Below are 70354 nucleotides of genomic sequence, written 5' to 3' on the forward strand. Positions count from 1 at the left end.
TATGAAATTTCACTGCTAGGCCGGACGGTGGCAGATCGAAGTCAATGGTGTCCATGGTATCCACCACCGCCGCCGCCATAGGTGGGCGTGGGAGGGACGGGGTGGTAGTCGGGGTGGGGCTGCGGCTTGGGCTCCGGCTTGGGCACGGGGCCGTAGTCAGGGTGGGGCTCCGGCTTGGGCTCCGGCTTGGGTGGCACGGGCTTCTTGTGGTGGAAGTGCTCGATGATGTGCTTCTTGATCGGCCCGCACAGGGTCGCCGACGCGCACTCTGGCAATGCCGCCGCGTCCGTCTTGGCGCCGGCGACCACACCAAAGGTGGTGGTGCCCTCAGACACCGGCACGATCTTAGATGGCTCCTGGCTGGAACACGGTGCGTTGGAGGCGGTGCTGTGGAGCTGCGCGACGCAGTCGGCGCCGTGGAGGTCGGCGGCCAGGGGAACGCTGAAGGCTCCGGTGCCGTCGAGGCCGCCCACCGCCTTGCTCTCATAGTCGCCGTGGAGATTCTTACACTTGATCGCCACCTGGAGACCTGAGGTACGTTGATGGCAATAGGAGTAGGACAACCATGAGCTGGTCTCCATCGTCTATGCATTGACATTTATATAGTACTACTACCACTGAGCTTCAAGCTAGCTTACCTTTGAAAGCTTCCTCAGCCTTGATGTTCTTCCTGGTGCAGTCGGCGCACTTGGCCAGACCGACGACGACGGACGCCGCCTCAGCGTTGGCGACGGCGATCGCCAGCAGGAGGCCGAGGACGAGCGCTCTCGGAGCTGCCATGTCTGAACCTCTACCACTCGCTTGCCTGTGAAGTAGCTGATCGATGGGTGGATGGATGAATGGAACAGGCGACGCATGGCTTATATAGGCCTCGGCATTGATCGATACAGCTTGATGGATGATCTGGCTGCATGCATGCTCGAAGCTCCACGGGTGGTGGTGGGCGGCGAAGTGATGCGTGACAAGGAGAGGCCGGCTAACTCGCCGAAATTTCAGATGGCGAAGTTAATACGGTGATGGACTTGGTAGGCACCACACGCAGACGCAGGCACCGTGTCTCGCGGCATGCACTTGCGCGCGCGTACATCCACGGCATGCAGCGTGAGTTAGAAGCAGTAGTATCCTATTGGTGCTCTGTGGTACATCTGGTGTTGGATCGACATCAGAATGGCTGTAAAGTGCATGTCCGTTTCGGGGAGTAGTGTGAGTGGTACTTTGTTGTTCATAATTGGAAAGACGGTAGGAGTACTCCAAACGGACTGCTGTTGGATGGATCCACCGATCCACGGTTTCTTCTCAACCCACACTAGCATACCCCATGCGTCCGCATTCACGCAACGTCTACTGTAAACTACTCCCTCCGTTCCTTTCTAGAGATTTCAACAACTGACTACATACGGAGCAAAATAAATGAATCTACACTCTAAAACATACGAATGTAGACATGTTTTAGAGTAGACATGTATGTAGACATGTATGTAGCCATCTCAAATGGACTACAATATACAAATGTATGTAGACATGTTTTAGAGTGTAGATTCACTCATTTTGCTCCGTATGTAGTCATTTGTTGAAATCTCTAGAAAGATAATTATTTGGGAACGGAGGGAGTAACTGGAGCCGTGGAGCATCGGTGTTGATGGAATCACCCATGAGTTTCGGTACAACCGTCCAACCAACGGTTGATTCTTCTGTAAACGTAAATTTGGATTTGGGCTTTGCGCGAAAATGTCTCTTCTAAATTCCTCAAAAATAGCTATTTCGACATGTTGAAAATTTTATTCAAGTGCGTGAGTATTGGGTTTGGGTGTGGCTAGATCTCAGTTGACTGAGACTTAACCCATAGCATATAATAAAGAAAAGAGAAATAACTGCAAAGAAAAGGTGCACGGATCTCAATGTAAGATGTCACGGGTACAGCATCGACTGAGACACACTACTAGAAAAAGGCTATAGATGAAATTAACACTAATGGCGCACCAAAGAAGTGGTGCAATCACTACTATATACTAATGGCGCACCATATGGTGATGTGCCATCAGTGTGGAAGACATTAATGGCGCACCAGACACAAGGTGCGCCACTAGGAACATTTTTTTTCATTTTTCCAAACATACTAATGGCGCATCCAGGCAAAGTGCGCCATTAGTATTTCTAACTAGTAATGGCGCACCAGCCACAGAGTGCGCCATTAGTTGTTTTGAAAAAAAATAAAAAAAAATGTTAGTAATGCCGAGCTCCACCTCCCCTCGCCCCTTCGCCCCCCTTCCCTCGCCCCGTCGCCCCCCTCCCCTCGCCGCCCCCTTGCCCCACCTCCCCTCGCCCCGTCGACGCCCCACCGTCCCAACCACCCGCCGCCGCCGCCACCCACCACCGCTACCTAGCTAGCTACTTTAATAATAAATCTCTTGGCAAGGTCTTATGCTCTGGAACTTTTTTTACTCATGGATTTGTCCAGCCGAGAGAGAGAGAGAGTTCGGATCGTGGTTGCTTTTTGATTCATGACTGCTTGTTGATCCAATATTTACTCAAACTAATGTTGTCCAGTATATGTCTACAATATATGCTAATGGTGGATAATGTTGTCCAGTACGAGCCTCCTCTGCAGCAGAGCTCCGGCTGTGTTGGTAGTCACACCGTGGCACTGGTGTGGCTGAGTTTCTGCTACGGCTACAACCCCTCTTGGTGAGCTCCTCCTTCCCTCTCTCTGTTCTCTCTATGATCTAGCCCTAGTTCATGTTTTAGACGCTTTGGTAGTCCTGCTAGTTCTGGCTGTATGTTCCAGATGAGCATCAATTAATTTTGGTGCTCTCTGTGATAGCTATATCTTGATATAGGGTTGCCAGTTGTTGTGATCTAGATCATTTGTGATGGCTCTCTGTGGTGGTCATCTTGCTCACTGAACTTGCTGCATACATGCTGTTTTTCTGCCTATAAGGGCTGAATTCGTTCTACCATGCTGCTAGACGTTACTAATGTTTGATTAAATAAGCATGGGAAACATTCAGATGTTAACTTCTTTTCTTTCTACCATGCTGCTAGACATTACTAATGGCATGTTCAAGCTTCTTGGCAGCATGTTAATAAATAATATGGCATCTGATTGAATAACTTTAAATGCATGCAAGATTGGATAAGCATGGGGAAGCAGCCACCGCCGCTCTGCCTCACCGGAGTACGAAGTTGGATGCTTTCGAGTTCTTCAGTATCATACTTTCTTCTTCAATATCAGCCATGAGGCAGGTATATAAAACGAGAGATCTCCCCTTCACCCATCTCATTATGATAACTCTGTTGTTTGCTACATCACTCCTTGTCCCAAATTGCAGAGGCTGCCTGACACTTTTATGAAGATGCTGGGTGAAGATCCGCCAGATAATGTGAAGCTCCGACAGGCCGGCAGCGGGGTTCGCAGGCTGTGCTACGTGGAGTTGGTGATCAAGGAGGGCCACATGTACCTGTGCCGTGGCTGGGAGAAGTTCTACAGTGCCTACGACCTGCGACCGGGTACTTTCTTCTCTTCAGGTACGACGATGACGCCACAATGCTCATCGTGAAGGTTTTCAACGCGACTATGTGTCGCATGCGCTATGCTGACGACGAAGATGCCAGTGCGTTATGCCTCTTCTTATTCCTCTACATTTGGCTTTGTCTCACATCGATTGTTAACGGTCATTGTTGCATTTGGACAGGCAATGGGAGTAGCAGCAGCGACAGTGGCTACAGCCAGAGCAGCAGCGATTATGGCTGTAGCAAAAGCAACAACGATTCTGGCTTTAGCGAAAGCAGCAGCGATTCTGACAACAAGAAGGATGATCCGGACTGGAGTGGGGGAGAAGAGGAGCAGAGTGGGGATGAGGAGCTGCATGATGACGATGGGCATCAGGCTGAGGATAACCTAGCGCTGGTGGTGGCTGACCAAGGGCAAGAGATGGTGGTGGCTGACCATGGGCAAGAGATGGTGGTGGCTGACCATGGGCAAGAGATGGTGGTGGCTGAGGATGACCTAGCGATGGTCGTGCCCGTCCTGCCTGAAGGTGGCCTCGCGATGGTGGTGGTGCCTGACAATGATCTAGCGCTGGTGGTGGCACCGGCGGCCCCACAGCTGGGCGACATGACCACGCCAATTGTGGTAGAAGACTACAACCCACAGCTGCCTCCACCGCCTTGCCGCTCTTGGCGCATCAGGCTGAGGAAGGAGAAGGAGAAGAACAATGAGAACTGAACTATGTCAGGTATGTCAGATCTCCAAAATGATATATATATATACTTAGTTACCTATGTTATCTCTAATATGCTTAGTTTCCTATAGGTTAGCTCCAAAATAACTTATGTTAGCACAAAATGATCAAGTTTACATAATAAGCTTATAGTCTTCTTCTTATTCTTCTTCTTTTCCAAAATGACATAGTTAGCTTTATTTTACTTAAGTTGGCTCTAATATGCTAACTTAGAGCTTATATGCTTAGTTTCCTATAGGTTAGCTCCAAAATAACTTATGTTAGCACAAAATGATCAAGTTTACATAATAAGCTTATAGTCTTCTTCTTATTCTTCTTCTTTTCCAAAATGACATAGGTTAGCTTCATTTTACCTAAGTTGGCTCTAATATGCTAACTTAGAGCTTATATGCTTAGTTTCCTATAGGTTAGCTCCAAAATAACTTATGTTAGCACAAAATGATCAAGTTTACATAATAAGCTTATAGTCTTCTTCTTATTCTTCTTCTTTTCCAAAATGACATAGGTTAGCTTCATTTTACCTAAGTTGGCTCTAATATGCTAACTTAGAGCTTATATGCTTAGTTTCCTATAGGTTAGCTCCAAAATAACTTATGTTAACACAAAATGATCAAGTTTACATAATAAGTTTATAGTCTTCTTCTTATTCTTCTTCTTTTCCAAAATGACATAGGTTAGCTTCATTTTACCTAAGTTGGCTCTAATATGCTAACTTAGAGCTTATATGCTTAGTTTCCTATAGGTTAGCTCCAAAATAACTTATGTTAGCACGAAATGATCAAGTTTACATAATAAGCTTATAGTCTTCTTCTTATTCTTCTTCTTTTCTAAAATGACATAGGTTAGCTTCATTTTACCTAAGTTGGCTCTAATATGCTAACTTAGAGCTTATATGCTTAGTTTCCTATAGGTTAGCTCCAAAATAACTTATGTTAGCACGAAATGATCAAGTTTACATAATAAGCTTATAGTCTTCTTCTTATTCTTCTTCTTTTCTAAAATGACATAGGTTAGCTTCATTTTACCTAAGTTGGCTCTAATATGCTAACTTAGAGCTTATATGCTTAGTTTCCTATAGGTTAGCTCCAAAATAACTTATGTTAGCACAAAATGATCAAGTTTACATAATAAGCTTATAGTCTTCTTCTTATTCTTCTTCTTTTCCAAAATGACATAGTTTAGCTTCATTTTACCTAAGTTGGCTCTAATATGCTAACTTAGAGCTTATATGCTTAGTTTCCTATAGGTTAGCTCCAAAATAACTTATGTTAGCATAAAATGATCAAGTTTACATAATAAGCTGGTAGTCTTCTTCTTATTCTTCTTATTTTCCAAAATGACATAGGTTAGCTTCATTTTACCTAAGTTGGCTCTAATAAGCTTATAGTCTCCTTCTTATTCTTCTTCTTATTCTTCTTCTAGTATTCTTCTAGTGTTCTTCTTCTTCTAGTATTCTTCTAGTCTTCTTCTTCTTCTTCTTCTTCTTCTTCTTCTAACTTCTTGTTTATCATTTTGCAGATTTGATTTAATTCACGGAAGCTTGCATGGATTGAGTGCTTCTTTTCCATTTGTGTTTTTATTTTGTATCAATGTGAAACTTTTGTGAATTGATGGATAACGGTGTTGGATGATGAACAATGTGAAACTTTTGTAATATGTAACGATGGAACTATGTGTTGGCTATGTATGTATATATGATGAAACTTGTGTGTTGGATATGCTTGTTGTATATATATGTGTTGGATATCTCATATGTGAAATAGTGATCTGAGATTAAGAAAAAAACGAATTTTTTTAAAAAAAATGTTACTAATGGCACACTTCCATGTGATGCGCCATTAGTATACCAGATACTAATGGCGCACCTGTGGGATACTAATGGCCCACCTGTGATGCGCCATTAGTATACCAGATACTAATGGCGCACCTGTGGTGCGCCATTACTAAAATATACTAGTGGCGTGGTACTAGTGGCGCAACAGTAGTGCGCCATTAGTAGGCAAAACTGGTGCGTTACTAGTAGCCCTTTTTCTAGTAGTGACATAACCAAGTCTTAGTCGACTAACATTTAGCAAGACTGATTGGGTTTAGTACACCCACCTTATTACTAAAATGTGAAGGTCCTCTCAAATATTGAGCCTAATTTTGGCTACAAATTTTACTAGTAACAAATAGCGACTTAAATGCCATACAAATATAGCATTGGAAACTTTTTTCCAAAAGCAAATCTGGTCGCTTACTTTTCTGCCATACAGCTCATATTTTGTGAGTCAAATTGTGATCAAAATTAGGCTCCAATTCAGAAGGGCCTCGCATTTCAGAAACGAGGGAGAGTACCATATATACTGATTGCTACTTTACGTGCAGACCCCTCAATGTAATACACTACTAAATGTAGAGAAGGAAAAGAATCCACTACTTAACCTCCTGAACTATAACTATAGTGGTCCACTTAATCCACACAGGGGTTAGGGAGGACACGGGATTGCACGGCAGTAAAGCCATCTAACTGCACTGGATACGGGAAATCAGATCGACCCCAGGCCTGGGTGTTTCTCACTGGAGGAACGTTTGGTACCAAATAATCCTTGCTTGATCTCATAGGTCCATACTCACGTGGAATTAAAAGCTAGCTGCATGTGTCTGTAGTGTAGATGTGTAGGTCTTGGCTATCAAGACATACAGCTCAGCCCACTTCACCTCCTCCTTATCTCTTCCACACGGCAAGATCTATCAAGATCTGCAGCCATCAAGGCCTCATACATCCACATTGCTGTATGTGGCAGTGGTATGCAGGGCCATCAAGCTCTACAGCTCAGCTCCCCTCCTCCTGTCTTTGACACGGATAAGAATGTCAAATGGATGATCTACCCTTTTCGACGCTCGCGTTTTAATGAGCCAACGCCATTCCACAGAAGAGAGGGGGAGGGGGGGGACATGTCCGTGATTCGAACCTAATAGATTCATGAAGCGCCTTCAGCTGGTTTTGTATTCGCCGCGGTCGACAATCTGACTCTTCAAGAGTGAAAACATTCTCCTCAGAGCACAGTTAGCATACAGATACAGGTAAGGATTGAAACCAATCACACACTGTCACTACAATGGGATTGGCTAACACACTGTCACTACAATGGGACTATTCAGACATCTTTATCTTTTACTTCTTTTACTCCTATAAAATACTCATTTGGTGATTATGATGTGCCTGCAATCCATCATTTCTGACCAACAGATCTGCATCTAACGATTGTGATGTAAGTTGTGGCATTTTTGCAACAAGACCCCACTTCTCTACTCCAATTTGCAGAAACCCCTTGGTATCTTGAAACCAACCACATCCCTCTCTTACCTCATCAAAACAGCCACGAAAAATATATTTTGATTGAAACCTAATAGGAGTATATTTTTAGTGATATATATATATCAAAACTAGAGTGTTTTTCTTTCAAATTTGTGAACATGTATTATTTTACTTTGGATCCGTTGCAACGCACGGGCACATTGCTAGCTAGTAACAACTAACAAGGCAGTGCACTCAGTAGACAGTGCAGTAAACAGTAAGTACCTAAGGGCTTCCTCTGTGTAGTTAGCATCGGAGCAGGAGAGCCAACTAATGTGGCAGGAAGCTCAAGCACCTGTTTTCTCAAAACAAAAAATCAGACTTAATATCTAAAAATGGAGATGTACACAACATGGAAATCCAATAGAACGCTTATAATATAAGATGGTAAAAAAAATAGGAGCTAGCCAGAAAAGATTTAAGTATAACGTTATGAAAATTGATCTGGTATATTAACTGTTGTAGGATACTGTTCTCCTATGGAAAGCACACATAAGACATAACAGAGCAAAAAACAAATGAGGCAAGACAATATCTTTAGGTTGCCGCTGTCTTTTTATTTTCCTCTCCAAGCATGCTTCTGTTTTGTCGAACCTAAAGCAGGACCACTGTCTTTAGGTTCTCTTTTGCATGTACTCCCCCTGTCCCTCAATATAAGACGTTTTTGCAGTTCAATTTTTGAAAGCACATCTTTTGCTTGGACACACCCATAACCAAAAGTTCAAAGTGAATTTCAAATTCAGTATAAATCAGGCAGATATTCTAAATACAAGGTCCTTACCAAATCTCCAGGAACCATCAGTACATTTCCCAGTAAAATAACTCCATGTACATTTTGAAGAGTTATATTCAAATCTGTCGGACAACTCATAAGCACAGCAGTAAGGGCCCGTTCGGTGTCACTCCGCTCCCGGAGCGGACGGAGCTGTAGTTAAAAATCTTGGAGCGAGCAAAAAGCTGCTCCGCAGATCCTAGGATTTGAAGCTGGTGGATTGCCGAATGGGTCTTAAGTGATTGTGTTTTTCATCTCTTGAAAACTGTAAGTATGGTTAACTGATTGTAATGATCCATTCTAAATAATTTCACATAATTCATTTAACAAAGATAGCTAAAGCATAAAAAACTAGAATTACAACAAGACTTTTATGTTTAAATAAAATCGAAACATAAAAAGAGAGGCTTCAACAGGAAAAAAAGAGACTGGCCGTTCAGGACCCGGGTATCCCCGCACCCTTCTATCTTTACCGTCCGTGTAAGAGCCAGCGCATTGAGATCTGCACCAGGTCCTGAACCGCTGTTTGATTAACAGGTCTATGAAATTGCTAAGCGCAGGAGGCAGGAATTGTTTGAATCGCATGTGAGCCTAGTGTCGCACTGTTCATTTTAGGCAGTATCAGCCGCGTCTGTGAGCGGCAAGTCTACATCAGAATTGTCACATCGTCCTTGTCGCATGTGAGCCAACGAGTAAAACACATGCTAGAGTGTGTGTGTCTGAAGCAACAAGACTAGAAGAGCAAAGTAAAAAGGCCATTTACTTTTTACTACTTATAGTGGGATCTTCTCTGAGCAATGCATATACACTGTTTACAAAATATTGATCAGGAAATAGATATAGGAGAGGACACTGTTTATGACTTGTCTGGTTCTCACCTCTTTGCTGCTCTACAAGATGGTTTAATAAAGAAATGAGAACCGGCAGTGGTGTGAAACAGCTAGGGACCCATATTGTCTGTGAATTGTCCCTTCAACCTGGGAGACGCGTCACCTCCTGCCAGGCTGATGCTACATCCTACTAGCTGCACCGTTTGTATGGGTAAATAGGCTGCTTAATTAAACCGAGACTGCAAATAGACCACTGCTGGACAGAGAACAGCAAGGGGGTGCCGGGGCTCCCGGGTGCTATCACACCTTTCCGGAAAAAAACGTGTTCTGTTTTCAAGAAAAAAGAACGCACTGGCACAAGTAACAGAAGTCAATACTATCCATTGGCAAACAAAATAAATATAAACATCGTAAAGAAGTAAATGGCATTCATATAAGAAAAGAAGGACCTCAAGCTCTTCCTCAGCTTTACGCTTACAAGCTGTAGTTTCTGTTTGTCCCAGATTACTCCCAGGGATATGCTTCAGCGATAATATTTGACCTGAAACAGTTAAATCTTACTGATTTGTCTTCACTTGATGAGATGCCATCCGGTGAACTCCATTAGATACTGTTAGAAGAGCTGAAGAGGAAACAGTGTGATTATTTAAAGCAACCTCGGCAGGTTTCTGAAGTGAACTATATAAATAAGAGTCCAATCGATTTGCAGGTGGAAGAACAACAGTTGAATTGGGAACCATGCACCCTGTCAATTTAAAAATATCATACGCGGCATGCTTCTCAGCAACATCTAGATAGTTCCCCAGAAGTCCCCATTCAACCAGTTCTGCATGGCGATTTGTGCACACTTCTGAAATATGGCTAGTTTCTTCACCGGGCAAAGTAAAAGCCACTACAGAATTTCTTTCAGCAGACGAGGATCTGAAAGAAGTTGCCTGGCATCACTGGGCACACCTCCTGCTTGAGCGTCAGTGGAAACTGTATTTCTTTGCCAGTTGTTCTGGAAGAACAAGGACCCACACCACCAGGAAAAACGAACAATGGTACTGTATTTTTATTTTCTTTTTATGTGGGACACCTGAATTCCCATTCCTTCTTTCCATTGATACAACTTCTAAATTCATCCACAATTACTCTGATGTCAAGATTCTCACCTTCTTGAGGTTGGGTGATTCCAGTTCTCCAAAACCCCAAAGAGTAAAAACAACGAACTGGCCTTTAGTAGTCTAAGAAATAACTAGGATTAGGGCGTACAAGAACCTTCTCACGTGAAAATTGCTCCAGCTGAATCAACAAGGAAATTATATATTACTCCCTCCATCCCATAATGTAAGACGTTTTTTGACACTAGTGTAGTGTAGTGTCAAAAAACGTCTTACATTGTGGAACGGAGGGAGTACAACACAGCTCACTGTGTTAGAACTTAGAAGTACTAAATGTATCTGTCAATCACCTTAATACAAGTGTACGAAGTCGAGATTCGACCCATCCTTTATAAATCCTGAGGTCATCTTCGTTTCTTGCTATGATCTCATCTTTAGATAGTTTTTATAATATTTGAAAAGTGGAAAAATGGCTCAAACAAAGCTTTCCAGTCTGCCCTCATTTCATCTATGGCCTAGAGTGAGTCATTGAATTGAACTGATATTTGAAGCAAAACAAACTAAACAAGCAGAGTTGAGTAAAAGCACTTCTGTTTATATCTGCAAATAGCTCAAGTTCTAAATAAATAATTTCCTTTCTGGGAAAATAAATAAATAAAACAAGTTCACAACTCATTATACAGACAAGAATGCAATGTTCTAAAGAAACAGGTAGACTTAAGACAACTTTGAATGCCTTCGCTCCCTACAAACTCATGATATACATTAAACGCTCTTATATTGTGGGATGGAGGGAGTACTTAACAAGTGAACAGTAGTAAAAACATTTACCTGCCAGATTATATAAAGCAATTTTGTCCATACTCGATCTTAAATTATTTAAGGTTCTTTGCCCACTAACAGTAGCAGTTTTAATTAGTTGACTAAGTCACTAAGCAAATGTAAAACAAATCTACCTATCAGATCATATAGGCCTGTTCAAATTCTTCAAGGATCACATGCTTAGTGCTGATTGATACATTATAGCTGGAATTCATACAAGGATAACCAGGTGCATAATTATAGGCATAAGATAACCCCTGTCCTCATCCGAGCCCCGACCGCGGACAAGTTGGTGCACATTGTGCAGCAGGATGATTATCTGCCCCATGTCCTCATCAGAGCACCTGGAGAGCTTAAGCATATCTATTCAACCTGCTGCTATGTTCAAGCTTGTAGTCTAATATAAAGGACACGTAACCATATGATCCTTGGAGTGTGGAATGGGGCAAGAAACAATTGTGACCAGCTTGCGGAACCAAGCTGACTCGCCGCTGTTGGAGCAAACTGGACCACTTTCCACCGTGGCAACTCAAGCGATTAAAATTTAGTCTACAAAACTGTGCTTAGAATATATATATAAGAACCTTCTGTTCTGACACTCACTAGCAGAGTCAATCACGCTAGCTTGTAAAAAAGTGCAAAATAAAAAACACTGGTAACGCCATCACTACCTCCACACGCTGTACCAGTCCCTCTCACACGCTCACATACACACACACATCCAAGCTTATCCTAATTAAATAAAAAGTATATATTAGTGCCCCAAATCCTAGACTAGTCAGGAAAACTGCATAAGAAATCGTGTGAAACGGAGAATTTGGTTTCAGATATCGATATCAAAAGAATATAAATATTCATCGACTTTTCATGAAGCCAAAGGTGATCAAGAAGAGTTGCATAGTTTCGGTTACTGCCGTATATCAGAGTACTATGTATTAGTTTTTTGTTTATCTAGGGAGGTTAAAGCTGAAACAATAAATCAGAAGTAAATCTAGAGGGCAAGAGTTGCACGGTTTAAGCACGTTTTGACTGTCATACATGAATATTCTAAGTGTGAACTGAAAGTGATTGGCATCCTTTCATGCCACTCAGCTTGTCTTTGTTGAGATACTAATCCAGCATTAAATTAATAGTGACAGCTGCCTGGAAGTGACTGGCATCCCTTGATGCTACTCAGCTTGTCTTCATTGAGACACTAATCCAGCATTAAACTAATCATGGCAGCTTTCAAGCAGAGAATGAACTAAAACGAATTGTTAAATGAAGAACAAAATCCTTCAGTTCAGACCTGTAGCCTGTGGGCCTCATCCAGTCACTCCACGTAGCTCAAGCCTCATACATACATATATAAATACACATGGTGTGTACGCAGTAGATTGCATCGCAGTATCTGTAGTGCACATCTCCCGGCGATTGTCTTCACCTCAGCAGCTTCATCCCAAGAAGCCATTCACTAGCTTATTGCACAAAGGATAGCTAGCCTTTGCAAGTTTGTGCAAGTTGAAGAACTCGTACCTTTGTGAGATATGGAGAGCAGAAATGATGTCAAAGCAGATGAGATCCTCATGCCTGGGTTCCGGTTCCATCCTACCGATGAAGAGTTGGTTAGTTTCTACCTCAAGAAGAAGATCCAGCAGAAGCCCATCTCCATTGAGCTCATCAGGCAGCTGGACATCTACAAGTTTGATCCATGGGACCTCCCAAGTAATTAAGCTTGCATCCTTGTTTATACTACATCTTTTTTATTTCTCATGAATAGCTAGATTAGGATTCAATAGGCTACTTTTGAGTTTTCAAAGCTTCGTATGGAGGCTGATTCAACACAAGTTGGTTTCCTTGATCCTTAGTTAAGTTGGTTTCATCCGTCTAGTGGAGTTTCAGTTGAAAGAAATCAGCAGTAGTATTAATCATCTTCGCATGGCAAGCTAATCTAGAATAGATGAGTTACTCACCATACTGCAAAGTCTAACAACTTGACTGTTCCTTCTCAACAACAGAGCTTGCGAGCACCGGCAGTGAGACGGAGTCGTACTTCTACTGCCCAAGGGACCGCAAATATCGCAATAGTGCGAGGCCAAACCGGGTCACAGCAGCTGGGTTCTGGAAAGCCACGGGAACAGATAGGCCAATTTACTCCTCCGAGGACACCAGGTGCGTAGGCCTGAAGAAGTCCCTTGTCTTCTACAAAGGCAGAGCAGCAAGAGGGGTCAAAACCGACTGGATGATGCACGAGTTCAGGCTCCCTTCGCTCGCCGATACGTCACTTCCCAAGAGTAGGCCGATCGACAAGAACATCCCGCTCAACGTACGCATTTCAATTCATATTAGTATATATAGTTGCACAGCTAAATTCCAACGTCATGTCAAATTCTGAAAGCTGCCTTTTCTATTGCCGAAAACAGGACTCTTGGACCATATGTAGGATCTTCAAGAAGACCAGTTCGATGGCGGCGCAACGGGCGCTATCTCACACTTGGGGGGCTCCATTGCCTGGGGCAACTGAGCAAGATCTCTTCTCCGCCCTGCAACCGGTGCAAGCTTTACATTTTGCTTCAGAGAGCTCCTCCAGCTCATTGCAAGTTGCTGCTGCGCTACCATCAAATCAGTTCAACGGCAATTACGGCTTTCAGGGACAGCACCAGCAGTTTCAGAAACCCAGCAACACACAAGAGGATGGCTCTTCATGCAGGGTCATAAGCTTCAACAGTGATCCATCTCTGCAAGTCCTGAAAGGTCCCATAATCTTGCCATTCCAAACACAGCCGCCATCACAGAAGCATGGGCGCGCTGCACCACCGCTCTTCTTCGACATGCAGTCTGGGCAGCCTGAGCAGACTACTGGCTTTTTGACTGGTTCTTCTGCAGATGTAAATGCCGACATGAGCTGCAGGAACCAAGAGTCAGCCACAACAAAGCATGGCAATACTTTCAGCATGAACAGTGAGCGGGAGGATGCAGGTCTGGGGAGACTCAATTTCCCACTCGATTTAGGAGCAGACTCTTCAGATGACTGGGAGTGCAACATACCTTGGGAATCCTTTCTTAGCCCAACAGTCCCTGCTGAGATCACACAGTACTAGATACCTAGCTTGCCCTGCACAGAGTCACCTTCATATGTTAGCATTTCTGTTAGCAAAGGCAGCAGCTATTGTTTGTTCAGTTTTGGGTTAGATGTATTGTATATACTAGTAGGCTATACCCTTGTTAACAGCAAAGCTAACATAGAGAAGGACGTATATATAGTATATGCATACATTGGGCATATTGTGTATATGAAATACGTTTTAAGCTGAGTGCTGCTGTGATGCTCTACTTTGAGTGGAGAGTAATTAACATACGTACAAGTCACATACTTGCACTGGATTGGCAAACCCTGAAACTTGCAAGATACTGAAAAGATGGGAAATGTATCGTCTTTCATTTTCTAACATGTCTAAAGTTCGAAGGAAATACTGATTTCGCTTCTCATGGCTTCAGTAGATGACGATGAATCACTTATCAAGATTTTCCAAGGCTCTAGGAAACAATAGACATCATAGACAGGAATAAAAAGGAAAGTTAGTTCAACAAAAGAAGTGCCTTTGAAAATGCATCCTCATGGCTTTGCTTTGCATTAACTATTATAAAAAGCACATTTTACCACATGCATCAAGATTCTTTTTGGGATTCAGGCTGGTACTATGGGACTACCGACGACGACTGTGCACCTAGTTTAAAGACAATAAAGAATTTCAAGCTTGTGGAAGCAAGGATGCGTGCATACTTTGAAGAAACAAAATAACACAAAACTGGCGGAAAATGGTTAGCGAAAAGAACATGATGCAGTCATAACACGAAACCATGGACCAAGCGTGCAAGCCACTGGAACATAACTTCTTGGATATCTAAAAGCAGAGATGATACTGGGCAACAGCAAAGTTGTGATATGCAGTCATCGCAAGTTGACCTCTCAAATTCCAAGCATTCATCAACCAAGTAGGACCATACAGCTGTGAATCTTCTTGTCATTAAGTCAATTCCCAAGAACTTATATCTGCAGCAGAAAACAACTCTTTGGTAATGATGTTTCAAGGGTTGTACTTGCTTAATAATTTCACTGAGGAAGTTACAAAACACATAAATGAAGAGTGAGAAAATTTTCAAAGATACCGTACATGACCTGAACAAGCATTTTGTGCAAAGGCTGTAGTTTAAATTGAGAAGATATCTGGGGATGGTGGTAAGAAAGTTAATTCTAGATCAAGACTCTAAACATGAACTTGGTGAATGTTGGTTGCACATCTGCACTTGCACATGTTTATTACAACCATAGCAAATAAAAAGCTGAAGTGGATTTGCAGAACACAGGGCACCGCAAATCCACAATCATCCTGGCAACCGGCATCCGACAGAAGTAGCAGGAGCAGCAAAGATAAGCTGTCTTACAAGTTAAGCAAACATCAAATACTGGATACAATTAACAGCGGGTAATGAGAAATTGAGTAGTTGTACAAGTGCTGAGATATGTATGACTAGTCAACTCATGAACAAATATTACTATGATGACTGTACGGGCTTGAATGTGTGCATATTTTGTACTAGTACACTCGAGCAGCAGAGCTGGACATGACCAGCATGTGCGCGGTTAACCAAGCTGATGTACTCACTGTTGGAGCAAAGCTAGACCGTGCGCCTTTCCGCCATGGCAACTCAAGAGATTAAAATTTAGCCTACAAAACTGTGCTTAGAATAAGGACCTTCTGCTCCAACACTCACTAGCAGAGTCACACACGTTAGTTTATACAAAAGTGCAAAAGATCACACTCGGCATCACTAAAAAAAATGTAAAAAAGGAAATTACACTGGCAAGGCCATCACTATCTCTGGGTAATCAACCCGTACGCTTTACTCTCTAACACACACGGCGCACACGCATTGAAGCTTATCCTAATCAAATAGTACAAATTACATATGAATGCCCCCAAAGCCTAGATCAGTTAAGTAAAATCACATAAAGTCACGTGAAACGGAGAAATTTGGTTTCAGATATTAAATGAATATAAATATTCATTGACGTTATTTTAAGCCAAAGGTGCTCCAGAAGAGTTCCATAATTCTGGTTACTGCATATACTGGGGTACTATGTATTAAAATAATCGTTTATCTGGGAAGGCTAAAGATGAAACCAAAAAAAAAAAATAAAAATCAAATCTAGAAGGCAAGTGTTGTACAGTTTAAGAACGTTTTGACTGCCATACATGAATATTCTAAGTGTGAACTGAAAGTGGCTTGCATCCCTTCATGCTACTCAGCTTGTCTTTGTTGAGATACTAATCCAGCATTAAATTAATCGTGACGGCTGCCTGGATGTGACTGGCATCCCTTGATGCTACTCAGCTTATTAAACTAACTGAAAGTGTAATCGATCCTACACTAATCATGGCAGCTTTCAAAGAGAGAAGGAACTAAAACAAATTATTAAAGGAAGACCAAAATCCTTCGGACCTGTGGCCTGTGGACCTCATCCAGCCGCTCCAGGTAGCGCAAGCCTCGTATATAAATACACGTCGTCTGTACGTAGTAGACTGCATCCCAACATCTGTAGTGCGCATCTCTTGGTGATTGTCTTCACCTTAGCAGCTTCATCCCAAGAAACCATTCACTAGCTCGCTGCAGAAGCAGTACAACAAGGACAACTAGCCTTTGCAAGTTTGTCGCCAGTTGCAGAAGTACTCATACTTTTGTGAGAGATATGGAGGGCAGAGATGATGTCAAATCAGATGAGATCCTCATGCCTGGGTTCCGGTTCCATCCTACCGATGAAGAGCTGGTTAGTTTCTACCTCAAGAAGAAGATCCAGCAGAAGCCCATCTCCATTGAACTCATCAGGCAGCTGGACATCTACAAGTTTGATCCATGGGACCTCCCAAGTAAGCAAGCTTGCATCTACATCTTTTTTCTCATGAATAGCTAGATTAGGATGCAATTGACTACTTTTGGGTTTTCAAAGTTTTGTATCTTCCAAGGAGAGGTTGGGAATTAGGATGCCGATTCAACACAAGTTGGTTTCATTCATCTTTAGTCAAGTAGGAAAACCAGGACATTCTTCTGCTCATCCGTCTAGTGGAGTTTCAGTTGAAAGAAATCAGCAGTAGTATTAATCATCTCGCACGGCAAGCTAATCTATATATGGGTTACTCACCTTACTGCAAAGTCTAACAACTTGACTGTTCCTTCTCAACGACAGAGCTTGTGAACACTGGCGGTGAGACGGAGTGGTACTTCTACTGCCCAAGGGACCGGAAATATCGAAACAGCGCGAGGCCAAACCGAGTTACAGCAGCTGGGTTCTGGAAGGCCACTGGAACAGATAGGCCGATTTACTCCTCCAAGGGCACCAGGTGTGTAGGCCTGAAGAAGTCACTTGTATTCTACAAAGGCAGAGCAGCAAGAGGAATCAAAACCGACTGGATGATGCATGAGTTCAGGCTTCCTTCGCTTGCCGATCCATCACTTCCCAAGAGACCAATCGACAAGACCATCCCACTCAACGTACGCATTTCAATTCATATCCTGTAGTTACATAGCTAAATTCCAATGTTATGTGGATTTCTGAAGGGCACTTTTTCTGTTGCCAAAAACAGGACTCTTGGACCATATGTAGGATCTTCAAGAAGACCAGCTCGATGGCGGCGCAACGGGCGCTGACTCACACTTGGGAGCCTCCATTGCCTGGGGCAACTAAGCAAGATCTCTTCTCCGCCATGCAAGCTTCTCATTTTGCTTCAGAGAGCTCCTCCAACTCATTGCAAGTTGCAGCCGCGGCACCATCAAGTCAGTTCGACAGGAAATATGGCTTCCAAGGACAGCAGCAGTTTCAGAAACCCAACAACACACAGGAGGGTGGCTCTTCATGCAAGGTCATAAGCTTCAACTGCAGTCCATCTCCACAAATTCTGAAAGGCCCCATCATCTTGCCATTCCAAACACAGCCGCCATCACAGAAGCCCGTGCCACACACTGCACCACCATTCTTCATTGGGACGCAGTTTGGGCAGCCTGAGCAGATCACTGGTTTTGTGACTGGTTCTTCTGAAGATGTAAATGCCGAAATGAGCTGCAGGGACCAAGAGTCATCCACAATGAAGCATGGTGATACTTCCCGCATGAAGAATGAGTGGGAGGCTCCGGGGAGACTCAACTTCCCATTCGATTTAGGAGCAGACTCTTCAGATGACTGGGAGTGCAACATACCTTGGGAATCCTTTCTTAGCCCAACAGTCCCTGCTGAGATCACACAGTATTAGATACTTAGCTTGCCCTACACAGATTCACCTTGATATGTTAGCATTTCTGTTAGCGAAGGCACCAGCTACTGTTTGTACAGTTTTGGGTTAGATGTATCATATATATACTACTCCCTCCGTCCGGGAAAAGTTGTCCCTGACGACATTTTGCGAAAATCACCTCCCCTTTCTCCCGACAAACTACGCAGCCCTCCCTCCGTCTGCTTCTCTGCTCCGTCGCCTCGCCACGCGCCGGCCGCCTGCTCCGTCGCCTCGCCGCATGTCGGCCGCCTTCTCCCCCTCGTCTCGCCGCTTCTCTGCGTCCGCACTAGGAGATCAAGAGGGAAGGGATCTCCTTTTCTGTAAAGCTCGTGCCTTGCCGGCTGCGTCGGCGGCGCTCGATGACCCGCTCCTCGTTCTCGAGCACCCCCTCCAGACCTCGACCTCCGGCGGCGGCGCTCAATGGCCCGCTCCTCGTCCTCGAGCACCTCCTCCAGACCTCGAGCTCCGGCGGCGGTGGCATGGGAAAGACGACCAGGGCATGGGGAAGACGAAGACTTGCTCCAGCAGCTCATCTTGCTCCTCGAGCTGGTGGGCTGATGATGGAGGACCTGCACTCTTGGCTCCACCAGCGCCGCCGCTGCCGCTTCTGCTTCTGCTCCCCGCTCGCCCACAGCGCAGGTCTGTCTTCTGAATTTACAGGTGATGTCTGTCTGTTGAAGCAAGCAGGTGAGCTGATTTTTTGCAGCGATTGGTTTGTGCAGAGATTGGAGGAGGAATGGAGTATTGCAGAGGAATGGATGCTGCTTCTTTTGGTGCAGGTGAGCCATGTATTGGGAGTACGAGTACAGTACTGACAAATTTCAGTTAGCCATGGAGATGGAGTACAGTAGATGAACATACAGTATAGATTCAGTTAGCCTTGCACTTTGCATGCTTCCAGTATTGGTGAACATACAGTAGATAAACATACAGTATAAATTCAGTATAAACAGTATTGGTGATAATTGAGTTCAGTTGGTGACAAAGTCACTACTTTGTGTACACATTGCCTGAATTTAACTTGGAGTACAGTCACTACATTGCTTCTCTGCTTACAAAATTCAGATTGAATTTCACTATCAAAAGAAAAGAAGTGGAGATTAAATGCACAAGCACTTCAATTGTGTGCTTAGTAAAATTACCAAGTTCAGTAAAATTCAGTCTATGAATTCAGTTTACTGTGTGCTCAATTGTGTGCATCGCTGGGACAGTTTACTGTTCATGAATTGGAGTAGATCTCTGCTTACATGTTTTAGGTAGCATCATCCATGGATGCATTCACTATTTCAATCAACTCCTGTAGATTGGGTTCAGTACAAAATTCAGTTAACTCCTATAGAAAAGAGAGATTCCAACTTAATCAATTTAATTCAGTAGAATTTTTTTCCACCTAGTCCCCCTGTTTCCAGGTCAAAATTGAATGTTGACAGTAGTAGTAAGAGTAGAAGAAGAATAATTCCAAATAAACTCAAATAAAGTTAGTCAAAAGTGACTATACAAAAATTTAGTCACAAGTTTGCTTTAGTCAACATTAGCATCCCCAGAACATTCCAAGTTAGCTTCTTCTCACCGGCAGCATGATCAATTGTGTTTGAAATTAATGAACAAATGCAAGGATCAGAAATTGGAGCTTCTTCTCAGCGGCAGCAGCACAAGTAGGGTAGCTCCGGGCAGCAGCACGAGCAGGCCCGCCTGGGAGGAGCAGCAACTTGCAGACGAGCAGCAGGTCGAGGAGAGGAGTGGGGGAGACGACAGGGGCCTCGAGGTTGAGGATGAGCTTCCGTTCCAGGCCCGCTGGGAGCTCTAGGTCCAGGCACTCGAGACCCAGGCGCGTGCAGGTCCTGGCGGCGGCGCAGGCCCTGGCTGGCGGGAGGGGATAGCGGCGCAGCCCTGGGCGGCGGAAGGGGTGACGGCGGGAGAGGATGGCGGCGGTGCAGCGCCATTCAGCCGTGGAGCCGCCGCCCGTCGAGGTGGTCGCCGCGGAGGAGCAGGTGGACAGCGCAGCTCGCCTCGGGCGGCGTTGGTTCACAGCGGTGGTGCGGCTCGCCTCGGGTGGCGTAGGTGGGCACGGGCGGCGGTGGTTCACAGCGGCGGCGCAGGTCGTGGCCGTCGTCACGCGCTCGGCCCTACGACGGGTGCCGACGGTGGCTTGGGCGGTGGACGGAGAAAGGAGGAAGAAGCAACCGGGGGCTGATTAGCAAGAGATTTGAAGATGAAAGGTTTTTTTTGCAAATTTGAAAATGAACTAAGCGCTGGACAACTTTCCCGGGACGGAGGGAGTAGTAAGCTATACCATTGTTAACAGCAGAACTAATAGAGAGAAGGATATGGATATATATATACATGCATTCGGCGTATTGTGTGTACATTTTAAGCTGAGTGCTGTTAGCATGCTCTACTTTGAGTGGAGAGTAGTGAACATATGTACAAGTCACAAGTTTGCAATGGATTGCCAAACCCTAAAACTTGCAAGATGCTGAAAAGATAGGAAATGTATCACCAAATGGCTCTTTCTGATAATAAAGTAGGAAATGGTGTTTCATTTTCTAACATGTCTAAAGTTTGGAGGAAATACTGATTTTGCTACCCATGGCTTGGGTAGATGACGATGAATCACTCATCGAGGTCTTCCAAGGCTCTAGGAAAGAATAGACATCATAGACAGGAATAAAAAGGAAGGTTAGTTCAACAAAAGAAGCCTTTGAAAATGAATCCTCATGGCTTTGCTTTGCCTTGACTACTATAAAAAGCATATTTTATCACCTGCGTCAATATTCTTTTTAGGATTCAGTTTGGCACTATGAGGCTACCAATGACTGTGCACCTAGTTTAAAGACAATAAAGAATTTCAAGCTTGTGATGCAGTCATAACGTGAAACCATGGACTAAGCCTGTGAGCCACTGGAACATAACTTCTTGGATATCTAAAAGCGGAGATAACACTGAGCAACGTTGAAGTAGTGATATGCACTCATCGTAAACTGACCTCTCAAATCCCAAGCATTCATCAACAAAGTAGGACCATACAGCTGTGAATCTTCCTGTCATTACAGTCAATTCGCAGAGAACTTATATCTGCAGCAGCAAACAATGCTTAGGTAATAGTACTTCAAGGGCTGCACTTGCTTAACAATTTCACTGAGAAAGTTACAAAATACAAATGAAGGGTGAGAAAATTCAGAAAGATATTGTACATGACCTGAACAAGCATTTAGAGTAAGGCTGCAGTTTAAATTGAGAAGATATTTGGGGATGATGGTAAGAGAAGAAAAATTATGAGATCAAGACTATAAACATGCACTTGGTGAATGTTGGTTGCACATCTACAGTACAGTAGCAGGAGCTGCGGCAACAAAAAATAAACAAGCTGTCTTACAAAGCAAACATCAAATACTGGATATATTTAACAGCAGGTAATGAGTACTTGAGTAGTTGTACAAGTGCTGACATATGCAAGTATGACTAATTAACTCATGAACAAATATTATTAAATAGTATGATGAGTTGATGACTGCACGGACTTGAATGTGTGTGTGCATATTTCGTACATTCGAATAGCAGAGCTGGACATGAGCCACTATTAATCATGACCAGCATGTGCACGATTGACCAAACTGATGTACTCGCTGTTGGAGCAAAGCTGGACTGCGCGTCTTTCCACCGTGGCAACTCAAGCGATTAAAATTTAGCCTACAAACTGTGCTTGGAGTAAGGACCTTCTGTTCCAACACTGCTAGCAGAGTCATTCACGCTAGTTTATACAAAAGTGCAAAAAGATCACACTGGTAAGGCCATCACTATTAAAAAAATGCAAACAAATAAAGTACACTGGTAAGGCCATCACTATCCCTGGGTAATCAGTCTGTACATCTCTCTCACACACGCACGCGCACACATATTGAAGCTTATCCTAATCAAATGCAAATTACATACAAATGCCCCCAAAGCCTAGACTAGTCAGGAAAACTGCATAAAAAACACATGAAACGGAGAATTTTGGTTTCAGACATCAAAATCAAAAGAGTATAAATATTCATTGACGTTTCATGAAGCCTCAAGAAGAGTTGCAGAGTTCCGGTTACTGCCGTAATTGGGGTACTCCTACTATGTATTATTATGATTTTTTTTATCTGGGGAGGCCAAAGATGAAACACTAAAACTCAAAGCTAAATCTAGAAGGCAAGTGTTGTACATTTTAAGAATGTTTTGACTGCCGCACGTGAATATTCTAAGCATGAAGTGTGAACTGAAAATGATTGGCATCCCTTCATGCTATCAGCTTATCTTTGTTGAGATACTAATCCAGCATTAAACTAATCGTGACAGCTGCCTGAAAAGGACTGGCACCCCTTCATGCTACTCAGCTTGTCTTCATTGAGATACTAATCCAGGATTAAATTAATCGCGACAGCTTTCAAACAGAGAAGGAACTAAAACGAATTATTAAAGGGTGACCTGTGAACCTCATACAGCCACTCCAGGTAGCTCAAGCCTCGTATATAAATAAATACACATGGTGTGTGCCGTAGTACACTGCATCGCAACATCTGTAGTGCACATCTCTCAGTGATTGTCTTCACCTTAGCAGATTCATCCCAAGAAGCCATTTACTAGCTCACTGCACAAGCAGTACAACAAGGACAAGTAGCCTTTGCAAGTTTGTCGCCAGTTGCATTAGTACTCAGACCTTTGTGAGAGATATGGAGGGCAGAGATGATGTCAAATCAGATGAGATCCTCCTGCCTGGGTTCCGGTTCCATCCTACCGACGAAGAGCTGGTTAGTTTCTACCTCAAGAAGAAGATCCAGCAGAAGCCCATCTCCATTGAGCTCATCAGGCAGCAGGACATCTACAAGTTTGATCCATGGGACCTCCCAAGTAAGCAAGCTTGCATCTACATCTCCTTGTTTATACTACACATCTTATTTTCCTCATGAATAGACTGGGATGGAATTAATTGGCTTTTGAGTTTTCAAAACTTGTATCTTCCAAGGAGAGGTTAGGAATTAGGATGCTGATTTGACATAAGTTGTTTCATTGATCTTTAGTTAAGTAGGAACAAGGACAATCTTGTGCTCATCCATCTAGCTAGTAGAGATTCAGTTGAAAGAAATCAGCAGTAGTATTGATCATCTTCGCATGGCAAGCTAACCTAGAATAGATGGGTTACTCACCTTACTGCAAAGTCTAACTTGACTGTGTTCCTTGTCAACGACAGAGCTTGCTAGCACCAGCAGTGAGACAGAGTGGTACTTCTACTGCCCAAGGGACCGGAAATATCGCAAAAGCACGAGGCCAAACCGGGTCACAGCAACTGGGTTCTGGAAAGCCACAGGAACAGATAGGCCGATTTACTCCTCTGAGGGCACCAGGTGTGTAGGCCTGAAGAAGTCCCTTGTCTTCTACAAAGGCAGAGCGGCAAGAGGGATCAAAACCGACTGGATGATGCATGAGTTCAGGCTTCCTTCGCTCACCGATCCATCACTTCCCAAGAGACCGATCGACAAGAACATCCCGCTTAATGTACACATTTCAATTCATATTATGTAGTTGCAGAGCTAAATTCCAATGTTATGTGGAATTCTGAAGGCACTTTTTTTGTTGCCGAAAACAGGACTCTTGGACCATATGCAGAATTTTCAAGAAGACCAGTTCGATGGCGGCGCAACGGGCGCTGTCTCATGCTTGGGGGGCTACATTGCCTGGGGCACCTGAGCAACAACATCTCCTCTCCGCCATGCAACCGGTGCAAGCTTCCCATTTTGCTTCAGAGAGCTCCACATCCTCATTGCAAGTTGCAGCAGTGGCACCATCAAATCATTTCATCAGTTTCAACTGTGGTCCATCTCAGCAAGTCCTCAAAGGTCCCATCATCTTGCCATTCCAAACACAGGCGCCATCAGGCAAGACCATGCGCACTGTGCCACCACCGCTCTTCTTCGATGCGCACTTTGGGCAGCCTGAGCAGATCGCTGGATTTGTGACTGGTTCTTCTGTGGATGTAAATTCCAGCATGAGCTGCAGGGACCAAGAGTCATCCACAACGAAGCGTGGCGGTAATTTCAGGAACAATGAGTGGGAAGCTCCAGAGAGACTCGACTTCCCATTCGGTTTAGTAGAAGATTCTTCAGATGACTGGGAGTGCAACATACCTTGGGAATCCTTTCTTAGCCCAACAGTCCCTGCTGAGATCCCACAGCACTAGATGCCTAGCCTGCCCTACAAGGAGTGGAAGGTGTGCGCCACCTTCATCTGTCAGCATTTCTGTTAGCAAAGGCACCAGCTATTGTTTGTTTAGTTTTGGATCAGATGTACTGTATATACTAGTAAGCTATACCCTTGTTAACAGCAGTGCTAACAGAGAGAAGGATATATACATACATACATTGGGCGTATCGTGTATACATTTTATTTTAAGGTGGGTAATGGTGTACATTGAGTGGAGAGTACTGAACATATGATAAATCAATGGATTAAATACCCTGATAATAGAAAGGTACAACGATTTGGAACGCTCTAAACTCAAGAGGTCTGTCTCTCACCTGCCAAACATTTAACTCGAGGCAATTAAACCTTTCATCACCACCATCAGGAGTATTTTTCATTGTGTACAAAACAGCAGCGCAACGTCAATTTAAAGGAGCTCTACTTTGTGGCTATCTTGTCTTTGGTTTTCTGAATTTTCAGGACCTTCTTGGCAATCTTCTGCTCTTTGACCGAGAAAGCACGAATAATCCTGCACAGACATAGTTGCAACTTATGAGTACAAGATGACAGATTATTGAACTTAAAACATATGCATATATCTAGCTTTTATTTGCTCACCTCTCTCTAAAAGCAGTTCCAGAAAGCCCTCCACCATAAGCACTCCTGCGGTTCCTAAAAACCTGGACCTCTTGTACTCAGTACACCTGAGGTGAGGAATCTGAAAATGAGAACTTGCAGTACAATGCCACATAATTGCTTTCAACGACCAAATTATCTCATTCATCTTGCAGTACAATTTCCTCCTAATGCAACCAAATGAAGTGTATGTGCACACGGGTGATAGATGAAAGCATATTTTACTACATGTATCAAGCTTCTTTTTAGGATTCAGGAAACTTCAGAGTTCATGATTTGGAGTGAAGCAATGGCAGTATGGGGCTACCAACGACTGTGTGCCTAGTTCAAACAGACAACAAGGAATTTCAAGCTTGTGGAAGCTAAGATGCATGCACACTACAAAGAAACAAAAGAAGATAAAATTGGTGACAAATGGCTAGGAAAAACAACATGATGCAGTCATAACGTGAAACTGTGCGCTAAGCTTGTGAGACACCAGAACGTAACTTCTTGGATATCTAAAAGCAGAGATGATACTGGGCAACAATTGAAGTAATGATCTGCACTCATCGTAAGCTGACCTCTTAAATTTCAAGCATTCATCTACAAAGGAGGACCATACAGCATGTGAACCTTCTTGTCATGACAGTCAATTAGCAAGAAATTATATCTCAAGCAGCAAATAATCTTTGGCAATAATAAGGGCTGTACTTGCTTAACAATTTCACTGAGGAAGTTACAGGACGCACAAATGAAGAGTGAAATCACAAAATTTTCAAATATACTGTACATGCCTGGAACAAGCATTTAAAGTAATGCTGCACATTAAATTGAGAAGATATTTGCGGATGGTGGTAAGAAAATTAATTCTAGTCAAGACTCTGAACATGCACTTGGTGAACGTTGGTTGTACATCTGCACTTGCACTTGTTTATTACAACCATAGCCAATAAAAAGCTAGTGTATCACCAAGTGGACCTGTCAATTACCAGATTCCATGAGCTATTCTTGACCCAAAAACACTTGCAGAACACAGCACACCACACTCATCCTGGCATCGGGCTTCCAAGATAAGTAGCAGGAGCAGCACCACCAGAATCAACAAGCTGTCTTATAAAGCAAACATCAAACACTGGATATAACTAACGGTGGGTAATGAGTAGTTGTAGAAGTGCTGAAATATGCAAGGAACTTGACTAGTCAACTCATGAACAAATATTATTGACTGTACAGGCAAAATGTGTGCATACTTTGTACATTTGAATGGCAGAGCTGGACATGAGCCACTACTACATCATATAGATCATATTTCTTAATTAAGCTACATTAGCCATTAAATAAAAGGCTATTTCCAAAAATTGAACCTTGTGCAGAGTGCAGACTTACTCTTCTAGTAAGATCATCAGCCATGTATCCAATAGACAGCATCCAAAAGTAAGATTGTAGTGGTGTCGACCATCATCTGTTTCAAACAGAAGATTTGGCAACGGCATACCATTGTCAATGGTGAACATGCAGTGCCAATAACAGATATATGGGCTTAATTTCTAGTTCTGGCGTCATTTTAAACATAAAACCAAAAACATGTTATGGAACCAAAACTGAAAGAAACACCAGTCTATGCAATGGACATCTCTGTGATAAAACAATATCATATCAAATTCATACTACGTACAAGGTACTCCAAATAAAATTGCTCATACTGCTAAAACCCTCACTAACTGTTCAGGTGGATCCGATGATCCAACTCATTGTGAATGTGAATTCTCAAGCCCAATTATTACAATCCTATTATTGACCAATAATGGTCAAATGTGCAAATGATGACAGCCAACAAATCTGAAAGTTACTAGAACCTGACCCATTTTAATCACCCGCTTCCAGCAGTTTTCCATCCACTAACAGACCATTCCATCCGTGCAGCAGCTTGTTAACAAAGATAAGAATTGTTTTTGGCACTTTCCTGCAAGTAGCAGAACATAAACATCAGTTGGGTCTAGAAATAAGATCAAACACTTGCACACATGGAATAAAATGTGAAATCAAATGGCATGAACACTGTTTAATTAGGGACACATGCAGTACCTACTCATTAACTTAGGGTATATTTGGTTTGGAGCCCAGGGTTGCAAAAAAACTAGTAACGCTGACTGTATTTGACAGCCATGTTGTCTGGGGCCTCAGCAGTCTGCGGTGGCTGAGTGCTAAATGCTGGTCCACCTTGACAAGAAGATCCAAGCTGATCATGCTCATTTCCTATGTGGCCATAGTGTGGGAGACTCTGAGCAGAGCCCAAACTAGACCGTGGTGCTTCAGGGGCACCAAATGATGGCTGTGATGGCTGAGAAGCACCATACCCAGGCTGTTGCGCTTGATGAGTACCATACCCAGGCTGATGACCTTGATGAGCCCCATACCTGGGCTGTTGCCCTTGATGAGCCCCATACCCAGGCTGTTGTGCTTGATGAGCCCCATACCCAGGCTGTTGCGCTTGATTGGCGCCATATCTGGGCTGTTGCGCCTGTTGGGCGCCATATCCGGGCTGTTGCGCCTGATGGGTGCCATATCCGGGCTGTTGCGCCTGATGGGCGCCATATCCGGCCTGTTGCGCTTGATGGGCGCCATATCCAGGCTGCTGCGCTTGATGCGCACCATATCCAGGCTGCTGCGCTTGATGAGCACCATATCCAGGCTGTTGCGCTTGATGAGCACCATACCCAGGCTGTTGCGCTTGATGAGCGCCATGGCCTGGCTGTTGTGCTTGGTGAGCACCATACCCTGTCTGCCATGGACGAGATGTGCCAAACCCAGGATGTTGAGTCTCATGAGCAACATGTGGTGGTTGCTGCAGTCGACTACCAAACCCAGGCTGCAGTGGTGTAGCTGAGCCAAAATTAGGTTGCTGAACTTGAGGAGCACCAACTGTTTGCTGCCAAGGGCGAGAGGTACCAAACTCTGGCTGTTTTCCATCTTGAGGCAGGGCAATCCCATGTTGTTTTTCTTGAGGAGAAGAAATACCATGCAGCCATTTATTAGAAGCACCAACATCTGTTTTTTCAACTTGTTGGTTTCCAGACACGGGCTGCTGAAGTTTAGGAGACATCCACTCGGGTTGCCGCACTTGAGATGCAGCATTGGCAGGATGAAATGGTTGTGGAGAACCATAACCTGGTTGGCCTTGGTTAGGTGTGTAGCTGCCCCGTGTCTGATTAGATGCAAATCCTGGCAACCCCTGAGGTGAACTGCGAGGGCGAACCTCTGGTCTTGGCTGAGGAGGCAGTGGCACTGGTTTTTCTTCAAAAGCTTTCTCGATCTCTTCGTGCCGATCGGCATTCTTGAAAATCTCACCGACAGACTCCCGGAACTCAGGAGTTGCGACAACACCACTCCTTGCCATGTCCCTCACCAGGTCCAGTGCTCTATCCAATTCCCCTTCCTTGCACAGTGCATTAACCAGGATTTCAAATGTTGTTGTGTTCGGCTTGATCTCCTTGTCAGACATCCTTCCGTACACCTTCAAGGCATCATCAATCCGGCCAGCTTGTGAAAGTCCTTCAAACATTCTATTGAAAAAGCCGATGTTGAACTTTGGGCCGTGCTCCCTCCCGTCTGCCATTTTGTAAAAGTACTGAATCGTGTCATCCACACGACCTTCCTTGAAGCACAAGTCGACCAGGAAAGTGTAGGTGTACACATCTGGAAGCACCGACTTGCTCTCCATCTCCTCAAAGAGCTTCTCTGCCTCTGCAAGCATCCCCTTCTCACAGAGCTTCCCGATGATGTTGTTGAAGCAGCCGACGTCCATCTGGACGTTCCTCCTCGGCTGGCGGTGGAACACCTCAATGGCATCCTGGAACCTGCCCTCCTTGAAGCACTGGTTGACCATGACATTGTAGGACTCGCTGTTCATGCCGATGAAGCTTGGCGGGCTGTGGTTGTCAATCATGGTCTCCCACAGGTCATTGGCCTCCTTGTGCTTGTCATGCTTGAAGAGTGTCTCGAGCAGAACGTTGCAGGTGGCGGGCGTCATCTTGAAGTTCCTGTCCAGCAGAGACTTGTAATTCTCCATGGCCTCCTTGTCCATGCCTTTCTTCCAGTAGCCCTCCATGAAGCTGGTGTGCACGACGCCGTCGTACACGGTGGCCTTCTCGGTGAGCTCGGCAAAGAGCTCGAAGGCCTTGTCCCAGTCGTCGAGGGCGATGTAGCCGTCGATGAGGTTCTTGTAGACAATGGAGTCGGCGCCCTGGCCGCGGTGGTACATGCTGTGGAGGAGCTCGAGGGCCTCCTGGATGCGTTCCGCGGCGACGAGCCCCTTGGTGAGGTGGCGGTAGCTGACGGCGGAGGGGGAGAAGGAGGTGGCCCCGTCCAGCATCTCCTGGTAGGCCCGGAGCGCCTCGTCGACGCGGCCGGCCTCGCAGTGGGCGAGGATGAGGGTGTTGTAGGAGACGACGTTGGGGACGATGCCGGAGCAGCGGAAGAAGAAGTCGAAGAGCGCCACGGCGTCGTCGTGGCGGCCCGCGCGGCCCATGGAGGCGGCGACGGCGTTGCAGGTGAAGACGGTGGGGCGCACGCGGGAGCTGACGGCGGCGCGGGCGGCCGCCGAGGCCCCGTCGAGGTCGCCCGAGCGGATCAGGGACTGCACGCGGTTGTGGAGGCTGAGGCGCGGGCCGACGAGGGAGGAGGTGGTGTCCGGGAGGCGGGGCGCGTTGGGGTCCCGCGGCGGGGGCGGGGCCGAGGGGTCCCGCCGGAGCGCGTGGAGCGGGGGCTCGATGCGGAGGCGGCGCTTGCGGCGGCGCCGCTCCGCCGCGGCCTCCTCCGCGGAGGAGAAGGAGAAGCCGCGGGCGGGGGCGAGCAGGGCGGGGTGGGGGGTTGGGGTGGTGGTGTGGGGGAGGAGGCGGGGCTGGGGCTGGGGCTGGGGGTGGAGGACGGGGAGGCGGCGGAGGAGGAGGAGACGGCGGAGGAGCGCCGCCATGGTCTTCCGCCGACGAGGAGCAGGGCAGGGGAGGGAAGGGTTGTGGTGGAACGGCGGCCACGGGGGAAGCAGAGCAACCCAAAACCCTTCACCCCCTTTCCTTTCCTTCCCGATGGTTCTCTGTGGGCTTGGGCCATTTCTCCGGGCCATTTCGCTTTCATTTCGCGCTGAAAGGCCTTCGCTTCCTTTAACTAAATGGATATTTTTAGCGCAAATTTAAGAAGAAATGAACTTTAATTAATATGCGTGAAAATTTAAGATACATGAACATTTATTTTAAAAAATTGAACATTTTTAAATTACATGAACATTTCAATAAAATGTGTGAACAATTTTTGAATAAATATGAACATTCTTCATATCACACTATTATTTTTACCGGTTTAATTTTAAATTTTATATATATATATATATATTAATAAGGAAACTATTTTGAAATAAGATAAAAAAAATATTATAAATACATGAACACGTTTTTGCTTCACACACAACTAGTGAAGTAAATACATTTTCAAAATGTAGTAGTTCAATGGGAAAAAAGGGGGTTTTAACCAGGAGAAAAGTATAAAAATGGTGGACATCATACGGGTGGAGGCAAGGCGGGCAACCAACACGGTTAGTGGGCTATGTCATACTTATCACACGCTATTAGAGGCACATAGGAGCCCCACATATGTGCGTGTGTGAGCTCGTATATACGCCCGAAGCGGATGGTAAGGAGGCTTCACTAGATGGAAGAGTAATGTGCTAGCACTCAAGGGGCCCGTTAATACATGTTGTTTTTATTTATTACAGAAATATTCAACCTTCTCTTTAGTGAATTTAAAAGAATAGTAAAAATACAACTGGAATACTAGAGAGGTTTTATGAAAAAATTAATATAATCTTCATATATAGCAAAAGAACATTCATCTCATATTGAAAAATCGTTCTCATGCATGAAAAAAGATTATGTTAGTGTGTGTGGGTGGGGGAGGCGGGTCTTAAAAATTCCATGCATTTGGGAAAAAATCATGTGCCTGAAATAGTTCTTTATGCATGTAAAAATGTAAAATTTATAAGAAGGTTCATTACATTTGAGGTAAGTTGTTCATTTGTATCGGAATAAATGGTCATGTCATCTTAAAAGGGTTCAATATTTCTCTCCAATAAAAGATCAAATAATAAATAAAAGAGATACATCAAAAAAGAAAAAGGAGTGAAAGCGCCCAAAGAAACAAAAACATAAAAGAAAATGGGAAGAACAAAAGAGAAAAACGGAGACAAGACAGAATATGAATCAAAATATATTGACTTTTTCGTTTTCAAAATTTTGTGAACATAATAATATCAGTCGATGAACATTACTTTAAATTTTATAAACGTAACTTTTTTAAAATAAGCATTCTCATTCTCATAAATAGGAACTTTTGTAAACATACAAACATTTTTTAAAATTTCATGGACATTATCTTAGGCATTATGCTTTTTTTAAAGTACATATGGATCAACATTTTTTCAGTAATTATTTGTATATTTTTAGAATAAATTTTTTAAATACAAATAAGTTAAATAAATTGGAATTAAAAATTACAAACCTTTATTGGGCTGGCCCTGGTAGCAACCCTGTGCGTTTTTGGGTCTAGAATCGGGGGGGCGTCTGGCCGATCCGGCCGGCCGATCCTAACAAACATTTCCGAGACCTACCTACCTACCTACGGTTAGCTACACCGATGGATCTTCTAATCACTTTTACCAAACCCTAGCCAAAGTAGCCAGTAAACCAGGGAAGTGGAGATGGCCGGCGACGAGCTTGTGGCGGTGGCGGCGGAGCCCGCGGAGTGTAGCAGGTGGGTACTGATGTGTCTACTGGCTGTCGTCGGTTCGACTCTTTTCGTCGTCGGCACCGGGATGTTCGCCTACGTCGAGCATGCTGAGCAGCTTCCCGACCTCACATGGTTTCCGTCGCCTGACGTCGCGTTCTTCATCTCCTTTTTGTTCACCGTCCTAGGAGCAGTCATTTTTTCCGTTTTCATTGTTCTTTTTCAAGAGTGGCAACGCGGCAATCCAGAAGGACATAGGCTCGTAGATTCACTGTTGCTCTTCTAGTCAATCCTATCTGTTTATCTGTAATTTTACCTGCATCTGCATTCATGCATGGTTACATGAACCAGATCCATCGATCTGTCCATATACACAGCTTATGCACGTCTTTTCCTTATGCACGTCTTAGTTTGTTTGACCGAGAAATCGCCATGCATATAGTCTGCAATACGGACAGAAAGTAATAATAAAGAATCAAAGGCCCCGGGCGTTTCTACTTTCTCGGATTTTTTAGCCGGGTGGGCGATTTCTGTAGAGTTTAGGGTTTAGTTTAGCACTTCATTTTAAGGGAAGGCCTTCATGACACTTTATGGAAACTCAAATAAATTTACATCATTTGCAACGGCATCTAAGATGAAAATAAACGGATCCACATGCCACGTAGTGAACAGAGGTCCCTCCGCATTACTAGCTAACAAATGAGCCACCTTATTTCTTTCCTTAGAACAGTGAAATACAATTTTTGCCTTAAAAAAAACAGTGAAATACAATTTTTTTAGCGTGTAATTTTTTGAGTATTTCTTAGTTTAGCACTGCAGCACGTTCTCTTCCCAGTGAATCTTCAGTCTTCACGTGTTTGTTTCATTTTCAGTTGTTGAGCAATGCCTGGCAGTTCGACTTGTTTCTTCTATTCGCTATGCGGAGTCTCCAATACATATGGACTTGTTTCTTCTATTTGCTATGCGGAGTTTCCAATACATATGGTTGCTCCAAAGCTAAGCTTATATTTGTTTGGCAATAAACTTTGTATTAAAAAATTCTTTATCTACGGGCGCTCACCTGTAGAAAAACTCATTGAGGAAAAAACCTTAGTCGAAACAAAAGATTGACTGCTCAAGTGATATTGTATTGCACTAAAGGAAAAAACTATTAAGGCCGAGTATGTAAACCACTCGGCGAAGCCCGAATCAACCTCGGCAACATCTACGCCCAGTGTGACACTCGGCGTATATCCTGTCGGCATACGGACCTTAGCTGAGTGTATTTCGTCGAGGGCTCGGGAAACATGTAAGCCGAGAGAAAAACAACAGCCCACAACAAAAAAGGGTAACCAGGTGGCGGGCCACGTTAGCAGCGTTGAGTAAGCCGAATGTCGGCGCTCGACTTTCATCTGTGGTAGGGGTAAGCCAAGTGCCGCTGCTCGTCTTTTAGTTGGACCCAAGAACTACGCAGAGGCGCCACGTGTATGCCAATATGCCGAGTGTCATGTCGTTCACAGCAAATGTGTTCGCTGAGCAAGTCTGTACGTCGAGCATTTTATATGTTAGTCACGGTTTTGTACGCCGAGCGTCTCGATGGAAACCGAGGGTCTTCTCAGCTGAACTATTCATGAAACAATGGTGTAGATGCACTAGCATCTTGCATAATTCCACAGATGAATCTAAAGATTTAACAAATGCTGAATTGTTTTACAACTAATGTGCATGACAAGATACTGTAAGTATTTATATTATCATACATTAGGATATTCTTTTTAGGGTGTACATTAAGATATGTTGGTAGCTGAATCTTCCAGGCTCATTGGTTCATTCTCTTGAAGGCCAGGGTGGAACATGGGATGGGATCCCTTGGTTTAATACAAAGATATCAGTAGATTGTGTGCGATGCGGAAATGTCTTACCCATCGAGGGGGACGTGGTACGTGTTATATAGGGGATTGCGAGTCCCTGATACGCGTACAATTCTGTTGGAGATACATAACTTGAGAGAGAAGAAGTATAGGAGATAAGAAGCATAGTTACAACCGAATACAGAATTTAAACTACCCATGCGGCTATCTATCTTATCTATCTCCTCATACATATCTCGTTTGACACCCTCCCTTAATCACAACTTCATCAAGTTGAGATTATGCTTGAAATCTTCAAAACTCCTTGTAGGCAAAGCTTTTGTAAACCCATCTGCCACTTGATCCCGTGAATGAATGAAACGAATGTCCAAGAGTTTATTAGCAACTCTCTCTCTGACAAAGTGGAAATCTATTTCAATGTGCTTTGTTCTAGCATGAAATACTGGGTTTGCAGACAAATAGGTGACACCAAGATTATCACACCATAAGCATGGAGCTTGAGAGCTTTTCACACCTAACTCCTTCAAGATTGACTGTACCCAGATGATTTCTGCTGTTGCATTGGCCAAGGCCTTGTATTCTGCTTCAGTGCATGACCTGGACATTGTGGCTTGTTTTCTGGCACACCATGATATAAGGTTGGGTCCAAAAAATACTGCAAAGCCACCAGTGGAGCGTCTGTCATCCAAGCATCCTGCCCAATCTGAATCAGAAAAGGCACTGACAAGAGTAGAGGGTGACTTGCTGAAGTTTAGACCAACATTCAAAGTATACTTGACATATCTGACAATGCGCTTAGCTGCAGTCAAGTGAACTGTGGTGGGTGCATGTAGGAACTGACATACTTTGTTGACAGCAAAGGAAATATCTGGCCTGGTCAATGTTAAGTATTGAAGTGCACCTACAAGACTTCTGTATTTTGTACTATCCTCTGGACCCAAAAGCGTTCCCTCTGTAAGAGATAATTTTTCTGTACTAGAGAGAGGAGTGGGTGTGGGTTTACAACCTTGCAAACCTGCCTTCCTTACCAAATCTGTGGCATATTTTTCTTGAGAAAGATGTAGCCCATCCTTGTGCTGCTTCACCTCAATTCCTAGGAAGTAATGCAATTCTTCTAGATTCTTGAGAGCAAATTCAGCATCTAAATCCTTCAAGAGTCCTGATATTGCCTCATTAGATGAGCTCGTGACAATAATATCATCAACATATATGAGAACAAACATGGAGGTGTTGAACTTGTTATAAATGAACAAGGAGGTGTCAGATTTGGAAGGAACAAAGCCAAGTGTCTGCATCTTTTTACTGAGACGGGAATACCATGCCCTTGGAGCTTGTTTCAGTCCATATAATGCTTTATCTAGCTTGCACACGTAGGAAGGTGTATGTTTGCTTTCAAACCCAGAAGGTTGTTTCATGTACACTTCCTCTTCCAGAACACCGTGAAGAAACACGTTTTGTACGTCTAATTGTCGAAGGCTCCATCCCCTGGAAACAACAATAGACAGTACGAGACGAATGGTAGCATCTTTTACAACTGGACTAAAAGTATCCTCGTAGTCTATGCCATACCGTTGCTTGAAGCCTTTTGCAACTAGTCTAGCCTTATAGTGATCAATGGTTCCATCAGACTTTCTCTTAATTCTGAATACCCACTTGCAGTCAATGAGGTTTTTACCTTGCTTGGGGGGAACCAAGTGCCACGTTTTATTTCTTTCAAGTGCCTTATATTCTTCTACCATTGCCTTTTTCCACTTGTCATCACTGAGAGCCTCTTCAATTGTGTTGGGCTCACCTGGTTCACCTGTGGAACAAACTAGACCATATTTGATTATGTCTTTGTAATTTTTCGGTTGAATCAAACCTTGCTGTAGCCTTGTGCGACGTCTTGGTGAACCAACAGGATCTGCAGCCACAGAGGATCCCGCAGGAGCCAGATCAGCAGCAGAACTCGAGGAAGATTCGCCCGCCACTGTCGGTTCTGGGTGCACGGGATTTTCTGTGGCTGTGGCCCGAGGCGATGGTGGGGGAGACGCCGCAGGGGCCACAGACGATCCAGGGGAGCCGACCGGCTCATCATGAGCGCGTGATTGCGCGGGCCCGCCTGAATCAGGAGCCGACCCCGCATCCGCCTGGCGCGTGAGGCCGCGCTGCTTGTAGCAAACCGGCTGGTCTGCGAAGCGCGTGCGGTTCGGGACACTGTCGCGCTGCTGCGTGGCGGCGGGAGACCGATGCGGGCTGGAGAGCGCGTCACGCCCTATCGGAGGGGGCCGCGCATCATGCAGCGGGCTGCTGGAGCCCACGCGACCGACCGCGCCTGGTGCGTCTGACGCGGGCGTGCGGCTGGTCGTTGGCACGGATCCCAGAGGCGATTGCCTGGGCATCTGCAGCTCCGATCCCGAGGGGGATTTGCTCCCCTCGCCGCGACACATGTGATCAGGGCCATCTGGATAGATTTCTTCGCCATTTTCTTCTCTGTTTCCATAGTGTGGTGCTCCTGTAACATCATCAGGTGACTCATGCACAAGAGGGTTAGCCAACATATGATCACAACAATTATCAACACCCCCTTGATCATAACCAGAAAGACTTGGAGGAAGCAAAAGAATTTCTTTTTGAAGTAGAGCACCAGCGTTTGGATGAAGATCAGAAAAAGGGAATTTGGTCTCATCAAAAACCACGTCGCATGATATATAGACTCGACCAGTGGAGATGTCAAGGCACTTTACACCTTTGTGTTGGGCGCTGTATCCAAGGAAATTACATTGGATTGATCGAAACATGAGCTTGCGTTTGTTGTATGGGCGTAGGTTAGGCCAGCACGCACACCCAAACACATGAAGAGTGGAATAGTCGGGTTTGACATGAAGAAGGCGTTCTACTGGAGTTTCATTATTTATGACACGACTAGGAAGCCTGTTGATAATGTGAACAGCAGTAAGAAACGCTTCGTCCCAAAACTTTAATGGCATGGACGCATGAGCTAAAAGAGCAAGACCAACTTCAACAATGTGACGGTGTTTGCGCTCAGCTGAGCCGTTTTGTTGATGAGCGTGAGGGCATGACACATGGTGTGAGATGCCAAGGGTTTGGAAGAAGAAGTTCAACTTCTCGTATTCCCCTCCCCAATCGGATTGGACAGCGATGATTTTGGAATCAAATTTACGCTCAACAAGTGCTTGAAAATTTTTTAAACACTTGGAAAACGTCGGATCTTTTCTTAAGAAGATAGATCCACGAAAACTTGCTATAGTCATCAATAAAGCTTACGTAGTAAGTGTGCCGACCAACAGAACTAGGGGCCGGTCCCCAAACATCAGAAAAAATCAATTGTAATGGTTGAGTAGACACACTAGTAGAAATTGGATAGGGGAGCTGATGACTCTTAGCTCGCTGATAGGAATCACAAATAGTTTCAACATTGCGCTCACCAACATACGGGAGCTTATTTTTCCTAATAAGTTTTTCAACTAAAGCAAAAGAAGCATGTCCTAAACGACCGTGCCATCGTGTTGACGAGAGTTTGACAACACCAAAAGCCTGTTTATTGAATCTTGTGCGCTCCGGAATCAACGGGTAAAGCCCTCGAACACATCTACCTCGATAGAGGATTCTCTTCGTGGCTGATCCTTGATCAAAAAGAAATATGGATGAAATTCGAGAAACACGTGATTATCAAGAGCAATTCTATGAACAGAAAGAAGGCTTTTATTGGCACTAGGAACATGCAAGATTTTCCTAAGATGAATTTTTCTTAGGGGGGTATGAAAAATTGAGTGACCAATGTGGTTAATCCTCATACCTTCACCACTAGCTGTGTGGATTTGATCCTTGCCACAATATTTTTCCTTCATTGTCACCTTTTCAAGTTCATTGGTGATGTGGTTGGTGGCGCCACTGTCGACGTACCAGTTGGTGTCGATCCCATAGGAGCCATCCGCAGCAGCAGCAAGTTTGTCCTCGTCTTGGGAGGAGTCACCGTCGTCGTCGTAGCGATACCAGCAGTCTTTGGCCGTATGCCCTAGCTTACCACAGATCTGGCAGCGAGGTGCATCTGGCCGTGACCTGGTGGAGCCACCGCGACGGCCCCTGTTGTTGCTAGAAGAGGACCGCCCGCCGCCGCCGCGAGTGCTGGAGTTGTTGTTGCCGTGTCCCCCGCCCGAGGCCTTGCCCCTGTTGCGAGGTGATCCGCGCTGATGAGAGGAGCCGCCGCCGCGGCCACGAAAGGCGGCGTTGGCCGACGACTTGAAGCCGCCCGAGGACTGGAAAAGCGCCACGCGCTGGTCGAAGTTGCTCATCATGGAGAAGAGCTCGTCGAGGGAGACAGGCACGATGCGGGCGTCGAGGGCGGACACCAGGGGCTGGTAGTCCATGTCCAGCTCATGGAGGATGTAGGAGACAAGCTTGTCATCTTGCAGAGGCTTGCCGGCTGCGGCGAGTTCGTCCGCGAGGCCGCGCATGTGGGCGAAGTAGGTGGCGACGGACTGGTTCCCCTTCTGCGCGTTGATGAGGGTCGTGCGGATGTTGTTCACCCGGCTGAGAGACTGCGACGAAAACATGCCCGCCAGAGCAGCCCAGAGCGCGGGCGACGTGGTGATCGCGGTCACCTGCACAAGAACCTCTTTGGACAGATTGTTGAGCAGATAACCAAGTACCTGCTGGTCCTCCCGTACCCAGATTGGGTGGAGAGGGTTGGGCGTCGAGGACTCCTTCCCGTCTTTGTCCTTGGTGACGAGGAGTGGGGCCGGCTCCGGTGTGGTGCCGTTGGCATAGCCAGAGACACCGGCGCCCCGCAGCTGCGGCACGATCTGGGCGCGCTACAGAACATAGTTCGTGCGGGTAAGCTTCTCCGTGACCTGTTGGTTGAGGTTTGGGTGGGAGGAGCCGGAGGAAGACATGGCTAGGGCACTAATGGCGATGAGCTAGGCTAGATGAGATTGGAAGAGGAGGCTCTGTATACCATGTGTGATGCGGAAACGTCTTACCCATCAAGGGGGACGTGGTACGTGTTATATAGGGGATTGCGAGTCCCTGATACGCGTACAATTCTGTTGGAGATACATAACTTGAGGGAGAAGAAGTATAGGAGATAAGATGCATAGTTACAACCGAATACAGAATTTAAACTACCCATGCGGCTATCTATCTTATCTATCTCCTCATACATATCTCGTTTGACAGATTGATCCATTTCCCGAAGGTCAGCATGAAGCATGGGATCTTCTGCTCATTCCAATATGATGGCTCAGCGCATCGATGGGGAACCGAGTTAGCATGAAGTGAGGAAGAGGACGACACAAGATATTCTCTCCAGGTCGAGTGGAGAAGAAATCACAGGACTATGCAGAAGAAAGCCGAAGGAGCGGGCACAATAAACGGAGATAGGATGGGACCGTGTTGTGCTGAACTGATCATAGTACTTCAATTTGCTTGTTTAGTCAAAATTTAAAAAATGAACTTCAAGGTCATTTTTTTATTCAAGGTTATATTTTGTACTGGTGCCATTGTTCAGTTGAAATTTTCTGTTCAAGGTTCAGTTGTGCATTTGATGCCATTTTTGAGAGACTTCATGTGTGATGACTGATTTCTTTGGATGATTTGTGTTGTACAACAGTCCACCATCCTTCGTTTTCCTGTGCACTGGTTCTAGATCTTAAGCTGCTTAGCTATTATTTTGAAATAATTTGAACTTGCAGAAGCGATTCTCATGTGCTGAATATCCTTGTGCCATTTTGGAACCAGAATGTAGAAACATGTCTGAGTCACCCTTAAGAACCTTTTGCCTCACATGCATGTGCAACAACAAAGACCCTTTCCAAATATCACCAGTTGTTGAACAATCTGTACAGTAAAATAGGAGACAACTCTCACATATTCAGCGAACATGAGGTAGCCACACATCATGTTTCCAGGCACCGCTAGATTGTACTAGTAGCGGACCTAGGGCAAATAATTTGATGTCGGCGAGACAAGGTAACATCAACATGAGACAAATGCACCAAACATAAACCTTAAGATTGACCGCAGTTCAAACTGACGCTGAAAAATATTTCTTTATTATCTCAGACCAACGTCTAGCTCCAAATTCTTCCAGATCATCAATTCGTTCAAACACCTCTTCGGTTGTCCAATGTGGTTTATTTGTTCTGTGTCCACCGATTCAGCCTCACTTGCAGAAGGTGCATCCTGGATGCCCTGTTTAAACAACCAATGGCATAAAATTATTTGGCCACTATCCGTTGATGGATTAAGTACAGATGAAAGTTCTGAGCTTAAAAGGGTGCACAATATGAAGAAAACAACAGATACATTTGTAGATATAATGAACATGTCTGATTTACACACACATATGATTTCTGAAGTGTGATTCATGTCGACTGAGGTTCAAATGAAGCAACCAAAGCTGAGACACCACCAACCTTCCAGCCATCAAATCCTGAGTTCATTGTTCGCAAAAAGAAAAAGAAAATCCTGAGTTCATTGATCAGATGCAAAGCAACACATTTCTTGTCGTCGTTCAAAAGAGAAATGTGAAAAACATTTACGACTCTAGCTAGCCACATAGTCTCATCTTTTCATTATTACATTCCTTCACAAACACTCAGACAACGGCCACTAAACTCAGAACCAATCCATGGTCTGATCTCCCTCTCCTTCAGGCGACTAAAAGGGCGTGCCATTGCATAAAGCCCAGGCTCGGCTAGTAGCAGCAGGGCAACGACATATGCATCAGTGCATCGAAGCAAAAATTAGCGCCTGCTATCTGTTTGGGTTTACAGTGATCAAGTGATGGGATATACTCCTACAAGTTTCTCCAATGCAGGCAAATGTTTTGCAGGTGAGAAACTACACCGCTCACGCACTGCAGCAACAGCAGCTCAACTGTTGCCACAGCCCTTGGATTTCTTCTTGCTGCTCTTCTGCTTCCGTGCCGCCTTTGCCAAAGCCGAGGCAGCTTCTCCCGTGCGGTCAGGTTAGTCATCTGAACATCCTTTGGCGTTGGTGTGCGGCTGGACAGCTGCTGCAGCATTTTTGCTCTCGATCATTAACATTTCTCTCGAAAAAATTTCATCCATGCATAACCTTGCAGCAGCCAGAAAGCGCAGGACCAGCTGCAGTTTCTTCTCACCACATTGCCACTTTGAGTATAGATCCTTCACAGCAAGACGAGCTTTTTTTCTCAGCCCTGTGATGACAAGACAAGCAATTTTCACGTACGAGTGATAAATTCATGTCTTACACTAGACTAAGGTACATATCATGCAGAAAAAGAGGATGGCGTACACACCTATCAATTGCAATACGGCATCTGTAGTTCTGTACTGCCTGCCATTGAGAAACATAGTTGGCCCCAAATTAACATTTACTTACCTGGCAGAAAGTTTTTTGAACTCACTGCAGATGTGCCTGATCTCTTCAACCGTTTGTGTATTAGTCGCTGCATCAATTGCAGCTAGAAGGCCTGTTTCCATGCAAGGGCGTCTCTAAGAAATTGAATAACAACCCATGCATCTTTCTGCAGAAATTAGCTTTTAGAATAACTTGGAAGCTGCCAACAATGGGACAAACTGAAAGATAACAAAACAAGCATATGAAACTCACCTGGCCCTGCTTCTTGAGTACAAAAGTCTCAAACTTCTTCCAGATAGCACTATCATTAGTTAAATCTATCTCTATCGTACTCACTGTCTTGCTATCTTGTACAGCATAAGGAATTTTCCCACAAATAACATTAGGGGAACTATCAGATTTTTCTGGCAATGGAGTCTCTTCCTTTAGAGAACTTGGTTCTTCAGGGCGCAGAAGAGCCATTATCTTCAGAACACTGTACAACGAATCCACCTTGCTAATCATATAAGCATTTAAGTTCGGACAGAGTACTGGGCCTTTGGTTGGGCCAATAACAACCATAGGATCTCCGATTGCGGCGAGTGCATCAGCAAGCACTCTTGTGAAGTTGCTTGATGTGCAAGAAGCCAAAACCTCATTTTCAAAGCATGTTCAATCTTCTGAGAGAACTCCAAAGGTAGATCCTTAAAGACTTCATTCCTCCGAAGGTTATGTGTGACCTCATAGCAATTCCCCAGGGAAAGAGTAAGGATCAGAGGATAAAGTGCAACAACTGGTCTCAGGAGGACTGGTCTGTATCAAGTGCTAGGACCTGGAGTCTTGTGTGTCCATTCCTGGAGCATATGCTTGGTCGGCAAGATAGTCATAATCATCTGATATATGAAACGGCCTGATGGGTGTGCCAAACGATTAAGATCAGAATCTGGTCTCGATTTACATACCAGGTAGGTGTAAATGTAAACCTTGCTGGTACGGCACTCCAGTATATTGACCAACAGAGATTTCGTGCAGCATATAAAATCATTCTGTATCAAGTACGAAAAGCCATGAAACCAAGGCACTCCAGAAGACCCACATAGCATGTTGGGGATATGTAGTCTAGCTCATCCTTCCACTTTACATTGAGGGTAAAATCACGAGCAAGCTTAAAGTTGAAGATAAACGAGGATCTATCACAACCACTGTCAAGAAATCACTGCAAATATCGGAAAAAATCTGCCTACTCAGAACTATTGTCCAGGTACTGTAGTAGTCATGAAAGTTGTGCTTCGCCCAAGTGTGCTGCATGAAGCACAAGCATGGTTGTTCTCCCAAGATGCCCATGAGTTAAATTTTTATTTACCGGGCAAAGATTTGCACTAAGAGAATCAGCAATCAATTCATATGCAGCTGGTGAGTCAAGTAGACACAAGAGGCTCCCCATTGTCCCGTCTCTCCACACAAGGAAAACTAACTCAAAGAAGCGACACTCACAGAGAATAAAAAAGCTTCTGAACTTCTTAGAACTTTTTGGAATACTGAACTGTGGGTTTTCGAAGAACTTTGCTATCTCATTTATGATAAGGATAGTTCTCACCAGTGTATATGAAGATGCAGGCTTCAGAGAAATTTCGACAGCGGACTCCAACTTCTTAAGTACACTGAAACCAACAGAAGACAGCTCATTCATCCAGAAACACTGAGCACATGAATGACACTGAGGGACACCCAATAAACATCTGTTGCCGTCTTGCTGCAAAGAATTTCTGCCAGCAATAGAAAGCCAACTTGCATTGATGTTAAGCACCACATATCTGTCAACTTCACCATCTTTTCTCAATCCAAAGTACTTGGCGCAAAGATCTTCATACATAACTGCATAATCATTTAATTCTGGACCATCGGTGTGGCGAAGATGAGACAGTACTTTGATTATGATCGACTTCCAGTGATTCCAAACATAAAACAGAGTTTGGGGTGACATCTGGTTAGAGGCCAGCATATCTTTACTACTGTTTTCATATTCAGATCCTGGCCCTAATTCTATATTGTATCCAGAGGCTCGAGACTGAAGATGAACATCAAGAATCAAACCAGAAGCAACAAGTTCAACCAATAGTTTGGACATTTCTGCCCTCAACCAATGTGCGATTTGAACTGAGTAGAGACTTATTCACATCTGACAGTGCATCAGCTTCCACGCAAAACAAAACAGTAGAAACTCAGAGACCTTTTTCGCCATCTCTTTGGCTTTTGCAAGCAACTGTCACTTTTCTGCATATCTTTTGGGAGGCCAACCTCTACCATTTGAAGACCACAGAGAATCCACAATGATATGGAGACGCCCTGTTGCATCCTCAAACAAATCTGCCTTCTCGAGCATGTCTACCTCCAGTAAGACAGCTCCTTTATGCTTTGCTATTCCTGCAGCTTCTAGGAAATTACACATTTCCATCTCTAAACTCGACAGTCATCAACAAGATTCGTAGAATTTAGGAATTTCCGTACATGATCCATAGAGCTGAAAGCTTTAACAAAAGCCATCCTATGCTTTATGACGACACGCTCAAAATAATCTTGAGCATAATTATCCAGATAGTTTGTTCTAATTGCAGAAACCTCAAGGATTTTGAATTCTGAAGCGAATGTTCCTCCTCCAGATTGCATAATTGTTTTCCTTTCGAGCACATGGAGAAACACTTGGTGTAACATTTAGCTTTGAAGAACACTTCCGCTGCCTCCGACCAGCATTCAGCGATAGCAAAATAATCATCAGCATCCTCAAGTCTAGAACTGGAAGTACCACATTTTTGCATATAGACCATACCTATGGCAATGCAAGGAACACAGTGTTTAGTCAGAGCTTCGTGGGGTGTAAGGTAAACTATCCATATGAAAGCTAAAAATTGGCATTTCTGTAATTTATATAGGGATGTCATTTCCAAAAAATGTTTTGAGATTTGATGACATTTACTTGTATGGCTAATCTTTAAGAACATGTCATTTGTAAAACATTATGAAATGATGAAATCTCAAGTATGGATACAGCTTGTAAATTATGGAGAGTTGGCAGACCTGCTCTTTTGTAGTCACCTAATTTGATATAGCAATTAGCAGCTTTCATGGACTCTGTCAATCTCTGATGTTGTTTGCAATGAAGCCTTGCTCAGCTCCAAATTTGTTGAGATGACACGGTCAGCAGTGGCTAGAAGTCCGGCAGCTCTTGTGCACTTCTCTATGTGCATCACCAGCCTTCTTGAAGCACATGGTAGCCATCTCGAATTGTCCCTCACTGAATAACTACATTCTTTTGCCTTGTCGCTCTATGCTCATTCTCTTGCCGCCGAGCAACTTTCGCCGGCAGTTTTCTTGGGCTATGATTTTGTGCGCAATCTTCTTTTGACAATTCAACTTCTTTGCTACTTCTCTTTTATCTTCTATTGATGCAGTGTCTTCCTCTGATGCGCCATCTTCTCGTTACCCCCTCCGGCTTGACTCGACAGGCTCTGAAGATTCTTCATGGTACGACGACACTCTCAAGACGCGGATTTTGGATTATCTTTATTTGAAGTGTCTTCAAATGTGTGTGTTGGGGGCGGGGGGGGGGGGGGGGGGGGGGGGGGGATATTACTATTTGTCTAGGAGTCCGTATTAGGCTATGTCTCTTTCCTTTACCCCATGTCTTGTGTAATAAGTCGACCGATTAAGAGAATTCGCTTTCCCCTACTCCTTGAAGAGAGAAAGCGAGGTGGCTAGTTGCGCTCCAGGCACCCAATTTACCCACGCTGTCTCCGGCGGCTCCTTTCCTCTAGCGACCTCACGATCGTTGGTTGGAGGGAGTCGCCGGACCCCACGTGCGGTCTGTATAGTTGTAGGCTTAGATGGGCTTGCGTAGCTAGAATTCTGCCGACTGTGGTCTTGGGTCCGACGAGTTTGTTGATGGCAGCTAATAAATTCCTTCAAGTCCCGCTTCGTCGTGTTGTTCTGTGTCATCGACGGCCCTTGGGTCTGGTAGGTGGTCTGCCTGAGTGGTGTCGGCGGCGACCCCTTGATGGCTTTTGTTCTCGCCGGTGTTGGTCGCCATATCAGCAGCTACGACGGCGGGAGGGAGGTGTGGTGGACCGATGCAGGGTTCATAGTTCAACGCGACAGGTCCGGCGACTCTCCTTCGACTTTGTCGGGCGGAGGACTGGAGATAGGACCAAGGTGCACGGGGATGGTCCCCGGTCGACGCACCACGGCGACAACGCCTTGCCTTTTGCAGCGGGCTCACAAAGCTGATTTCGGCGATGGTGCGTCCTTGGTTCAGGCATTGGCGGCTTCGTGGATGATTATTATGTCTTTGCCACCCGGGGGCTATACCACCTCTCCAGCTTCCATCAGATCTGGCTTTGAGATCCGTGTAGCATCTTTTAGGTTTGCCATTCATTAGTCTTTCGTTTGTCTAATTGCACTGCACCGAGTTCATTAGCAATGAGTAGTAACAAAATTAAATGTTGATACCATGTATACACATGGATCCATTTTTGGGAATCTTTTTTGAATTCAAGGGGAACTTTTTTTAGGTATCTAAGTCTTAATCACCAACCAATTTTTTGAACTATTATAGAAAGTTAGGAACTTATATTGTTTCTATACTATTAGGGTATCTTTTAGGTTAAGTATTCATGATCTGACATTTTGATACCGCAATAGTGTAATACAGGCTCTGCCGGGACCGTATTAGTGTGGTCATTAGCATGCTTTTTTTTCTGGCGTACCATAGATTAGCATGCTTTAGTAATTGAATTCCTATAGAGGAAAGACGAAAGCACAATGTTCACACAGATCACGAGGCATGGACGGAGATGACATGGGGTGGCATGGTGTTCACACGGACCTTACTAGATAGGTGGGTCTGGTACCCAATGTACGAATTCGCCGACGCCGAGGACAAGGCCCGACCTGATACGAAGTACTATGAGCTGAATATGCTGGAGGAGTTGGCAGCTAATCTACAGAAGTTGCCAGCAAAGGACGTCCCAAGAAAGTCCAGCATGGAGTCGTATTCACTCGCAAACCTGCCAAAGAAGATGAGTGTTCAAAACCGATACCTCTTTTCTGATTGTCATTATTTGTATGACTGAGTCTGACTCCAATTCCTTCCCCTCCTGCATTCAAGGGATTCGTCTCAATGCCTCAACTCCCCAAGCACATGGTGGGGCTAGATCATTCGGTGTTGCTCGATGCGCTGTGCCGGCAGAGACGAGGAAGAGGAGTCCGCCGTAGGTTCCACAGCCGACCCGTAAGGGAGCTAGGCAGCAGATGACAATGATGAGATGACGAAGCCACGTTGCGCTTTCAACGGGTCATGAAGAGGGACCAGGACGAGGAGGCGTCTGACTCGTGGGCACTTGCCCCAACAACTATGCACGAAGCCGAATTGAAAGAAGTTGCAGAGCGAGGCCACCGCTAGCATGACCTTATCCCGGTCCCTACCACAGGGCCATGCACCCCGACTCGATGCAGGCCTCCTCAACCGTCTGCTTACACCAAGGTGCGGGATGCATGCCGTCGGGAAGGTTTTTCCTGGGAAGGCCATCTTGACTCTGCTTCTTTTTGCTATTGGATCTAGTGGTTGAGGTTTGGACCTGGCATGTTCTCACTACTTTTGTAATGCCCTCGGGCCTTAAAGGAGTCTGACCAAAGGAAGAGGCGTCCAGCCCATTACCCAAGCTTGGCCGAATCCACCCACAACACTACCAAGGTGTTAGGCGGAGACAGGTGGAGGCTCAGCGGGGCAAGGTGTTGCCCCGCCACCATTGACAAGTGTGCCAACGCTGGATGCGTCTGTATCTTCTTCATCATCAGTCACCACGTAGGAGCTAATGACGGCAGTACTAGAGGCGAAGCCACAACGCTCCCTACCGCCCTACAGGTCCAACCAAACGAAGTCAAACGTCATGGAGATGATATTGGACTCCCGCTCAGGGCCTGATGCATCCCTGGATATGGCATCAATGTCGACCACCAATCTAGGCGCAGCCACAAAGGACAAGGAGTCGACCACGAGTACAGCGGCGACCCTTCGTTGATCATTGCGATGCTGTCCTCTAGCTCAAAGGATACCAGCGCTAGTCACCAAGGACGTGGAGCCGGCAGGCCAAAAGCCTCCATCTATGAAGGATTGAAGGGTGGCTCATGTGTTGGAGCCAACGTCAGGCCCTTCTCCTGCTGCGGTTGTTGTCCCATCCGCCTTACCCACCGCTCCAATCCAAGCCCCGGGTTCCATTGAGCTGAACGGGGGGAATGGCAAAACGAGAGTGGTGTCATCTTCAGGACGGAGGGAACCATGGGGAACCGAGAGACGGTGGTGGTGCGGCCGTCGAAGGCAAGCAGCATGGATGACCCGACGTGGAGCGGGAAGTGGATCCACACCTAGCTAACCTCCAAGCCAAGGTGAGATCCTTGGAAGAGTCAACCATTCGGCTAAGCGACACGGTGAAGCCTGCAATGGAGGTTAATATATTGTTATCTGAATTGTTTTTGGTGTTCAAACTTAATGTGGGTACTTTGGGCAGTGCACCCACAAGGAGTAGCCCCTCCAATGATGTTATTTCTTGCGATATGTTGCTTAGCCGGCTCCTTTGGAATGGAACTGGTCCAACCCATTCCTCGCCCTCGTTCTCGTGTTTGGTTGGGAGGAGAACCGGAATGCCTTGATTCTTGGGAAGGGAATATTCTTCTGATATGCCGAACCAACATGTTCCTCCAAATTGGAGGAACCACGTGGAACCGCTCACATCTCTCGTCTCCCTCACAGCCGCCAATGCCTCCTCTCTTCCTAACATCTCTCTTTCCCTATCCTCGGCGTTTCTCTCTCTCTCCCTCTCCACTAGCTCGTCTCTCTCTCCAAGGCGACTGGTTTAGCTACCATCGGCGGAGGCGTTGGGCTAGCTACCGGCTGCGGACTAGCTGCAAAGAGGATGTGCAGCACTAGGCTAGACGCGCTAGGGCCGGAGAACTCTTCGACGGCAGATGGGATCAATCCTGGGCGTTGTGGCGGCATCAGATCCATCATCATGCCTATATATATGGTAGAGGGAACATCATCATGTCTATATAGCATCAGATCCATCCATTCTATCTCCTCAACCAAACACCAAGATGAAACCATTCCATTCAATCCCATGCCTCTACCAAACATGGGAACGGAACTATTGGAACCATGACATTCCATTCTACTTGGTTCGTCAACCAAACACATCCTTGGTGTCTGCAGCCACCGTGAATGAGATCGCTCACCTTTGGAAGTAGCTCACCGACTCCATCACCATGGAGGTAGCGAAAGAGAGGATGGAGGTAGAGCAGAAGGAGTTTGAGGACCAATTCAACTCGCCAGTGAAGCCACTCAGGAAGCGGAGGCGCTCAAGAAGGTTGTTGAGACGCTGATGAAGAGCACTGAATCCCAAAAGCCAACCATCTAGGAGCTCCGAGGAACACCCTACTCCAGAAAGGTCTCCATGACGACATGAAGGTCAAGTTGGATGGCCTCCGCAACCATTGCATGACCTAAAGGAGCAGAAGTCATACAAGGGAATGGCTAAGAGCTTGCAGCAAGCCGTCTAGAGGACCCAGGAGAGAAAGCCCACACTACAGGCCAAGATCCAGGTGGCCCGGCAGGCGATGGAGGGTATGTGTGCGACTCTTGTCGAATCCTTCTAGAATTTTCGCTTTGTCTGATTTCTTTGCATATTGATTGACTGTAGATGCATTCCTAGGCCTGGCGAACAAGGTGAGTCAAGCTGTGCTCCACTTTCAGAAGTTCAACAACCCGACGCTTGAAGCGCTCAATGCCTTCTTGTCATGTCGTCAACAAGGATGAGATCATGGCCCTTCCAGGTTGCATGTGCCAAGATGTCGAGTTGCTGAAGATGGCGAAGGCGTCGATGCAAGAGGTGTGCGCCACCCTTTGGCCGGACGAGCAGCCAACCACCAGCATCTTTGCCCTCTCAAACAAGCTGAAGCAGGCACCTTTCGAGTTCCCCGGTGGCAACAATCGGTTGCCTACGAGGGGCCTTGGATGGTGCTAGCATTACTGGTGTTGCACCATCCGGACGCCAACGTGCAAGTTGTCGTCTAGTCGACGTTGGCCGATGATGAGGGTGTGGTTGTGAAGGTACAAACGCCTTTTCCCATCATCCAGGCATATGCCTTCCATGTTGTCAAGTACTGCCCCTGGGAGCACATATAGAGTAGATTAAAGTGTAGCAAGGAAGGCCCCCAAAATGCCGAGTAGAAATTGGAAAAACTACTGCTAAGTTAACACTTGAGTTTGCTATCTTCTCCATTTTGTTTTTGTGCCGAAATCCTTTGATGTGCAAGCTATCATTCAGCTTTTGCTCTTGCCAATCAGACAACCGAGTTATGGATAACGGTCTATTCACCAAGTACACCCCACCCCGCCCCTCCGGTGATCTCCACCCCTAGCCACTACTTTCCATACCCTCTCCGGTCATCTCTTCTTCGGTGTTCTTTGGGCTTCTCGTGGACTACCATCTTGGATTGCTTCTCATATGGGATATACCTTGGATCTGGATTGTTCTCCTGGTGCGGCCTTTGCAAAAAAGGTGTACGATTGCTATGGATCTATGATCCAACCCTCAGATGAGTCTGGGCATTTAACCATGGTGGTTTCATTCAGCCGGCAGTCTTTTCGTCTAAATGAAGGTGGCGGCTACTTGGAAGCAGCTATTGGTGGTTATGTGATTGATCTACCGGTCTCATGCATTAAGGAAAGGGTCTTCTCATTCAATGTTTCGTGCAAGCAGGTTGGTTTTATCATTCTTGATCTTCGGTCTTACTCTTACCCGTAATTCAAATGTTTTTTTCCATCTTTGGGGTCAGGGAGGACCCAGTTGGGTACGTGAGTTTGCCATTTGGAAGAAAGAGTGATGTTGAATGGACCATTATTAGTCCTTCTAAGCTTTCTTTTGCACAATTTGAAGGGTATACTGCTTGCAAAGGTTATCGCTTTACGGTTACAACAACAAACAACAACAAAGCCTTTAGTCCCAAACAAGTTGGGGTAGGCTAGAGGTGAAACCCATAAGATCTCAGCCACTCTATGTTGTCCCAAGCCCGGGTGAAGGAGGAGGATTGTGATAGGCTTGGCAAGCCAACGTGAAAACTCAGCCACTCTAATGGAGATGAAACCCAAAAGAAAGGTTATCGCTTTACGGTTGTTCAAGCTAAAATTGATGGATGTCTTATGGCCGGCTATGATCTTCGGCCTTAGGAACGTTTGCCAGTTCCTCCTTGACCGTCGGTCACTCATTAGTGGACGAAAGCAAGCCGCACATCACTTTTGGTTTTTTCCGACAGTAAAATGTTATTGTTGTGGTTTCTTCTCCCGCTGGTCCCGGACCATCTGTTGCTACCGATTCGCCTGAGCGGGCCATGTCCCCTGACCCATCTGATAATGCTGCGGATCCTGCAACTCCCGACGTTGTGGCTTCCCCATTGGGCTCAGCCCAACCTGTCGATAATTCTCAGGCTGTTGTTAGTTCTGATGATTCAGATGGTTTGGAATCAGTTGCGGATGATATTGCTTTTCGGTTTTGGAAATGGCAGAAGTGTTTTTCTATGTCACATTTTACTGTCTCATGCACCAACCAAATAAAATGTCATCTTGTTTTCGCAAAGGCCACAAAGCAAAATCCTGCACAATATCTGCACCTGCCATGGGTTTTCTGTCTAATGCACCAACCACATAAAATGTCATTTTGTTTTCACAAAGGCCACAAAGCAAAATCCTGCACAATATCTGCACCTGCCATGGGTTTTAGGTGGGTCCTCAAGCTTAATGCAACTTCTCCAAGTCAGTCTACCAGGATTAACTCACCCGACGCCTCGAGTTTCCACCAAAGCCTTGCTATTCGACCAATGTCAAGTCCCATCGAGTTGTCACCTCCTCCTTTGCCCTCTTCGCCATCTCCGCTGCCTCGAACGTCTAATCCTCTCGGGCAGATGGCCAATTTCGAGCTTGATCCTGAAGAGTTGCACCACCAGGCTTCAACATCATTGACGATGGGCCGCTCTGGCTGCCTTGGATTTTTCTTCTTGCCGGCCATGGTGCCGAACAGGAGGCATGAGGAGTTCGCCATCACCATTGTCGAACCATCGCCGCTTCCCGAGGAAGTGCACCACTTCCGCAATTTGGTTGTGACTTTGTTGTTAACAATCTAGGGAGGGATGTTTTAGATGCTCAACCATGGATTCAAGGTGTCGGTCTGTTTCGATTCCGTAGCCCTGCGGGTAGGCATACTATGGTAGATGATCCTCCTTTCAATTTGGGGAACAGTCGTTTTGTCAGATTTATTCCGCATGATGAAGGGATCAATTATAGAGCTACACATGGTTTTCGTTGTGGTTGGATAATGATCCTTTCAATTTTGTTGGATTGCCGTCGCACAGAGTACATCTCAAATGCTATCAATACCATTGACGTTTCCATGGCTGCTACCAGAATGATCCTAGGCTTGTACACACTTTGGCATACGTTTCTTTCCCTGCTCCTTCACTTGTTCCTAGAGATATGGAATATCGAGAGTATGAGCCTATGAGGATTCCGGAGAAACCAGGATTTCTTGGACTACGCCAGTCTATGTGTTGTCTACTGATTTTGCGGATGTTTTTCCGGTTAATGAGGATCTCATGCCGTTTAAGGGTAACCCTCACTCGCTTCCAGGGCAGATGCATTTTGATAACCACAACTGGGCTATGCCAGAGTTTCCTGAGATTGGGTGGAACGACGTTCCCTCACCTGCAAATAACCACAACTAGCAGGATTATGTGGAGGTTGAAGACAAGCTACAAGTTGTGTAGAAGGCTTCCCAGGAATCCATGGATCTTCAGGTTTCGGATGGCTCTATTAATTCAATCAACAATGGTGTTCTTGAGGCACAATAGCACAATGCTTTGGTTCTGTATTAGCCTCCAGTTGTTCAGCCAGTGATTCAGCTTGGCCGAGTAATTATAGTTTTGGCCCAGTTCTTCCTCCTGTGATGCAGTTCAGCGCAACTTTGAGCGATTGATGCCACTCATGTGGGTTGCCAAAGTTCCTCAGTCGATCTTTATGTCTCATGTTGGTCCAATTGTGCTAACCAAGAGATCCTAGTGGAGATGCTATGGCCTTTCAGTTGCCGCTTTGTGTCAAGCTCTAGCAGAGGCGTTCTGTTTCTCCTATCAGACGTTCTTCTCCAGTGAAGAGACATGTGGCTTACTCGCTCTGTTTTGATTTTGGTGTTGTTGATTGCCCCATTTAGGATGTTCCCGCTCCCATGAACTTCACTTTCTTTGTTCTACCAGTGAAGCATGTTGTACCAGTGAAGCAGGCAAAAGGGTGGTCTCATAAAGTTGTTGGAGCTATTAATGCTAAGATTCTGGTGGGGTCTCAGGTTCGTCACAGTGCACGGCTTAGTGCTCTTCATGATGGTTCTAAGAGCTCACCTGTTGTGATCAAGCCTAGCCCGATGAAGAAGCCATTTGTTCGTCCTTCTAAGAAGCGCAAGACTATTTGCAATGCCGAAGCCTTCTCCATGCCTGAACCAAGCTACTGACAAAGATGTTGCTCTGTCCGGTGTGCTACCCCGTACTCGCGTGATATTCAACGCATTGGTGGTCGGCTCGGAATCGCTCCTGAGAAGCTCGCTGCTGATAAGCTTATGGCTCATCCTACTTCATCTTCTACCAACAAGGGATCTAATGATAGTCAGATCATCGCTCATGGGATTGCTCATGGACCCCTCTAAACATCACTTATCTTCCTCGCCATCCTCCCACCATCCCTCGCCGCAGGCCACGCGTGTCGCACTGCCCCTGCCACGTGCCTACCCACCTCCAGAGTTGTCCGCTAGCGGCCACGCGGTTTGCTTGGCTCGCCCACATGCCCCACACCGCCTGACTGCATGACGCGTGCCTCAAACCGCTTAGTCGAGAGCCCACCCACCTCCACGACTTCCCGCTGCTCCCTTGCACCGCCCTTCCCTACCGAACGATGATGGCCAACTGTGTCCTTCCCCGTGGATAGTGTTGGAATGCGTCTACATGTGAACATGTCAACATGGCGCCCATCTCTGTAACTGGACGAGATATACATGTGCGCACGATCCCATGCAGCTAGATATTAGGAGATAGCTACGACAGAAGTTAGAGTTAGTTAGAGTACATGCATGTGCTTTGTCTATATATACACCCTTGGGCACTGAGTAAATTGTTCTGTTCGAGGCGAGGGCGTCAGCATCCATTTCATGGAGGCGCGGGTAGGAGAGGGCGATGCCACATAGGGTGTTGCTGCAAATGCAATCGAGAGGGGTCGGGCCGATAAGATATAGAGCAAGCGGAGGCCCCATGGCGTGGAGGCAGGGGCCAGCCTTGGCGGTGGAGTGGCCGTCAAGGTGGAGGCTGCCCTGGTCGTATATCCCAGCAAAAGGAGCAGGTCCATCCCCTCTACCCGGTGTCGGCTGCAGCAACAGCTCGCCTTGGGCTTGGGTTAGAGGTGTTAAGAGTACTATATATATAACCATGTAGCCTTTCGTATTTACCCCATTGTATAAGGTTTTTTTTGCATATTCCCTGCACATGTACATGTATATATACTGGCCTATGGCCCTATGGGAATACAACAAGTAGCATATTCCCTAACATGGTATTAGAGCTAGGTCAATTTTTTGCATGCTGCAACTTGCGCTATTGATCCTCCGTGGCCGCCGCCACTGCTTTTTCTCTCCATCGTAGCAGCCGGTTATCCCAAGGCCGCTCCTCTCCTTCCCTGCAGTGACACTGCCGTTCAACTCCCTCCCGTCCAAATTGCAGCCTCCAGCGATCGATCCAGATCAGGCCAGCCACAAGAGCCTCCGACCGCGATCGATCTTCCGCAGCCGGCCCTGTTTTTCGCCGCCCCTCGCCGGATACGGTCACCAGTCTTTGTCGCCCTCGTCAAGTCCGGCCGCCCCTCCCCAGATCCGGCCGCCAGACACCGATCTTAGTCGCACTCGTCTAGTCCGGCCGCCCCTCGCCGGATTCCACCACCTCCGGCTCGTCTCTGTCGCCCTCACAGGATCCCATCCCTGCTGCTGGCTCTTGTCCTATCCATCTGCTGCTACCGCAAGCGCTAACTGCGGCTGGCCGTCAGGACCCTCTTTCTGTACTGTTGTGTGCCCGGTGATTCCCAAAAAAATCAAAAAAAGAAAAATGTCCACATCGGGCTATGTTGCAGTTCCTCGTTGTCCGATGATTTTTTGTGGCACCAACTACATCGAGTTAGTTGGCTTCATGCGCATTCATATGCGTGTCATTCATCTATGAGGCGTTCTTTCTGGCGAGGTCTGCTGTCCGTCGTGCCCGGTTCCTGCTGTGGCCCCTATTCTGCCAACACTACTGGTTGTTGCTGCGGATGCTACTCAGGCTGCGAAGGATGTAGCTAAGTTTGCTGATGATGTTGCCGTTCGTGCTTATGATGAGCAGGTTTTGACTTATGAGGAGGCTCTTCACACGTATCATGAGGCTTTGTCTGCTTACACTCCGTGGCTTGATGATGATGCTCGTACCGCAGCTGTTCTTGGGCCTCCCTATCGTATTTGAGATGTGGACCCGTCTTCGTCAGCGCTATCAGCCCTCTGGTGATGCCTTATACCTGTTTGTGGTCTGCCAGGAGCATGCTCTTCAACAAGGTGACTCCACTGTTGATGATTTCTATGCACAGAGTTTTGCTATCTAGCGCCAGCCTGATTCTTTCCACAGTGCTGGTTGTCATACTTGTCAGTGTTGCCAGGCTGCGCAGGCTGATTCGGAGTTTCATCGTGTCTACAAGTTCTTATCTCGGCTCCGTAAGGAGTTTGAGCCCCGGCGCGTTCAGTTGTTTTCTCATGGCCGTATTTCTCTCATGGAAGCGCTTTCAGAGATTCATGCTGAGGAGACTCGCTTATGTGGTGCTGGTTTACTTGAGGTTCCCTTTGTGCTTGCTACTCGAGCTCCTGCTCTGCCGCATGCTGCACCGACTACTCCCCGCTCCAGTGCTCTGCCGCTCTTGCCGACTCCTACTGGCGGTCAGAGTCGCTCTCGTCCTCACTGTAGCTACTGTAACCAGGATGGTCATGTTGAGTCTCAGTGCTTCCAGAAGAAGCACCACATGCATAAGGCGCGGACATCATCTTCAAGGACTTCTACTTCGACATCTTCAGCCACTTCCTTGACTGAGCAGGATATTCCGAGACTTAAGCGTCAGCTTGCCGCTTCATGTTTTTGACGGGTACTGCAGGTTGTGTGACTGATGCTTCCGCACTGAGCAACCACCCACTACAGTCAGGTACATCCCCATGGGTTCTGGACTCCGGAGCTTCTTTTCATATGTCTTCTCATTCTTCCAATTTGGCCTCTCTTAGATCGCTTGATTTTCCTGTTCATGTACTCACTGCTGATGGTACTTCCCTTTTTGTTGCTAGTGAAGGCAATCTTACCACTTCTTGTTATGTTCCTGATGTGGCACATGTTCCTCGACTGAGTTATCATGAACTTGTTTTCTGCTGGTCAACTTACTGATTCTAGTTGTCGCGTCATTCTTGACGTTGACTCTTGTTCTGTTCAGGATCGTCGCACGCACACTTTGGTTGGGGCTGGCCCTCGCCGCCGTGACTCTCAGGGTCTTTAGTTAGACTAGCTTCATGTTCCTTCCGCTGTCACCACTATCGCCAGTTCATCCGCTTCTGTTGCTTCAACTACCGGCTCCTTCCAGCAATGGCATCATCGACTTTGTCATCTTTATGGTTCTCGTTTGTCGTCTTTAGTTCGTCAAGGTTTGTCTCAGGAGATGTCTCTTTAGAGTGTCAGGGTTGTAGGCTTCGCAAACAGATTCAGTTACCTTACCCCACTAGTGAGTCAGTGTCTCAACGTCCTTTTGATTTAGTCCATTCCGATGTATGGGGTCCGACTCCCTTCGCTTCGAAAGAGGGACATCGATACTATATTATTTTCATAGATGATTTCTCTCGTTACACTTGGCTTTATTTTATGACTTTTCGCAGTGAGGTTTTGTCCATCTACAAGGGTTTTGCTGCCATGGTTCACACACGGTTCTCTTCGCCCATTCGTGTGTTTCTTGCTGACTCCGCGGGCGAGTATATTTCCAAGATGTTGTGTGGTGTTCTTGCTGAGCAAGGGACTCTCTCTCAGTTCTCTTGTCATGGTGCTCACGCATAGAATGGTGTGGCTGAGCGAAAGCATCATCACCTTCTTGAGACGGCTCGTGCGTTTATGATCCCGCCTCTCTTCAACCTCATTTTTGGGCCAAGGCTGTCTCCACCTCCACCTATATCATCAACCTTCAGCCATCCGCTGCTCTACAATGTGGTGTTCCCAGCGTCTCTTTGATCGTTCTCCTGATTATTCGACGCTTCGTTTGTTTGGTTGTGTTTGCTATGTTCTTCTTGCCCCCCGTGAACGCACCAAACTGACCGCTCAGTCCATTGAGTGTGTCTTCTTAGGCTATAGTGATGAGCATAAGGGCTATCATTGTTGGGATCCTATCGATCGTCGAGTGCGTATTTCTCGAGATGTGATTTTTGACGAGTCTCGTCCCTTCTACCCGCAGCCATCTTCCTCGACCTTTTCAGTGAAGGATCTATCTTTCCTCACTTTTCCCGACACACCTATCACCCCTGTTGAGCCCTTGTCTATTCGTCGTGCTACCCCTGCTTCTCCGGCTATTGCCGATCCACCGTCACCCTCTCCCATGGTTTCCTCACCTCGCTTGTCATCGGATTCTGCACCTTCATCCCCGATGACTTCTTCATCTCCATCTCCTAAGTCTACCTTGGAGATTCCTCCTCGGATTCTTCCATCTTCTCCTCAGTATTATACTCGCCGTCCACGTGTTGTGGATGCATCTATTGATGAGCCATCTACTTATGATGTTCCATCTTCCTCCTCTTAGCCTATTTATGGCTTGCATCCTCGTCCTCTTCCGCCTCTTGATCGCCTTGGTTTTCCAACCGCTGGTGCTGCTGTTCTTGAGCCGACTTCTTATCGTCAAGTTGTTGTTCATCCCGAATGGCAGTTTGCGATGGCAAAGGAGCTTGCTGCCCTTGAGCGTACCGGCATGTGGGACCTTATTTCTCTTCCTCCTGGTGTTCGTCCAATCACTTGTAAGTGGGTCTACAAGGTTAAAACTTGCTCCGATGGCTCTCTTGAGCGTTACAAAGCTCGTCTTGTGGCTCGTGGTTTTCAGCAGAAGTATTGCCGTGATTACGATGAGACTTTTGCTCCTATGGCCCATATGACCACTGTTCGCACACTTCTTGCCATGGCCTCTGTTTGCCATTGGTCTGTATCTCAGCTTGATGTTATGGATGCCTATCTTAGTGGTGAGCTGCGTGAGGAGGCTTACATGCATCCCCCACCTAGGTAGTTTGTTCCTAATGGTATGGTATGCCATCTTCGTCGCTCTCTCTACGGTGACGACGACGACGACGAGACCAACAAGGAGATCAGGGAGAGGTTGGCTCGTCTCCGTCTGATCGACAGTGAGCCCGAGGAGGAGATTGAGTCGGAGGAGGAGGTCGACCCGACTGTGCAGGCCTTGGACGAGACTGTCCACCAGTAGATTGCCGAGGCATCTTCTTCTACATCGGCGCCGGCAACACTAGGGGAGACTGCCGAGAGCTCCGGCACTGTCGCAGACTCTGTTCCAGCAGCGCCTTGAACAGATACGGAGTAGCTTCACATACGACGGCCATCCAGCGTATCGAATGCTTGACATCATTACACACCGTATCCCAAGCTGCTAGATCGGTGACTGAACCCTCTGTCCACGCTTGTGTCCACTTTGTGGCGCTGCTTGTTCTCCGTGGTCGCTTTATATTGCTTTATACTCCAAGTAGAAGTGTGTATTAGGGCTCTTAAGAACAGTTGGTTTCCTATCATGGAAATAGGAGGGGGTGGCACTGCTGGACAGTATCAGTGTGTTTTTCTGCATCCAAGTCGTTAGGTTATGCACTGCTACTCGAATGCTATGTTCTAACTCGCAATGTTGCGCACTGCTACTCAGAATGATTGTGACTAGGCTGCGTGTTTGCGTGTTAAATATTGATCCAAATTTTGATCGGCAAATCTTATTTAAAATCATTTATATGCCGATCGCAAATGGATTACAGACTAGCAACACGTGAAACGCCTGTAATGCAGCTTAGTTACACACGTATACGGAAAATCACGTTGGTCTGTTGAACATTCGTTATGCGCTTTTTTTTTTACTTCTAGAGTTTTTTTTTTCCAAAAAGAGGGTAAAGCCAACTTAAACGCATGACTCCAAACGGACATCCGTTTTGTTCAGATTTTGACCGTTTGAATAGAGCAATGGGGCGCCATCCGACCATTTTTTTGAATGCGTCGGCCGTGCGCCCAACGCGTGGACGCATCTCGTCCGGCCGCCTGGAATGTTTTGCAAATGAAATTTTGTCACCACGGCCCTAGTGCATGCGAGCGGCCCTAGTTCATGCTGGCAACAAAGGTATCGGTCAGCAAACATATGTCAGCCTACAAAATGATCAACCCCAAGTTTTCACGCCGGCAACAAAGCCAGCAGACCGCACACTTGCCAGCCTTCAAAATGAACAAACCCAAGTTTTCACGCCGGCAACAAAGCCAGCGGCCGGCACACTTGCCAGCCTTCAAAAAGAGCAGCCATAGTCCACGGCCGAGGCCTCCCTTGTTCATGCCGTCTTGGTTGAACATCTCCTTTTGTCGGTTCGCGAACCAACTTTTTCCCTTCAGGGACGTGTTGGTCAAGTCCACGATCATGATTGCTAGCGCCACCTCTTTTGTTTTGGTGTCGGCATTGATGGCCTCAATCTTGAGCTTCTTCGACTAGGCGGCCTCCTCCATGTGAAGCTTCTTCAGTTGGAGCTCCAAGTATATATTCATTTACTCCTTCTTTCCTTGGCACTTCCTCTCCTCCCTCACTTCCTTCTAAGTCATCATGTCGTGCAAAGTTTCTTGCAAGGCAATAGACCCCGCATCACACTTCTCGTCAAGCTTCGAGTTGGTCTCACCCCTCTTGACCACATCTTCATTCCCAGCCACGGGTGGCGGCCCTCCTTTCTTCTTGAGAGCGGCATATTGATCTTCGAACTTGAGACAATCTTTGATGAGAGACCAACAATGGGTGAGAGTGAATGGCTTGTTCTTATACCGAGCCTTGAAGGCTTCCAAGGATTGAAATGCCTACACAATCATAGAGAAGGCCACAAATGTAATAGCGAAGGACACAAGATGCAACAAACATGAACATGACATAGCAATGAAATAGGAGAGCTCATACCAAGTCACCCACACCTAGGCCCACTCATGGGATGGGCTTTGACGCTCTCAAGCGCGGAACAATACTTGTTGCATTCTTGTTGAATGAACCCCCATCTCTTTTGGATTGAGTTGATGTCACGGGTGCTCGCAAACTTGCAGGGCGGCAACTTCCTCCGTTCATGAAAGGTTGTATGAATTCTCGTCCAAAAAATAAATCCTTTTTGCTCGGCACCGGTCTTGGCATCTTGGTCTATCTCCATCCAACTCTCACAAATCAACATGTCCTCTACTTTGGTGTATGATCCCGTGCGAATGCTTTGCCTCCTCCTTTGTGCGTCAGCTCTTTGGGTGAGCTCATCGATAAACAAATGGCTCCTCCACAATGTCGACCTCTTCTTCCTCATCTTTGCAATTCATGTCCTCATCTTCATGCCATGAGTTGCCATGGTCGTCGGCCTCTTCTTCTTCATAGTGGTTGGCACCATCTTAGTCGCGGTCGTCTTGGCTTTGGGTCTCATCGGGATCGAAGCCTTGTCCTTGGCCCTCGGGGTGAAAGGCATGTCCACGACCCTCATAGATAACATTCTCCATGAACGCGTTGTAGCCGGGGTTGTCGTCTGCCGACATCGGGCTTGAAATTTTGTGTAACAGGTTGCGGGCACTGTCGGTGTCAAAACCGGCGGATCTTGGGTAGGGGGTCCCGAACTGTGCGTCTAAGGCGGATGGTAACAGGAGGCGGGGGACACAATGTGTACCCAGGTTCGGGCCCTCTCGATGGAGGTAATACCCTACTTCCTGCTTGATTGATCTTGATGATATGAGTATTACAAGAGTTGATCTACCACGAGATCGTAGAGGCTAAACCCTAGAAGCTAGCCTATGATTATGATTGTTGTTGTCCTACGGACTAAACCCTCCGGTTTATATAGACAACGGAGGGGGCTAGGGTTACACAGAGTCGGTTACAAGGGAGGAGATCTACATATCCGTACTGCCAAGCTTGCCTTCCACGCAAAGGAGAGTCCCACCCGGACACGGGACGAAGTCTTGAATCTTGTATCTTCATAGTCCAACAGTCCGGCAGAAGTATATAGTCCGGCTATCCGAGGACCCCTTAATCCAGGACTCCCTCAGTAGCCCCTGAACCAGGCTTTAATGACGATGAGTCCGGCGCGCAGATTGTCTTCGGCATTGCAAGGCGGGTTCCTCCTCCGAATACTCCATAGAAGATTTTGAACACTAGGATCGTGTCCGGCTCTGCAAAACAAATTCCACATACCACCGTAGAGAGTATAATATTCCCACAAATCTAATATGCTGACAACTTTTCATAGCGTGACGTCCTGCCGTGGTCTGGTCATGACGAACCGTTTTTCCCAGCCTGCCACTGCACGTGTTGCGAGGCGGTTTTATTGGCACGTCTTGTCGAAGCAAAGATCATGTTCCTCTTATCACGGGATTCTCATCAATAAGGGTGTGGGTAACCCAATCGTGCCCGTTGGTATGACTCCTCGATTTTAGGCAAGTTCCAAACGGTCACGCGGAGGACGCTTGATATTCACCCTCTTTATAAAGGGGCCAAGGCATGTCCTTTTCTTCTCGTGCTCGATCCTTCCCTTCCCCCACCTCGAATTCCAACACCCGAGGCTCCGGCTAAGCGCTTCGGACCTTCAATCATGTCCAGATCCAACCTTCAAGGCCGGTGGATAGCCTCCTCTGTCATAGAGGAGGACATCAAGAAGCTAAGAGAAGCCAGGTATCTGACCGCTAAAATCTCGCACAGGCTGCCTACTCCAGGGCAGGTCATCCCTACTCCCGAACCCAACGAGAGTGTCATATTTGTTTCCCACTTCCTCCGAGGGCTAGGCTTTAGTCTTGATCCCTTTGTTAGAGGGCTTTTGTTCTATTATGGGCTCGATTTCCATGATCTAGCTCCAGATTCCATCCTTCACATCTCGTCGTTTATCGTCATGTGTGAGGCCTTCCTCCGCATCACTCTACACTTCGGCTTATGGCTCAAGACCTTCAATGTGAAGCCGAAGATGATCGATGGGCGACACCCAGAATGCGGAGGTGCCATAATAAGCAAAGGCGCCGATGCTCCATGGCCAAAGGGTTCCTTCTCAAAGATGTCCAACTTATGGCAGCGGGAGTGGTTTTACATCACGGCTCCCCGAAGTACTAAGTGGGCAGCTGCCCCCGCCTTCCGTTCGGCCCCCCCGCCACAACTGGCGTCATGGGTCAACAAGGGGCTGGACTGGGGGCCAGTTAATGACGTGCCGACATTGCAGAGTCGCATCCGAGATCTCCTCAAGAGAGATGTAGGCCTTGTCAAGGTAATGCAAGTCATGCTAGTTCGCCGGGTCCTGCCATGCCAACGTCGACCTCTCCGTATGTGGGAGTTCAACCCGGAAGGACCGCGAACTATTTAGCAATTCTTCGGCGTGACACTCGAAGAGATGTATGGATTGTTCTTCGGATCATGAATAAAGTGTCTGGACACCACCGGGGATGCGGGTCTAAACTGCAATCGTCCAGATACCCACGTAAGTAATTCTGCAGCCGAACACGCTGTCTTTTAATTTGTCACAACATCATTCTGAAAAATCGCTCTTTGACCAGGACTGGATAAAAAAGGCGAAAATGATCAGGTGTTCGGCCCCCCTTCCCGAGGGCTCACCGGATCCTGTACTAGCCAGGATGCTTGAGCTCGCACATTATCAAGTGCCATCAGGGGAAGATAAAGGGAGGAATAAAGAAGCTGAAAGCGGGCCTCACTCATTACTCATCCAAACTGGGGGAATTAGTGTCTCCGCGAAGGAGGATAACCGGGGAGAAGAATCTGAAATTCCCTCTTCCCAAGGAAGGAAAAGGACCGCCTCTGAAGACTTGGAAACAAGAGTTTCCAAATGAGGGAAGAAACCTTCACCAGAGGGCCCTGCCCCGGAGGGCATCCTTACCGCACAGTGCCCGCAAGGGGATCAACCCTCTACCGAGCTGTAAGTGAACAAGAGTACTTTTGGTAAATATATCCTGCTTCATCTCCAAGGACAATAACCGAGATGTATGTGTTGCAGTTCGGATCGTAGCCCTTCTCGACAGAGTTCGTCTTCGGGGGATCTTCTTCTGGAGATGATGGAGAGCGAAACGCCTCCCCCTGTCTCCCCGCCTCATGAGGCGGACAACCCTGAGGTGTCGTCACGGAGGATTTCTCCTGATCTGCCAAGGCCGGAAGGTAACCCTTCGGCCACCCGAAGTCCGGAGGATTCGGCTCCTAAGGAGAGCAACAGAAAGAGTCCGGGACTGTCCGCTGCATAACCGGACGTACTGATGGGTCTTCTGGAGCAAGCGGCTATCTCAGAGGCGCATTGTACTTTAATGGGTACGGTGGTTGAGAGGATTTCATCCGCCAAAAGTGGGTTGCATGAAGCTTTTATGAGCCTGCTAAAAGGCTTTGAGGTACACAAAGTAATATATATTTTGACGGTACCGCGCACGCTAGGTGTGCCCTATACAGATAGTAGCCCCTGAGACTCTAGTTGCTGTCCTAAAGGCGGCAAACAGAGGATCATAGTCCCAGGTAATGATCATGCTGCTTTCATGTGCAGGCGGCTGAGGGTCTGGTGGCTAGCCGGACTGGTGAGTTTGCCGAACTGAAGCGGCAACTTGATGCGGCAGATGCCGACATCGTGCTTGTAAACAATCGGCTTGACGAGGCACAGGGTATGTATTCTCCGGTGGTTAACAGATATTTAAGAGGAGCATGATGCTAGTATCTATAATATGCTGTGACTACAGATGGAGCTGTCGCTATGGAGACCCTTCGAGCGGAGCTTGCCCGAGCCAAGGAACAAACCAGGAGAAGTGATGCGGCTGCCCTAAAGGCGGTTGAAGAATTAAGAGCCGAACAAGCTGCTCATCGCCAAAGCAAAGATAAAATAGCCAAGATGGCTGTTGAGCTGAAGGATGCCGCCGACCGGTATGAGCTTCTTGAAAAGGAAAGCCAAGCGAAAGCGGTGAACCTGAAGAAAGCCATGGTAGCAGCCAAGGAGACCCGCTCTAAAATCAGAGCGGCGAAGGAGGAGCTTCGTCAAGCCAGAGATATCACGGATGGGAAGCCCTTTTTGTTGCGGACAAGTTCGGAGATCTGAAGTATGCCCCTCTGGATCAATTATGGAGTGCTGCAGACGCGTACTTGGACTTGGCGGCGAGTGCTGCTGATGCGACTGAGTTTTTCAAAGATCAAAAAGATCATGAAGTGGAAAAGTTGTTCTGGTCACAGTTCAGTGCTCCAAAACGTCCGCTATTGTTAAATGAGCAAATGGCCGAGTGGGCTGAGCTCCATAGGTTGTCCGGGCTTGCCATGAGGTCTGTCATGGATCATCTTTGGCCGAAAGGACCAAGGCCGAATAATTATTTTGGTTTAGTGCAACGATTCCTTGGTGATGTGCCGCATATCGACGCTGCAAAGAGGTCAGCGTGCATAGAGGGTGCGCAGATGGCTCTTGCCCGTGTTAAGACATACTGGGCAGAGATGGAGGCCACCGCTATTGCAACCTAGTTCGGCCGTAGGCCAGGTATCGACCGAGCACTATTTTGAAGAAGTCCTAGAAGGCTCTCGTTTAATAGAGGCTCAGTGCTTGAAGAGTATCATGTTCTAGTGACATGTATCCCATTGTAAAAACAATGCTATTATGATTATAAAGGCTGTGTTTATACTTTTTCCTGTAAGTATTATGATGCCTCCTGTGCGGTGATACGTCTCTGTCGTATCTATAATTTTTGATTGTTCCATGCCAATATTCTACAACTTCCATATACTTTTTGGCAACTTTTTATACTATTTTTGGGACTAACATATTGATCCAGTGCCCAGTGCGAGTTCCTGTCTGTTGCATGTTTTTGGTTTCGCAGAATATCCATATCAAACGAAGTCCAAACGGGATAAAAACGGATGGAGCTTATTTTTGGAATATTTGGAAAATTCCGGAAGAAAAATCCACGCGAGACGGTGCCCGAGGTGGTCACGAGGCAGGGGGCGCGCCCCCTACCCTCGTGAGCCACCCGTAAGGCGGTTGACGCTCTTCTTTTGCCGCAATAAAGCTAATTTTCGGAAAAAAAATCACGGCGAAGGTTTCAGGCCAATCGGAGTTACGGATCTCCATATATACACGAAACGGTGAAACAGAGCCAGAAGAGAACGCAGAAACAGAGAGAAACAGAGAGATAGATCCAATCTCGAAGGGGCTCTCGCCCCTCCCACTCCATGGGAGCCAAGGACCAAAGGGGAAACCCTTCTCCCATCTAGGGAGAAGGTCAAGGAAGAAGAAGAAGAAGGGGGGCTCTCTCCCCCTTGCTTCCGGTGGCGCCAGAGTGCCACCGGGGGCCATCATCATCACCGCAATCTTCACCAACAACTTCACCGCCATCATCACCAACTCTTCCCTCCTCTATGCAGCGGTGTAACCTCTCTCTTACCCGCTGTAATCTCTACTTAAACATGGTGCTCAACGCTATATATTATTTCCCAATGATGTATGGCTATCCTATGATGTTTGAGTAGATCTGTTTTGTCCTATGGGCTATTTGATGATCAAGATTGGTTTGAGTTGCATGTTTTATTATTGGTGCTGTCCTATGGTGCTCTCCGTGTCGCGCAAGCGTGAGGGATTCCCACTGTAGGGTTTGCAATATGTTCATGATTTGCTTATGGTGGGTGGCGTGAGTGACAGAAGCACAGACCTGAGTAAGTAGGTTGTTTACGTATGGGATAAAGGGGACTTGATACTTTAATGCTATGGTTGGGTTTTACCTTAATAATCTTTAGTAGTTGCGGATGCTTGCTAGAGTTCCAATCATAAGTGCATATGATCCAAGTAGAGAAAGTATGTTAGCTTATGCCTCTCCCTCATATAAAATTGCAATAATGATTACCGGTCTAGTTATCGATTGCCTAGGGACAAATAACTTTCTCGTAACAAAAAGCTCTCTACTAAAACTAATTTAGTTGTGTCTTTATCTAAACAGCCCCTAGCTTTTATTTACTCGCTCTTTACTTTCTTGCAAGCCTATCCAAAAACACCTACAAAGTACTTCTAGTTCATACTTGTTTCCGGTAAAGCGAACGTCAAGCGTGCGTAGAGTTGTATCGGTGGTCGATAGAACTTGAGGGAATGTTTGTTCTACCTTTAGCTCCTCATTGGGTTCAACACTCTTACTTATCAAAAGAGGCTACAATTGAGTCCCTATACTTGTGGGTTATCATGCGGCCGTTTATGTATGTATATACCCTGAAAGTTTGCAGTCGTCGGCTTCAGCCCCCACGCATATAATGCGGGGGTGTTCGGAAAAGCGCGTATTCACACTTGATCCAACGTCTTGGTCCATTAAGGAGGTGATAGCGCGGCGAACAAGGCAATCGGACTATATTGCTTTAACACTTTCACTTAGCCATAGGAGTTTTACGGTGGGGCTACTATATAGCCCCTGGTACTTCCGCGTCTATCCGAATACGGTGCGCGTACATACATGACCGGGAAACCGGTCCTTCATTAATGCGGAGGAATCGCGAAGATTCTGATGAGTCATCGAGTGGTTGACCAGTCTCGCGCTTTATCATGACAATCAGTTTTCGGCTTTCTCTGCTGAGGTGCTCATCCAGATGAACCAGGGCACAATCGCATCAGTTCTCCTGGTGCCACCTTAGCCGATAGAGAGGAACGTAAGGTAGCAAAACACGGGAGCCTGGCAAACCCAACTATTGACCAAAGACATGATTCAGAGCTGGTGCATATAAGGCTAAACTCGCGACGCCGAACACTCCCTAAGGTATTCGGACTTTACAACATATGCTGGGCTGGGTAACACCCTCGATAAACCCTAAATTTCCAGGTATGTGCATTAGTCTGACGTGGCGAAATGCCAATAACGCCAGCATCCCTCTCGGTTGTGTTGAAAAAAATCCGGAGGGTGTACAGCAACAAGAGACAGTAAGAAAGGTTTACACAGGGTCTTAATCTAAAAATAAACCTTTGAGCGGGGCCTTGCTGCACGTCTGTGCATGTGTCTCCGTTGTGCCATATCCTAGAAGGGTGTGGCACGATGATCATCTGCAAAAGAAAAAACCCAGGTGAAAGTCTTTGTGTGAAAAATTGATTATTCTTAATGAACTATTAAAATTCAATCAAAACAAGGTCAAGCCGAACTGTAGTCCTTTTTATATGCGGGAAGCCCCTAGCACCACCTATGGGGGTAAATCCATCGACCCCATCTCAGGTTTATCTGGGCTGTTACAGCTAGTGGTGTGCTGGACTCGTTTATCCGTGTCCGCGGTCTTGACGACCGATCGTTTATTATGGTTGGAGAGGCCAGTCAGTGTTCGGCTGCTAAAGCCGCCACACATTCTTCCGTACGCAAGGAACGCTCTGTGTTTCCGCTAACTATGATGGTGCCACGTGGACCGGGCATCTTAAGCTTAAGATAAGCGTAATGCAGTACTGCATTAAAACGAGCGAAGGCCGTTCTTCCGAGTAGTGCTTAATAGCCGCTTCGGAATGGAGCGATGTCGAAGGTTAACCTTTCACTTCGGAAGTTGTCGGGAGAACCGAATACAACCTCTAGTACTAGAGAGCCCGTGCAGCGGGCCTCTGGGCCTGGTATTACTCCTTTAAAGGTAGTATTTCTTTGATTAATTCTTGTCGGGTCTATCCCCATTTTGCGGACCGTGTCCTGATAAATCAGATTGAGACTACTGCCGCCGTCCATAAGGACTCGGGTGAGATGGTATCTGTTAATTATTGGGTCTAGCACCAAGGCAGCAGATCCTCCGTGCCGGATACTAGTCGGGTGGTCCCTGCGATCGAAAGTGATCGGGCAGGCCGACCAAGGGTTGAACTTGGGGGTGACAGGCTCCACGGTGCATACGTCTCGGAGTGCGCGTTTGCTCCTCCTCTTCGTTACGTGAATCATGTTCACTGTTTTGACCTCTGGTGGGAATTTTTTCTGTCCCCCAGTGTTTTGCCGGCGAGGCTCATCCTCGTCTTCACTTGGTGTCTCCCTCCCCTTGTGCTCGGCGTTTAGCTTGCCGGCTTGCTTGAAGACCCAGCATTCTCTGTTGGTGTGATTTGCAGGTTTGTCAGAGGTGCCATGAATCTGACATAATCTGTCTAGAATCTTGTTTAGGCTGGACGGTCCATCTCGGCTGCCTTTAAATGGCTTTTTCCGTTGACCGGGTTGAGAGCCCCTGAATCCGGCGTTTACTGCCGTGTTGTCCGGGTTGTCTTCATTGCTTCAATGCTTGCTTTTATGGCGTCACGGTTTCCCATTACCATCCCTGACTTCGGATGTACCTGGGTCGCTGGTGCCGCTACGGGCCAGCCAACTATCTTCGCCTGCGCAAAAGCGGGTCATAAGGCTTGTTAAGGCTGCCATTGTACTCGGTTTTTCCTGGCCAAGGTGTCTGGCAAGCCATTCGTCCCGGATACTGTGTTTGAAAGCCGCTAAGGCTTCCGCGTCCGGGCAGTCGATGATTTGATTCTTCTTAGTGAGGAATCTGTTCCAAAGCTTTCGGGCTGACTCTCCGGGCTGTTGAATTATATGACTTAAATCGTCTACATCCGGAGGCCGGACATAGGTCCGTTGAAAATTAGCCCTAAAAGCATCCTCAAGCTCTTCCCAACTTCCAATTGAGTTTTTGGGGAGGCTCTTCAGCCAATGCCGAGCTGGTCCTTTCAACTTGAGGGGAGTATTTGATGGCGTGGAGATCATCTCCACGAGCCATATGGATATGAAGGATAAAGTCCTCGATCCAGACCCCAGGGTCTGTCGTTCTGTCGTACGCCTCTATGTTCACGGGTTTGAATCCCTCTAGAAATTCGTGATCCAGCACCTCATTGGTGAAGCATAGGGGGTGCGCGGCACCCCTTTACTTGGATGTGTCATGATGTTCTGACGGTTGTAGTGCTCGGTTTTGATTCTGTGCCGGAGCGCGCTTCCTAGATCCGTAGATGGACCTGGTCATACCGACATCGTTAGCCGCCCTATCGCAGCCACGGGGTGGTCGATCCGGCTGATCGGCCGTTTTATTTTTCGGCTGTGTAGGCTCTAAAGCCTCGTCATCGAATTCAGGCAGCAGCTTGCACTTTGGATAGCTCTTTGTGTGGCGATTGCCACTATACGTTTCTGCAGTGTCGAGCACTTTGTTCCATCTACTGTTGAGTGTATTTTGCGTGGCCTTGAGCCTTTGCTTCTGCTTCTTTAGACTCCCCGCGGTGGCAAGAAGCCTTCTATGGAGGTTCTCTTGCTCCAAGTGCCTTTCCGGGATGATGTGTGCATCGTCGTCCGGACTGTTCTCCTCTCTGTAGACAGGTTGATTAGCTTTACCCTCGGCGTCATCGTTGTCGGACAGCGGCTCCGTACTATGTTCACCGTCCGCTGGCTCATCCTGCTCTGTTGCTGGGTCCATGTGGTCGTTGTTTCCTCTGGAGTCGACCAGGGTATTATTCTTTCTTGCGCTGTTATCGTTGTTTTTGCCGAGGCGGGATTTGGAGTGACGCCTACGTCGTCGCTTTGGTTGCTTCTCTGCATCCTTCCGTTCCTCGTCATTGTTTTCTTTGGGTGTATCCACCATGTATATATCGTGTGATGAAGTGGCTGTCCAGCGCCCTGTGGGCGGTAGTTCCTGCTCCTCTCCTGCATCGTCGTCCATACCGTCGATGTCTTCGAAGTTGAAATCGAGCATGTCGGTTAAATCGTTGCTACCTCTTGAGCACTGCGTTGGATTTCCTTGAAGAGGAAAGGGTGATGCAGCAGAGTAGAGTAAGTATTTCCCTCAGTTTTTGAGAACCAAGGTATCAATCCAGTAGGAGGCTACACGCAAGTCCCTCGTACCTACACAAAACAAATAGCTCCATGCAACCAACAAGATTAGGGGTTGTCAATCCCTTCACGGTCACTTACGAGAGTGAGATCTGATAGAGATGATAGATAATATTTTTGGTATTTTTGGTATAAATATGCAAAGTAAAATAAAAGGCAAAGTAAAAAAGCAAAGAAATAATAAAGTGATGGAAGATTGATATGATGAGAATAGACCCGGGGGCCATAGATTTCACTAGTGGCTTCTCTCAAGAGGATAAGTATTCTACGGTGGGTGAACAAATTACCGTTGAGCAATTGACAGAATTGAGCATAGTTATGAGAATATCTAGGTATGATCATGTATATAGGCATCACGTCCGAGACAAGTAGACCCACTCCTGGCTGCATCTACTACTATTACTCCACTCATCGACCGCTATCCAGCATGCATCTAGAGTATTAAGTTCAAGAAAACAGAGTAACGCCTTAAGCAAGATGACATGATGTAAAGGGATAAATTCATGCAATATGATAAAAAACCCATCTTGTTATCCTCGATGGCAACAATACAATATGTGCCTTGCTGCCCCTACTGTCACTGGGAAAGGACACCGCAAGATTGAACCCAAAGCTAAGCACTTCTCCCATTGCAAGAAAGACCAATCTCGTAGGCCAAACCAAACTGATAATTCGAAGAGACTTGCAAAGATAACCAATCATACATAAAAGAATTCAGAGAAGATTCAAATATTGTTCATAGATAATCTTGATCATAAACCCACAATTCATCGGTCTCAACAAACACACCGCAAAAAGAAGATTACATCAAATAGATCTCCACGAGAGAGGGGGAGAACATTGTATTGAGATCCAAAAAGAGAGAAGAAGCCATGTAGCTACTAACTATGGACCCGAAGGTCTAAGGTAAATTACTCACACTTCATCGGAGAGGCTATGGTGATGATGTAGA

The 70354-nt window shown here is 46.3% G+C and overlaps 5 protein-coding genes and 2 long non-coding RNA genes across 12 annotated transcripts in view; 3 read left to right on the plus strand and 4 right to left on the minus strand.

The window, feature by feature from the left end:
- The window catches only part of LOC125535331 (proline-rich protein 4-like), a 1038-nt gene extending 191 nt beyond the window's left edge, over positions 1–847 (minus strand). The window contains exons 1-2 of the mRNA XM_048698385.1: positions 639–847; positions 1–529 (exon numbers count right to left, since the gene is read on the minus strand). The exon at positions 1–529 is cut by the window's left edge and continues 191 nt beyond it. Coding sequence (XP_048554342.1) covers positions 42–529; positions 639–780 — 630 coding nt within the window. The 5' untranslated portion in view covers positions 781–847 and the 3' untranslated portion in view covers positions 1–41. The remainder of the gene's footprint in view (positions 530–638) is intronic.
- An 11497-nt stretch (positions 848–12344) lies between these two features.
- LOC125535337 lies at positions 12345–13199 on the minus strand. Its single transcript, XR_007294650.1, has 2 exons — positions 13061–13199; positions 12345–12695 (listed from the first exon to the last, which is right to left on the minus strand). It is a non-coding gene; the product is annotated as an uncharacterized LOC125535337 (long non-coding RNA).
- Positions 12635–14188, plus strand: LOC125535335 (putative NAC domain-containing protein 94). The gene is made up of 3 exons (XM_048698388.1): positions 12635–12812; positions 13106–13413; positions 13511–14188. The coding sequence occupies exons 1-3, from the start codon at positions 12635–12637 to the stop codon at positions 14186–14188; spliced, it is 1164 nt and encodes a 387-aa protein (XP_048554345.1).
- Positions 14189–16839: 2651 nt separating this feature from the next.
- On the plus strand, positions 16840–18407 carry LOC125535336 (putative NAC domain-containing protein 94). The gene is made up of 3 exons (XM_048698389.1): positions 16840–17017; positions 17335–17639; positions 17732–18407. The coding sequence occupies exons 1-3, from the start codon at positions 16840–16842 to the stop codon at positions 18392–18394; spliced, it is 1146 nt and encodes a 381-aa protein (XP_048554346.1). The 3' UTR covers positions 18395–18407.
- LOC125535333 lies at positions 18407–24620 on the plus strand. Its single transcript, XM_048698387.1, has 5 exons — positions 18407–19054; positions 19138–19194; positions 23004–23293; positions 23634–23938; positions 24030–24620. Exons 1-5 carry the CDS (start codon positions 18486–18488, stop codon positions 24618–24620), a joined length of 1812 nt encoding a protein of 603 aa, XP_048554344.1. The 5' UTR covers positions 18407–18485.
- A 390-nt stretch (positions 24621–25010) lies between these two features.
- LOC125535332 (pentatricopeptide repeat-containing protein At1g10270-like) lies at positions 25011–30275 on the minus strand. Of its 5 annotated transcripts, none has more exons than XR_007294649.1 (6): positions 27330–30275; positions 27102–27203; positions 26627–26702; positions 26230–26346; positions 25241–25326; positions 25011–25151 (listed from the first exon to the last, which is right to left on the minus strand). XR_007294649.1 is itself a non-coding variant. In XM_048698386.1 (2 exons), the coding sequence occupies exon 1, from the start codon at positions 30210–30212 to the stop codon at positions 27378–27380; it is 2835 nt and encodes a 944-aa protein (XP_048554343.1). In that variant the 5' UTR covers positions 30213–30275; the 3' UTR covers positions 26862–27203; positions 27330–27377. The 5 variants fall into 5 exon arrangements, 1 of the variants encoding a protein (XP_048554343.1); XR_007294647.1 differs by having other exon boundaries at positions 27326–30274; XR_007294648.1 differs by having other exon boundaries at positions 26230–26350; positions 27326–30274.
- Positions 30276–39681: 9406 nt separating this feature from the next.
- Positions 39682–44494, minus strand: LOC125535338. 2 transcript variants are annotated; one of them, XR_007294653.1, is made up of 6 exons: positions 44266–44494; positions 42788–44017; positions 41464–42100; positions 41150–41377; positions 40209–41047; positions 39684–40056 (listed from the first exon to the last, which is right to left on the minus strand). It is a non-coding gene; the product is annotated as an uncharacterized LOC125535338 (long non-coding RNA). The 2 variants fall into 2 exon arrangements; XR_007294652.1 differs by having other exon boundaries at positions 39682–40056; positions 41464–44017.
- Positions 44495–70354: the final 25860 nt, after the last annotated feature.

The sequence above is a fragment of the Triticum urartu genome, chromosome 2 (genome assembly GCF_003073215.2).
Source record: "Triticum urartu cultivar G1812 chromosome 2, Tu2.1, whole genome shotgun sequence".
NCBI lineage: Eukaryota > Viridiplantae > Streptophyta > Magnoliopsida > Poales > Poaceae > Triticum > Triticum urartu.

Bases quoted from the DNA above. Each gene is read 5' to 3' on its own strand.
- LOC125535335 (XM_048698388.1), top strand. From the start codon at position 12,635: ATGGAGAGCAGAAATGATGTCAAAGCAGATGAGATCCTCATGCCTGGG. The intron at 12,813-13,105 runs GTAATTAAGCTT...TCTCAACAACAG, and splicing joins TGATCCATGGGACCTCCCAA to AGCTTGCGAGCACCGGCAGT. The intron at 13,414-13,510 runs GTACGCATTTCA...TGCCGAAAACAG, and splicing joins ACAAGAACATCCCGCTCAAC to GACTCTTGGACCATATGTAG.
- LOC125535336 (XM_048698389.1), top strand. From the start codon at position 16,840: ATGGAGGGCAGAGATGATGTCAAATCAGATGAGATCCTCATGCCTGGG. The intron at 17,018-17,334 runs GTAAGCAAGCTT...TCTCAACGACAG, and splicing joins TGATCCATGGGACCTCCCAA to AGCTTGTGAACACTGGCGGT. The intron at 17,640-17,731 runs GTACGCATTTCA...TGCCAAAAACAG, and splicing joins ACAAGACCATCCCACTCAAC to GACTCTTGGACCATATGTAG.
- LOC125535332 (XM_048698386.1), bottom strand. From the start codon at position 30,212: ATGGCGGCGCTCCTCCGCCGTCTCCTCCTCCTCCGCCGCCTCCCCGTC.
- LOC125535333 (XM_048698387.1), top strand. From the start codon at position 18,486: ATGTATCATATATATACTACTCCCTCCGTCCGGGAAAAGTTGTCCCTG. The intron at 19,055-19,137 runs GTCTGTCTTCTG...TGGTTTGTGCAG, and splicing joins CCCGCTCGCCCACAGCGCAG to AGATTGGAGGAGGAATGGAG. The intron at 23,294-23,633 runs GTAAGCAAGCTT...TGTCAACGACAG, and splicing joins TGATCCATGGGACCTCCCAA to AGCTTGCTAGCACCAGCAGT.